The following is a 70942-nucleotide window of genomic DNA, read 5'->3' as shown; positions in this document are numbered from 1 at the left end:
GAAATGTGGATATAATGACTAAGTGGGTAAAAGCAAATAATAAAACAGCTAGAACAGTCTGGTAAGTTCAGAACATTACATCTATCACTTATGTCATATTATGATATCCAAATTATAAGACGATATCTAGTCTCGTATCACGATAACAATATCCTATTGATATATCGCCCAAACCTAACTTTATGTATTATACGTAGACTAGTCTATGGAGTTGTTGACCTTTATTTTGACAGTATCCTTTCATGAAATCTGTAACAGTTATGTGCTCTAATTTCAGATCAGTTGATGAATTGGACAGTCAGGATTACAGGTAAGATCGTTCCCAGTATTTCCCCCTCATGTCTTTGTATTTGTGTAGTACACTATATCTACTTTTGTCTACTAGAAGGGATGTAGCTACTGTAGGAATACTGAGCCCTGTGACTTTTTCTGCCTGTACATCATGTCCGGTGAGTGTTAACAGGCAAAGATTCTCTATAACTAAAGATAGCGCAATGGTATGAGACGGTACACGCTTCCTGTCTCCTAAATGGGTGGGGCCTTGTTTGAATGTGTAGTGAACATTGTTTGGATGGATGAAAAGTGATATGTTTATAATTTATTAACATTTCTTGTACTAACATTAGATATTAACACCGCTAAAAGACATATTTAGCATTAGGAAAATTAGTTTTGTTACCACATTCACGAACGTTAGTTGACGTTAGCTTATCTGTGTCGCCAGACCTGCGAGACTTTGTCACTGAGACAGAAACAGGTCTAAAAAAACAAACGATTAGTTAATTTTCTCCTGATCTGTCCATCTGAAAATTGCCATTTAAGTGTCAGAATGTTCAGGAGATATGTGGCTTGTGAAGAATGGGTCCAATATTTACTTGGGTATCTATGGGGCGAAAGAATCGGTTTTGATCTGTGTTCACGTTTTCTTCTCTCATTGGAATCAATACACTCAGGACCTACCGCTAGTCTCCTAAAGAGGCGTGGTGAAGCCCATGTGACACAGATACAGGAAATGACTCTGAGTTGGGGCATCTCGGTTCTAAACCGTCTCTAAACCGGTCCCCTAAACACACTGTAAAAAAACGCGGTCTCTGTAGACAGCCTAGGGTCCACACACGCCAACAAAAACAAAGTGGTCCAACCTGGACCATGCAACCATACACAAAGCGTGTTCCAGTGTTCAGCCAATAACGGACAAGAAGGATTTGGGGGGTGGGGTTAGTGCGCTGAAGCACAGAAGGGAGGGAATGGGATGAGGAGGAGGGAGTCTTCGTTTTGTTTGCAAAATACTTTGAACGTCAACAAGGAGTAACGTCACCCAACATCGCTTAGAGCACCTTTAATTGACGCTGTGCAACATGGTCACTCAGTGTGTTGCACTTAAGAGCCACCCCTGAGCTCAGGGCCCTGGACTCTGTTCGCCCCTTTAGGATAGACCCGGTCCTGTTTATATCATACAAACATCTGTGCCAGCACCTGATCTCCTTATCATGCATCTGGCACATTCAACCTAAACCAGAATGTGCACATAACACGATGCACCAGTGCAGATGTACTGACAGACAAATGTGTTTCACACCAATGATAAAAGTCATTATTGCTACACACATTATCTTGATATTTGAAGAAGTGTTACCATTGCATATGACTAATCAGTCATATTTTACTTTCGTTTCCTCAGTTATCCGTTACCAAATCAGCCAGTGTTGGGATTTTTTCAGGATCCTTATCTCTCTGACTGCACATCAGGTAGGAAATAAACTGTGAAAATGTTAAGAAACAGTTACTATCTCTGCACCAGTGTGTATTTTGTTGATTGGTGCTATAAATGTGAATTGCAACAACAACAAAAAAGCATTAAAAAGCATGACAACCTTGTTTAGACAGCATAAACCCTGAGCTCTGTCTTGTCTTGCAGATCTCCCAGATATTGTTGTGGATGGGGTTCTTCTGGGTTTTTATCCCCGGGACGTCCGGGTCAGCTTCACCGCTCCCATTCTCACCGAGCCCGACCCCACCACTTCTATAGAGGCCTAAAATTATAATAAGATGTAAGATTCAATGTTTTAAAATAGAATATACAATAAAGTCAAATACACAATGCCAGCAAGAAAGATAGATGAAAAAAGCCGTCGGCATACACTTGCATGCATGATACAGAAGAAAAACAGCCTGAAATAGGTCACCGTCTCAGGTAGTGCATCTGAATCTCATTGTATATAAATGCTTGATCACTGGATGCTTTTGTCCAAAATCAGCAGCCCCAGTGGGATTGAAATCCAAAACCCAGGCTTTGTTGTTCCGATACTTCACCTGTTGAATTGTTCAACCTTTTCATAGCCCTTTTGAGAATCTCGTATTGAGGCCAAACACCAAAATTCATATTGAAACTTAGTCACTCCATATGTCTGTTTTTAGTCAGTTTAAGTAACACACAAACAGTTTTTAGGGGTCCCATATTGTACAAAGTGAGATTATTATAAAGCAGGTCGAGGTGCTGTGTTAATACTGTGACAATCCTTAATTTACAGAGAAATGCACACAGCTCGTATTCAGAATCTGTGTGAGGACTTCTGTACGGTTGTGATGTCACAACTATACTATATATAGGTAGAAAGCATCGCTACAGTGCCGTTACAGTCATTCCCCGGCTGCAATGAAGGTGCAGAGACTCCGAGAGCGCAACTGCGGTAGACCCCGGAACGCTGACCAATCAGAGCAGACTTGGTTTTTTCAAGAGGGGGGGGGGCATAAAGACACAGGCGCTACAACGGAGCGTTGCAGACAGAGGGTGAATACAGGTATATTCAGACAGACAATATAAGGTAAATAATGTGTTTTTTGAACATTTAAGCATGTAAACATGTTCTAGTAGAAACCAAAAATACAAGAATAAACCTGAAAATAAGCATGATATGTGTCCTTAAATGAAGATGTGGCAATGAATGTGGCAAAAATGAAGGCACAGTGTGGAAGTGTAGAAAATTACTTGAAATCCAGGCAGCTAATAGGGTTAGGTTTGTACTTTTCGATATTCGTGTTTACATTTCTGTCAAAGATTAGAAAGATTTATGTATAGTTTCTTATAGTCATATACATTTGTAGTAATTCAAGTTTATTGAGGCTGATATAAATATGGTTTTTGGTGTTTGGTCAAACATAATCAGCCTTTGATGGCTCGAGCCAAATACTAAGGCTTTATTTTGAAGCACTTTGTTCAGTGTAAACACATGTTTTTGGAGCTATATGTACTTTTGTATCATCTTGTTTATATTGAAATTATAATAAAGAATCAGACACGACTCATAATGTGTAAATTCTGTATTTAAACAAGATGATCAACATTCCTCTGAATACCACAAGACACATGTTTGGATACAGTGGTGTTTTGACTTTGTATCTGTCAAAAGACATGTTTCTTTTCTTAACAGGCAGCCATGTTGTTAATACATTCCTATTTGTAGTCAACAAAGTACCCTCAGTGCATCAGGGGATATGGTCACTGGTCCAGCAAGCATTAGAAAGCATTTTTTTGTATTTTATATTTATTATTTATTTACAAAATGTCTATTGGGTTAAATGCATTAAGCCACTGACAACTTTGATTCAAATTATATCTCTTTAACATTAAATATTCATGACTAAATGAGCAACAATCAAAGTTTAACTTTAACATAAAAATGTCCTTATTGATTATTTCTTAAGCGTTTAACATAATCTACTTCATCAGGACTGTGTGACTGTTTTTTGTGGTTGCTTTTGTGCCTTGTTTTAAATTTTTGACAGGACAGCTAGGTGAGAAAGGGGAGGAAGACATGCAGGAAATTGTCACTCGAACCCTGGACCTCTGCGTCGAGGCATAAACCTCTCAGTATATGTGCGCCTGCTCTACCACTGATCCAACCCGGCCACGGTTTGATCAAATTTGATTAATTGAGGGCGCCCAGATAGCTCAGTTGATAGCGCAGGCGCCCATATATAGAGGCTTACTCCTCGACGCAGCAGGCCCGGGTTCAACTCCGACCTGCGGCCCTTTGCTGCATGTCATACCCCCCCCCTCTCTCTCTCTCTCTCTCTCTCTCTCCCCTTTCATGTCTTCTGCTGTCCTATCAGAATAAAGGCTGAAAATGCCCTAAAAAGAATTTTAAAAAAAAGAATTTGATTGATTGACAGTGACTCAACCAACTGTCAGATTATAATTATTATTATTTTTATTTTTTTTACTGCAATTTGTATTTAATTTGCTCAAACAAATCAATATGTTAGCATGTAAGAAAAGACTAACATGAGAACAGTATGGTACAATGCAGATGAGAAAAGAATAAATCTGGAATCTCGCTTCAGCCAAATGCATCAGATCCCTCGGCAGAAAACTGGGTTGAAGGACAAAGATAAATGTTTCCATCAGCAATCTGCGTGGAGCAGACGTCACTACAGATTTCTAAGCGTGTAAAGAAAGCTGAGATGCAGAACACACATAGACTCATCTGGACTTCAGGTTTAAAAAAAAAATCATGTCAGAGCGAAGCTCATCTTTGAACCCTTCCAGGCCTCATTTCTCAACGCTTGATTGTACTCCTGAGCCGTTAGAAAAGCAACCTCACAGCTGTATGGAAATAAATCACATGTATGTATTTATCAGACATGTAGCGTCCAATGAAAAGATGCTATGGAGTTGAATTATGGGAATTGTAGGACTAAAAGTCTGGATAGTTCAGCCATTGTTGATTTGATTGTTACCATTCTTTATCAAAATAGGCCTATTGCAAGTCTCCCAACTTTATGGAAAGCAATCAATATGAAATGGGTGAACTGTGGTGATAGCATGCACACTGTATTGCCTTGTGAGTTCTCAATTATAATGCATGGAACAGTCAAGATACAACACGCTGTAGATGCTAAAACATAAAGCATCATTTTACAACCGGTTCAAGATATCCTATCACCTTGGATTCTTTTGGAAAGTCAAAAGATTGTTGTCCTGTAGACCCCACGGCGAGAGACATATCCCCTGCAGAGTCTCATCAGGACAGACAGAGGACATTAGCTACAGCTCCAACATATCCCTCTCAGGTTGATTGTACTTTTAGTGAAACAAACACAGCACTGAAGTGTTTTTAGAATAACGTGACATACAGTTTCTTATGTTAATGATTTGACATTGGCAGGAGAAAAGAAGATGAAACAGTAAGCACTAGAAGTAGTAAATGGCACATTCATGTCCTCATATGGACACCATCTCTCACACATTTGGGTTGTCCTGCGCACCTTCCAAAAGGTTACGTTTATAAATGCAGTAAAATAATAACACTTAATAATAAAGGATAAAAAGACACAGTATCCTTGGAATACTTTATAGAAAATGAATGAAGGAGAGTATTGTGACTAAAATAAATGGTGATTTTCCATGACATCATGTCTTACAGTGTTGCTGTAGTATTGTGTCCTGTCAGCCTTCAGGGTCACAGAATATCTGCGATAAAGTTGACGAGAAGTGGCGAGGTGTCCCACAGTAACATTGTTCAATGCGGACAGACAGACATGGTGACATGTTTGGTGGTGTTAGGACTGGCACAGGTGGGCCTTCAAATAGATGCTACACTTATTGCTTGTTATAAAACTTGTCATTCCGTGGCAGGCTTGTGACCCTCAGCATGTAGAGAAAACAACCATGCATGCAGAGTACCTAAATATGACAAACATGACAGAGACCCAGAGAGTCTTCAAACCAAAACGTACCAACTGTCAGATTTTGATTTAAAAGTTGCAGAATCATCATCTCTTTTTTTTTTTTACCAAGGAAGCCTCGGCCTGTTGAATAAGTGAAAAAACAGACTGACTGACTGAGACCATTTTTTTTTAACTTAATTCTTAATATTAAGTGATGATTTCATTGCATTGCACATTTTAGATATACTGTAGCATTACTTCAGACAGTATGCAGATATACAGTAGGTGTCAGTTTTCTCTCCTACTCCCATGCCTCACCTCAGCCTCCAGCGAAACAGGTTTACAAGTAGCAACAAGCAGCTCAGGCAGAACATTCACTTTTTGCTTTTTGTTGCTCTCAAAGTACATACACAGAAATAAACATGCTGCAAAACACAAGGACGACGAAGCTGAACAAGGTAAACATAAACATTTCACTACCAAAGATATGTTTGTATATAACAAAAGTATATATAAACACATACATATACATACACACACACACACACACACACACACACACACACACACACACACACACACACACACACACACACACACAAACAACAACAAACAAACAGTTTTATAAGGATTGCTTGCTGGACACTTTATGAGGATTGCAAACAGTAATAATAGTGCAATGCAAATGTGCAAATGGTGCTGGAATAAATTAAGAATGTTTCATATAACAGGTTGCTTATATATCTGAGGTAGGTGGATATGGCAGTATATATACATGTTTAATTGATGTGTTTAAAACTATAAAATCTATAAATCAATGAAAGGTGGATGATTGGTGTTACAGGGTTATTTCACAGATCACAGATTGATCCTGACACTATGGACTGGTGTTAAGTATTTATCACAGTGACAGCCTGTGGGAAGAAACTGTATTGTGTCTGGTTGTTTTTGGCGAACAGTTTTCTGTACGGGAGAAGCTGACAGTCTATAGTAACTCTGAGTCTGCAAGAGTTTGAGAGTCCTGGATGGAGGGCAGTTTGGCACCCATGAATGTATGACTTAGACTTAGACTTCTCTTTATTGATCCTTTTGGGATGACTCCCACAAAGAAATTAGATTTCCAGCAGCAGATTTTAGCAGCATACAAAACACTCTTTAAACAAAGAAAAAAAATCTATACAGTGTAAGAATAACAATGACAATAAACTTTTAGCTAAGTAAATTACCTCAAAATTGTACTGAAGTAGCATACAGGTCTTTAGTAAATGTACGTTCAACTACTACCAGTACAGGTTTGTACTTAACTTGAGGACCTCAACACATGTTATGTACTGTCCTTCCCAGCTGTATTCTTCACACTGTGTACCATGAATGTACCCTGTAGTAGCGCATGCGCATAGCGGTCGACGGAAGCCGCTGCTGCTGTGTCTGTGTGCGAGCGCGCGCGTGTGTGTGTGTGTGTGTGTGTGTGTGTGTGTGTATGTGCTGGCGGTTCGAAGCTGCTGTCTGTCCCAATCATTCCTCCTTCAATGACTCGTACTGACTCTTCCTTCTTCAGTTACCTCTCCTTCATTCAGCACATTAAATGCTGTTTATGTGATTAACCAGGAAACTGAATCCTCCTGACCAACTAAACTTGAAGCCTGCACATAATTATCGGTACGTGGCGCTAACATCTATTAAGCTACTTCAATTTAAAAAAAAAGAAGCTCTTAGTTATCAAGCTGAGGTGTTAACGTGAAAAGTATTTGACTCTACTCTAAATTAGACTGCTTGCTAAACCGAGCTACAAGCTAATTGCTATTGCCAGATTAGCAATGATAAACTGAAGCCAAGGATACACCCTGTGTGCTGGTGCTAGCATGTTAGCTAACAGATTATATGTACACGTTAACAGTAACTTAACCCCTGTATGATGTACCATAAAGTTACATGGCATTGCTGCAGCTTAAAGGGCAATGCCACTCAGTGGGTTCACTATGGTTGTCCCAGTACTCCTGGGTACTATCAGGTACCATGAAGACTAAAGTTGGGAACCTGCAATGTCATGCAGCTGTAAATGTGGAGCTCATCCACTGAGTTAAAGAGTGTAGTAAGATTATCTGCAAAATGGGTTGATATATTACTATGTATAATTAACTCTAAATGCAGTATTACTATCTTACTATTGTCTTACTGTCGTCAAATTTCATTGATGTATATGTATGTATATATATATATATACACACATTCATACTTCAGTGGTGGCCGGTGACCTTACAAAATTTCAATTTATATATTTTTGTATATATATATTTGATATCCCTCTTAAAATAGAGGAGCAACCTCCTCTGCCTCTATGAACCAGCCTCTTCTGATATACTTTATTATAGGCCTATATATTTATATTTGTTGACAGTAGTATGATGTTAATGTTGTAACTTGGTCCAGCTTTGTTGTTTTTAGCTGTGTTTCTATGTCTGGGCAAGTAAGAGCAATGAACAGTTTTTGCATTGGAGAGATACAATGTCTTAAATTGTAGAAAATGTAATATATTGAGGTTTTGTTGGACAAAAAAAATCACATTTGATGATGTGACCTTTTGCTCTAGGATAATGTGATGGGCATTTGTATAAACCAAACAACTATCAAGAAAATATAGATGAATAGGAGGACATACATTAGAATCTGAGTGACTCACCTCCGGTCCTAACCATTTTCCTTTAATTCAAACTAGGGCTGCAACTAACACAATTATTTTCATTGATTAATCTGCCGACTGTGTTCTTGAATATTCAATTAATCTTTTGGTCTATAAAACATCTTAAAACTCCCATTACATTATCTCAAGGCACAAGGTCACGTCATTAAATGCCTTTTTTTGTCCGACTGACAGTCTGAAACCCCAAAATATTTAATTTACTACAATAAAAGACCAACAAAAGTGGCAAATTCTCACATTTGATTACCCAGAACCATCAAATGTTGAAATTTTTTCCTTAAAAACGTACTCTAGTATTATCAAAATAGCTGCTGATTAATTTTCTTTCGATCAACTAATCCATTCCATCAACTTATCGTTTCTGCTCAAATTCAAACGGCTGTAATTGTAAAATGTAAATATTGTTTATCAGTTTTCAGCTAAATCATATGATAATAGGATGTTATTGATCCATACGTTTCTGTTGTCCAAGTTAATTATTCCACGCCAGTTTTAATCAAAGACCAATTAAATGAGTCGATGTGGTTTAGTTTTACACATATGAGTTTGATTATTTAGTTTATGACTTTTTTTTAGACTTGCTTATGTCTTTAACCACTGAACATCGTTAACACAGCTCTTAAATGCCATCACCGATTACAACAACAAATCAGTCGATTACTTTTGAATGCTGATGGTGGAGACAAGTGACAGGTTTCCTTTTGTTGCAGGAGTGTGTAGGAGCATCATGTGGAGGAAGGCTTCAGCAGCGGCCCTGCTGGCGTTAGCTGTTGGCTATTTCTACTATGGAAGCCCGGACCTGCCAGAGCAGATTCTGCAGTACATCAGCCTGCCAAACTTTCAGTCGTCCTCTCAGAGTCAGAACAGCGTGGAGCAGGTGATCTCCGCTGCCTGGGAGACTCTGATAACTCTGCCGACCCGACAGTGGAGCAAAGTGGCAGTAGGGTGAGTTAGAGCGTTGAACTGATGCATGTCCTTCTGTCTTCTGAAGTTGACCTACTTGATCTCCTGCACACTGTGGCATGTCGAGAGGCTGTAGTCATCTCTGCTAGTGTGAAGGAATGTGTTGTCACGTCGAGTCAGTCCAATTACTGTCTTTACCTAGCCTATAGCCTTTAGGCTGCTTTAGAATAGCCAACGCACTGGGTCAAGGTGGAATGTGATCATTGGCTGGACCTGAAGGACTGCCTACTGGAGGGCTGGACAGATTGTTTCTACCAAGGAGAGAAGTGAAGGGGAAAAAATGGAAGTGCCTTTTAAAGTCTCGGTGGAATGGCAATTAAGGCATCTCTATCTTCCATTATTTCATTTAATTATTTTAAAGTGAAACATAATTATGTGGCTGGGGCACATTACAAGAGGGATTTGTATCAAACCTTTAACATTTTATTTGACTGCTCAAAAGTGAATGTGGCTTAGTAAATGCAAATTGACTGTTGGTCTCCACCCTCAAGTGTTATTAGAGGTGGAGGATGTGGAGGGAGACATGCAAACACACCTCCAAATCGCCCCAAATTACATTGAATTGGATAAATACGTCCCGTTTAAAATGTTTTACAGCAAGAGGGGTTTTAGTTAGTAGTTGTTTAGTAACTAATCAATTAATGCAAGGACACAGGATAAAAACGTAAGAAAAATATTTTTTTATTTCACTGTGTCTTTAAAACAAGCTGACTGTTTACATTTTCAAGGCTGACATGTCTGTATCTGCACAAACCCCAGGTACACACATAGTTAGCATGAAGTTACTTAGTGACATACTTACTTAACAGCTGTTCATTTCTCCAATTTTGGCAATTTAGTCTGACCTGGCTACCAGCAGAACAGTGAATACTGTATATCCTCCTCAGGGTTATTTTGGGTCAAAGCCAGATGAAAATTAAGTTGTTAACTATCAAATAAACCGTACTCCGTCTTTCTCTCCACGTTTGTTAAGGGTGAACGCCTGTGTCGATGTGGTCGTCTCAGGAGTGGGACTGCTGCAGGCTCTGGCTGTGGATCCTGGCAGTGGCCTGGATCATGAAGTCTTGCACTCCAAAGAGGACTTGAAGGAAGCCTTCATCCATTTCATGGAGCGTGGAGCCGCTGCCGAGCGCTTCTTCAGCGACAACGAGGCCTTTCAGAGGATTGCACGTGCGGCAGCAGAGTACCCCGGTGCGAAGGCAAGGCGACCTTACTCCCCAAACTTCTTGTTGTTGGATTAAGTCATTTATTTTTATTTATTTTTTAAATGATCTTCCTTCTGGTAAACTTTACTTTTGTCTTCTTCCAGCTATATGTGGGAGGGAATGCTGCCCTCATTGGTCAGAAGCTTGCCACCTACCCTGATCTGATGGTAGCATGTTTATACTTCTGTTGTAAACTCTTATACTTTCCCTAAATGAATGAGCTTTTAAAGAACCCCAATTAAATAAACCTAGACGATTCATGCTGGTTAGTGAAATCTATGCCAGGTAGTTAAATAATGTTTTGGGTGCTTCACTTTGCAGAAATCCATAGAAAAGTGGACTTAAGAAATAATAAACGTGGGAAAACATATTCTTTAGTGGGCATTCACACAGCCTACGTCGGCCGTCTTTCCATTCATTTTGAATGGGGGTAGTGAGTTTAGGCTGCGCGGGGTTTGCCGCAGGGGGGGGACACGTAAAAAAATGCAGCGGGCCCGGGGTGAAAAAGTTGTCAACCGACTCAACTTTTGGAGCAAAGCAACCCTACGTCACGCTGCGGTGGCCAATCATGTAACCGGCACTCAAGACTTGTCAGTGTGTTTTTAAGGCGGTGTGAGAGTCCCATGCAGTAAACAGGAAACATCACTGCCTCTATCGCTGTCACAAGAAAGTTTTAAAACACGAAACACAAGCACTGAACTGCCCGGGATTTTGTGTAGTAGCTGGATGTTTGCCAAACAACAAAGCACAGTTGATCTGTCTCGCTCGTCTCTTTTCTTTCTCCACAAAATGAGCCTGCCTTCGAGTGCCGCCGAAAACATTGAGATCTATAAACGATCTGACGGAAAACGGTAGTTGTGAAATATAAAGTCTACTTGTGCTACCTTGGAGGGGGGTTAAGGAACACAACAGGAAGTCACACAAATGGGCCGTTTCATGGACAGTCCCCCCCCACTGCACAACCCTGGAGGAAATCGCCAGATCTCTGTTACCCCGTCTGAACGCAGCCTCACGTTGACACATCTGAAGAGGATGCATTTTTATAGTATGAAAATGTGTTTTGGCAGCCTTCTTAACACAGTATTATAGTTAATAGTAGTATGATAGTGTAATATAATTATTAAATTAAATATTCAGAATCCCTGTCCTTCAAATGACTGTTAATATTTTTGTATACCACAGGTCTTGTTATGTGGGCCAGTGGGTCCTAAACTTCATGAGATGCTCGATGAGCAGATAGTCGTTCCCCCGGAGTCTCTCCAGGAGACGGATGAATATCACCTCATCCTGGAGTATAAAGCAGGTAAAGAGAAGAACAAGCTACGGCTTCTACAGGATCGGTTGCACTTACATGACAGCAATCCTTCAGTCTGTTCGGATGTTTCAGTTGTATTTGGTTGTCTTCTCTGTTTCTAGGTGAACAGTGGGGTTCAACCCAGGCACCTCAAGCCAACCGCTTCATCTTCTCTCACGACGTGTCCAACGGTGAGATGAGCTCACTGGAGACGTTCGTGGCGAGTCTGGACGAGTTTGAGCCCGATCTGGTGGTCCTGTCGGGGCTCCACATGATGGAGGGTCAGGGCAGAGAGCTGTGGGAGGAGCGACTGAAGGAGGTCAGTGTCTGAAAGCTGTCCTTTACACTTTCTCCACCTGTTTGTTTGAATTGACAAAGCTGGTGTTTTTGCATGTTTGGGCCCATTTACTGCAAACCATTTGTGCTGTATGTCCCAATGTATTCAACTGTAATCATTATCACAACATTGTCTGCTCCTATGTAAGTTTATTGATAGTGAAAAGTAAAGCTCATGGATTATCCATCTTTTGTGCTAGTTTATGCGAGTGGAAATTGATGAAAGAAATTATAACATTTATTAATTTAAAAAACAAACTATTATTTGCTTTGGGAAAATAGTTTGCAGTAAGTAATGCACTATATGCACTTCACAGTAAAACATGCCAAAACTCTGGTGTGGTCCTTTCAAATGTGCCTACTTTTATTTTAGCTGATTCTTCGATCCAGAAAATAAAAAATAAAAACTTAAGACAATAAATATAATGTTGCATGACATGGATTATTCAAGGCATAAAGTTAGAGATGATATGATTTATTCATCACAAATTATGTATTATTATTCACAGTATGTTGCTCATTAGTCCATAAACATTTTGGTGTAGCTTACCTAACATATTGTACTTGCTTTCCCTCGCAGGCTGTGTTAGCCATATCTGACATTAGTAAAGATATTCCCATCCACTTGGAGCTGGCAAGCATGACCGACAAAGACTACATGAACAGCATCATGCAGGAGGTACATGTGTGCAAAACAGTCGTGTCTAAGAGAGTCTTTCATGTAGTAAACTTCCAAGACAAAAGATGAGTGTGCTTAAAATCCACAAATCCCTAAAGAGTTCAATATAGTGTTTAGGGTTGGGTACCGAATTCGATAGGCACCGACCGAATTGCCGAAAAGTATTATGTACCCAAAAATGCCTTGTCATTCAATACTGAATTTCAGTACCTAAGGAGTAATGCTGCGTTCCAGACACAATTTTTAGCCCGTAAGTTACGACTTCAAGTCACGACTCACGACTTGGTAGCGTTCCAGGCAAAGTCACGACAAACCCTTCTAGCTAGCGTTAGCTAGCGGCTACCTAATGTTGACGTTAGCTAGCGCTAGCTGATACTAGCAATTTCTAGTCGGCGACATATTTTGGGCTTCATCTAATGAACATAACCTGTATATACACTTGTATTTGTATTGTTTTGATTACAATGTGCGGAATTACTTTGCCTATTTATGTCGATTTATTTCTATTTCTCACCGGCGTCTGTACAGCATCAGTGCGTGACGTCAAAAACTGTAACTGGGAGTACAACGATCTTGTACGAGTTCACGGGTAGTAAGTTACGGGGTTTGACTGCCGTTCCAGGGCACTTTCAAGGGTAGAAGGTTGTGACAACACGGATTGCCTGGAACGCAGCATAAATCTCATCAGCGTCAGTGAGCCAATAAGCATGCCGCGTTCTTCTACCAAGATGTAATAAATAATTTTGATTGGCTGTTTAACGTAAGGAAAACTCTACGTTACGCACATAGACACTTACATAGTAGGAGCTGAAAAATAAATAAATAAATAGATTTGTGCCTTAATGTTGTATTTTCTTTTTGTTTTATAAAATTGGTATCGAAAAAAAAAAAGTATCGTTTAGGAACCGGCATCAAAGACATAGTATTGGTATCTAATATTTTTGAATGATACCCAGCCCTATATTTAATTCAAGTGGGTTTTTTTCCTCTGTTTCCCGTTAGCAGGTTATGCCCGTCGTCAGCTCCATTGGGCTGAACGAGCAGGAGCTGCTCTTCCTCTCTCAGGCTGGCGAGGGGCCTCATGCAGACTTGGCTGCCTGGAAAGGCATTCCAGACGTGGGCCAGGTCAGCGACATCCTCCTCTGGATCCTGGAGCAGCACGGCCGCAGCGAGCCATCGTCCGAAGCGGACCTGACTCGCATTCACTTCCACACGCTGGCCTACCACATCCTGGCTACGGTGGATGGATACTGGGGGAACCAGGCGGCGGCAGTGATGGCTGGAGCGCGAGTGGCCAGCAGTCAGGCCTGTGGCCTCCAGTCTGTTGACGTAAGCAAAGTGGAGCTCAAAGCCCCACTACAGTTCCACAGCTCACACGCCGAGCCACGAGAGAAGCTGTCCCTGAACCCAGCAGAGCCTGTCGCTGTGTGGCGCCGAGGAAACGTCACCTTCCACATGACAGCCGTGCTGGTTTGCAAACAGCCGCTCCGAACAGTAGGGCTCGGGGATGCCATCTCAGCAGAGGGACTAGTTTACTCAGAGTTAAAGACCCAGCAGCCCTTCTGAGGTTTGCTTGAATCAGACACTCCATTTGTCTGGAAGTCTGTGGTCGTTGGGTTTGAGTCATGTTACTAAACTTCAGGCCTCCGTGTCCTGATCCAGGTTCTGTGTCTTCCACCCCGAAGCTCCACTGATTGATGGCGTTAATTTTGAATCCTGCCTGATGACTCCTCCAGTCTGCTCCGGTCTCCTCTGTTCTCCCTTCTTTTATCCTCTAGCAGACACAGAAACTGAGGCAGAACTTGACAGAAGTGGATCTGACCGGGCTGTGAGGTGGCCTGACACACCGGCCCGCGGCTCAAAGCTGTCTTCACATACTCCAAAGAGTTTTTGTTGGCTCACCTAATTTACTTTGACCTGCATATCTTAAGTATGCTGTGCCTTGAGAAAATAAAAGGATTAAAAAGTTATATTATTTCCAACATACGTTATATCAGAGCCAAACAAACTTAAAACCAAGCATTACATCGGTTATCCTTCTGAGATAGACACACACACACACACACACACACACACACACACACACACACACACGCATACAAAATTGTGAAGACTAGAAACTGATGAGCGTCTTACTATATTGTAGAATCTAAGTGGTATTCTTGATGTTCTGTGTTTCTTCAACTTTTGTCGCATTCACGTCAAATAGTCAGACTACATCACTTGAAAGCGCATTCTCCCATGGGTGTGTGACTTCTTTACGTGTAATAACTGGCAACTAGACATACTTGTTATTTGTTCCGAGAGGATAAAAGTACTAGAGGGTGTGACAAAGTTTGTGTTTTGTTTGGCTTAAACACTGTCACTATAAAGATGTTTAAGTAAACTTTGCATAACAACAGTTATTATAGGGTTATTATAATCTCTGTTGCTTATAAATTCCTGATGCAGTGACCGTGTAATTGATTGGTTTTGGTTTGGTTTTGAAGGGGATCCTTCTTTATGCAGTAAAGCTCAGTTTACAATCAGATGCTGGCTAATTAACCTCAAGATCATGTTGGCGATAATACAAGTTATTGGTAAAATAAATTTCCATTTCCAAATGAGGTATAGGCCATATGTTATCAGGGTTACTGTACTTGTTTGCTTGTTTATATTTTGTTTTGGATGAGGTTCTTCTTTTCAGTGGTTGCTTTCCCTCACTTATAAAATGTGACTATGTAACACGATTGGCTGGAGAATCTTAAAAGCTGGCCAGTGTGAGTTTCCTGATTCAAATTCTAGCATATAGGTACATTATGCTTTTTCATGGGGTTGTTAGTCATGTTTTTTTCTGAGCTTACTTAGGAAGGCCTGCCTCATGTTAGATGTACATTACGTAACTGTCAGAACAATGTATTTGTATACCTCACATGGCCACAGAAGACATGCAATAATGAAGTCTTAATACAAACATACAACACTAAATTGTATGGCATTTTGTTTAGCAGAATTAATTCTTTGCACTAGTACGAAGTGGCAGGTGTGCCTGTAGGGGTGAATGTAACCTTAACTCCCAACCCCCCTTTGTTTTTAGCAAGTACAATCTATTCAACTTAACTCATTTGGTAGTTTGTGTCTTTTGTTTTTATTAACATTTGTTACTGTCAACAAGTTTCATTTACTTGAAAGTAAAGTATGTATGGGGAGTAGTACTTGGCTTGATTGTGGTACTGCAGGTTATTGTGCATATCTGTCAATGTTGAAAGAACGAACATTTTAAACATTCTCTGGTCCCAGTTTCTTATATTTTCTCTCTTTTATTTCACTGTGAAGTGAATATATTTGGGTCAAACAAGACATTTGAAGATGTCATCTTGTGCTCTGAGAAATATTGATGTTGATTCAATTTTTGTGTTATTTTATCAAATTAAAAAATAAATAAAAAGAACTGTAACCCGACTTAAAATAGTAAGAGTTAATTGGATAGAAACTATTCTGAGCAATCAACATTTGTTTGATGTTGAATAGATTTAAAAGATGTTCAAAGTGGATCAGAGGTACAATATGTGATGTAATATACAGTATTTGTGCTGTAACAAATAATTCGCTACCATTAGGGCTGTTAAAAGGTTGAATATTTTTGTGAGAGCTAAAGATGATCAAATAAGTGTGTTTCTGTGAGAATTGGGCAACCATACAGTACACTTCCAATGGGTCTTTGTGATTAGTGCCAGAAAGCTGAAACAGCTGAGCCTGTCCTGTCATGCAGAAAATGAGTGACACAATTACAGTAAAGTAAAACCTGAAGGAGGCAGTAATGCAACATTGTGGATGCCAACTGCCATAAAACCCTCAAAGATGAAGAAGAAGATTCTGGCAATCTGACAAAGCGGTGTTACGCGTCTGCACCTAATTGGCTAAAAATCTCCGGTACGTGAACCAATCGGAGCCCCGTGCGTCTTTGCGCTGTGTTGAAGGCCCGGCCCCTGAGTCGTGGAGGCATCGCAGCCGAGAAGCCTGGAGCGGCCGTGGCGGTAGTCTCCACCCCGGATACCACACTCCTTCCCCCGGCTCATATAAAGATAGCAAGACTCACAGGCCGTCCTCGGGCTGCTTTTTTCTGGTTGATGGTTAGACTCTGCGAGAGAAGGATGAAGTTCCTTGTAGCCGTTACAATCATTGTGGGATCTCTGATTTTTCTCGCTTTCCCAAATGGCTCATCTGCTGACGAGAAGAAGAAAGGCCCCAAAGTAACTGCAAAGGTAGGTGGTATGTTAGCTCGCTAGCTAGCTAACAGATTACCAAAAATCAAAGCTGTCCCCATTTACTTAAATACTTAATGTATACAATCGTTTTAATTAGTGCATGTAGCCGGGGTAATTTAAGCAGACAGCAAACTGAATGAAATGGGTTAACGTTAAATGCTTTTAACGGGAACGTTGCTTTTGGCTAATCTGAGTGGAACTGATTTAGCTATCGTAGCTAGTACTTAGCTGGCCTTAACGTCAACTGTCGGTATTCCAGATGACGTTTTATTAATTGCCCTACACCCATTTAAGCTTCAGTTATGGTTTCAGGCTTAAACTATTGATGATGACTCCTTTAGCTAACCCTCTCGGCTGCATCTCAATGAGATGTTATCATGTCTGGCCTTATGTCTGGGTGCAGCAGGTTTGTCCACGTCTACAGTTAATGGGAAGCTTTGAGCTGACACCACAGACTCTTTGTTTCAAATGTTCCTCACTGCACAACTCAAAATGACTCCTTCAATTGCAAACAAAAGACTGACATCCCAAACTAAACCTCTCTTTATAAATACATTTCTATTAAAACCTATCTTGCATCCCTAATCAGTGTTTTTGTACTGCCAGTGGTGAGTTATAGTGAGTCAGTTAGAAGAAACTTGTGTAGATTTGGAAAAAAAAGTTGTAACCTAAACTTTAAACAAATTTTGACTGTGTGCCTGTAATTTTAGAATATTGGAAAAGAGCAGTGAAGAGAAAATATAAATACAATTTTGTTACATTAGAACTGGGCTTAATCGGGCATAAACTTTTGGCTGTTTTTTTAATATCAGGAAAGCCATCACATGGGAATGGCTCGGCTAAAAACTCCCCAACAAAGGAAGCCTTAATTGCAGTGGTCGGTGAATTATATTGTATGGTGTTTTACATATTGCTCATATCATAGTCTTAATGTAAAACACTGGAAATAATGCACCATATATTTGCCTACATGATATAACCCATTTAAAGATCTGATGCCTTCAAAAGTATGTAAAATAACTTTTTAACTTCTGTTATAGGTGTTCTTTGACATGAAAATTGGAGAAGAAGAAGTTGGAAGGATTGTCATCGGGGTGTTTGGGAAAACTGTTCCAAAAACAGTCGACAACTTTGTCGAGTTGGCGACAGGAGAGGTGAGAACGTCCCAGCGTGTGCTCAAAGTGCGACAGCCTGCAGTGATTTGTAATAGTAATCACATCATAATAGCAAATTTAAAATAGTTGAAGCAGACATAAACAAATTGATACACATTCAAAGAATAATTCCTTTTTATTTTTACACAGTGACGGAGCATAGAACAGGTATCAGTTTTCAGTTCGTATTGTATACTTTTAAAGGTCCAGTGTGTAACGTGTTTAGTTGTTCATTATCAAAATCTGTGTTGCCCGTTCACAAACTTGTCCTTTTTCATGAATATTTACCACCACCATCAATTCCAAGTATTCCTATTGGCTTGAAATTTTACATTTGCATGAACAGGGGTAGACGCTCCATATTCTTGCGCCACCTTGAAATACGTTAGCCGGTAAGGGACATACAGGACATACTGCGCCTTCTTTCCACCTTGCTCAGTTTTCGCTGTCGCATGATAAACTCACAGGTGCTGCTAATGGGTATTGTAGCTTCCCGGCCCCGGCAAGTTTGAAGAAGGAAACATGGAGGACCACACGTATTCAAAATCCAAATTTCAGGAACAGGAGTCTTCTTCGCCCAGAAAAAGAAAAAGGATATTGAAAAGAGCAAGAGACCGGCGTCATCAGAAAAAAGCATGAAGGCTACCGTAGCTGTAATACGTACTTTGAACTGCGTGGCGTGAGAGAGTTGATGGCGATATATGATCTCAACGCTAGATGGGAGAAATTCCTACACATTGGACATTTTAACTTGTGGTCAACATCCTTTGTTTACTTTCCCCAAACCATAAACAGCCAGGTCCTGGAGACACACTTTAAATAAGTCGTTTGACTCTCATGTACGTGATCTGAAATGTCCAATACAATCATCATATCCCTTTCAGATTTTTATAGGGTTGTTTCGTTTGTTCTCATGAAACAGAGAGGATTCGGTTACAAAGGCAGCAAATTCCACAGAGTCATCAAGGACTTCATGATCCAGGGTGGAGACTTCACCAGAGGAGACGGCACTGGAGGTAAGACATCTGCACGATGGCATTTAACTCTGCAAGAACAAACTTGCTCATGACCTTCTGCATCTGTGCTCTCCTGAACATTTAATGGCTTGAGGGTTGTTTCGCAATTGGGCTTTTTTTGGGGTTTTACAAAAAGCAGTTCTCAACTGTGCAAACCATCAAGAAAATGACAAATTTCCGGGCGCCCAGATAGCTCAGTTGGTAGAGCGTGCGCCCATATATAGAGGTTTACTCTTCGACGCAGCGGGCCTGGGTTCGACTCCGACCTGCGGCCCTTTGCTGCATGTCATTCCCCCCCTCTCTCCCCTTTCATGTCTTCTGCTTTCCTATCAAAATAAAGGCTGAAAATGCCCCAAAAAAATCTAAACAAATGAATAAATGACGAATTTCCAGTGTTCACTTTTTCTTGTTTCATATAATTTAAGTAACAGATTTGCTACAATCTCCTGAGTGTCTTATTCTATTATTTATTTTATTTTTAAGTTTTTTTTTTTAATGGGCATTTCTGCCTTTTAATGATAGGACAGCTCAGACATGAAAGGGGAGAGTGAGGGGGAAGCGCAGGAAAACATCACAGGTCGGACTCGAACCCTGGACCTTCTGCATCGAGGAATAAATGTATATGTGCACCTGCTCTACCAACCGCTAACCGGCCACGTTTTATTATTTAATAATAATAATGTCATCAGATAAAGTGAAGATAAACATTTGGCATTTTTCAAGCCATCCAAGTGAGATGCAAATGATGCTATCAAGGGAGCGAATGTTTGTGGGGGAAAAAAAAAAATACAATACCAAACATCAACTAATTGTCTTGCAATGGTGTATGTTTTCTTCAAATAAAAGGCAAAAGCATCTATGGAGACCGTTTCCCCGACGAGAACTTCAAGCTTAAGCACTACGGCCCTGGCTGGCTCAGCATGGCCAACGCCGGCAAAGATACCAACGGCTCTCAGTTCTTCATCACCACCATTCAGACCCCATGGCTGGACGGCAAACACGTCGTCTTTGGAAAAATTCTGGAGGGGATGGTGAGTGTGAGGCCCGACAGTGATCCCATCAGGGTCACTGTCTCAGTCACAACTAGGGACAGTAAAACCGCTGCATGTGATTGACTGATCAATCAGTCTAAAGTGTGCTTTTCGCCTGCTATCCAAATGCTACAGAATTATGTCTGGTTTGCCACCAACTGAGATTAAGGCTGGGCAATATATCGATGTTGGATTGATATTGTGATATGAGACTAGATAATGTCTTAGATTTTGGAAATCGTAATATTGTAAATGGCTTAACTATAGTCCTTTTCCTGGTTTTAAAGGCTGCATTACAGTAAAGTGGTGTCATTTTGTGTTACCAGACTGTTCTAGCTCTTCTATTATTTTTACCTTTACCCACTTAGTCATATCTACATTACTGAAGGTTATTTCTTAAATCTCATTGTGAAGATATTTTGTTAAAGCACCAATTGTCAACCCTACAATATCGCCACGATATCGACATCGAGGTATTAGGACAAGAATATAGCTATCTGATTTTCTCCATATCGCCCAGCCCTAGCTGAGATGGACCTACAGTCGCTGTTGAGATGCCAAAAACAGCAGGTTTAGTTTCAGACTAAGATACTAGACACTCGTTTTCTGTTCTGTGCCCTCGTCAGCTGCACCATGAACAGATCTAACAAGGAAGTTAAGAGTAACATGCAGGACGGTCAGCTTAAATCAACGTTTTTCCACTTTTCTAATGCTTCTGCGTATGACGTCGGTAAAAGATTGTGCAAAATGACTCAGAATTGCATCAAAATGATTAAGTACCAATTTGGTCCTAAACCTTTCATGACTTTACGGTTGTTTCAGTTGAGGTTTTGAGAAAAGCAGTTAAGCAGCACAAAACTGTCCAGAAAATCTCTTAATTTTCAGGATCTACGCCTTCTCTTAAAGAGTTTGATTAACATTTTGCCACTTTTCTAAATACATATACACATATTGACATTGTGGCTTTGACAACAAATGGTACAAAATGATGTCACCATCTAAATGTTAACACTGAAGTTGAGTAGTGTGTATGACTGAGTACATTTAGTAAAGTAATACAACTTAAACTAAGTTTTTCCATTATATACTACTTTTTTTTTTTTCCTCCAATACATTTATCTGATGGCTACAGTTACTAGTTACTTTTCAAATTAAGATTTTACAATTGGATGCTTAGTTAATTAGTTTATAAAGTAACTCATTGTTACAGATTAAACTACCCCGCAGTATAAAATAGTTAAAAAAATAAATAGTTTCACTTTAATCATCCAAAAACACTAAAATGATGCATGTACATTAATGCAGCAGTACTAATAATCCAACATTATGTATAATGATACAACATTAAAAAGGGACCATTCTCCGTAAGGAGTACTTTTGATGTATTAAAATCCTTTTCCTGATGACACTTTTTTTTATTTTACCTATGTAATATTTAAAATGCCGAATTTTTTTTGTGGAGTATATTTTTACATTCTTAAGTAAATCATCTGAATACTTCTTTCACCAGTAATGTTGGATAAAGCCTTTTTGTTATAAAACGTTTTAAATGAGATTTTGACTGTGCTGAACCATTCTAATAACATTTCTTTTTTTTCTACCTTCCAGGATGTGGTGCAGAAGATCGAAGGCACAAAGACCGATGGCCGTGATAAGCCTCTTAAAGATGTTGTCATCCACGATTGTGGCGTAATCGCGGTGGAGAAGCCATTTGCAGTGCCCAAGGAGTAGAAGAGTGCTGCTGAGAAAGGACTGGGGGGGGGGGGGTGGATCGTGCAGGCCACATTGATTTGTCACTAACAGCCATGTGGTTCAAGAGAAGGGGCTTTTGGGTCATTTGGTGGGGGGGGGGGGTCTGCCGTCTTAAAAGCACCAGAAGAGCATTAACACCAAGCAATCATGACGACACTCTGGGTCCATTTACCAACGAGCATTCCAAGGTGCACTTAACTGTTGGTTGTTTTTGTAAAAAAAAAATGAAATCTGAAATAAAGGGTTTCAATTTTTGTTAAAATGCGGAGTGAATTTCATTACACCTGGGTATCGCTAGCACCAACATTTAAGTTTGGGCTTTACTTGTTACAATGAGAGTTTCAATTGTTTAATATAAACATATTTAGACAACAAATGTGGATGAGTGTTAGAAACTGGTTATATGGAACCTTCAAATCACTTCTTGTTTACATAGATTACATACACTGTATGCTCATTCTTCTTTAGGGGCCCTATTTACTCAGATATGTTGCTATCCCATTTGATTAAAAAATAATCTTTGCATAGATTTCTAAAAAAAGGAGGAAACCTTGTAGAAATAATTATTGGCTACCCTGACCAGTGGTGGAAAGGAACTAAGTGCAGTTACCAAGTACTGTACTTTAGTACAGTTTTGATGTTCTTGTACTTTACGGAGTATTTCTATTTTAGTTTTCTCCCACATTTTGATCTTTTAATATTGCTATAGATGAAACTACCCAGCAGTAATTAACCTTCACCAACTGCCACATTAAAGTGATACAAACATTAATGCATCAATGGTACTTTAAATATGTGTTGATGATAATGCTTTGCTTTTTCAAAAACCTAAAACCTAATTCTTCTGTTGAAAGCTTTTCCATTTGGGTATGGCAATAAGCGAAAATCAAACTAAGAGGACAGGTTAAAGTGAAAGGTTTTTGTTAGGCAGAATGGTCCCTTTCAGATATGACATTTATATCATTGGCATAATATTGCAGATGTTTTAACAGGTGAGCAGCATTTTAATGTTACAGCTGGTGGAGGTGGAGCACATCTACTTGATATACTGTTGGATAGTTTAATTTAGTCTATGGCAAAGTACAATATTTTACTAACTGATCAAATATTTTGTTTGTAAAATCTGAATCTGTAAAGTAACAGCTGTCAGATAAATTTAGTGAAGTAAATATTTGCCTCTGAAATGTGGTGGAATAGATGTATAACGTAGCATATAATTGAAATAGTCAAAGTAGAAGTACCTCAAAACTGTCTGTACAGTACTTGAGTAAATGTACTCTGTTACTTTCCACCACTGTTGCTACTAAAACATATATATAGGTGTATATATATATATCCTTATTTTGCAGAAGACACGAACACACCTCTGGACTAAACATGGCAGGCTTTTAAATCAAACTCAACTTCACTAAGGGCCACACTGGAAATGAGAATCACATCAAGGGCCACCCATGTTTAGTTTATTGACATGCTTTTATTTAATCGAAAAAAGTCAAATATCTTTGACTATATTGTTGCATGTCTCATATAGTCTTCTCGCTTACAGTTTAGTCGACATAAAGCCCTAAAAAAGTTCCTTAGTCATCGTAGAATTTAGCAAATCAAGCAAAACAGTGATTACATTTTTAAAAGCAGGCTACCTCACAGCAACCTGTTTCACAGACTGATTATGAAAACTTTCTCTGCTTCTGGGGGATTTCTGAGGTTCAAAGTTGCCAAATTGGCCTAAATCTGCTTTGAGTGTTGCGTATTTATAGTTTGAAAACAGTTTCCCGTCATTTTGGTTTGGTGCACAACTAGTCGGGCCAAAATTAGTTGTGATCCTTAATTGATATGCAGGCCGGATTAAATTTAGCAAGGGGCCAGATTTGGCCCGCGGGCCTTGAGTTTGACACGTGCTTTAAAGTGTCGGTCTGAACTGTAGAGGGCTCCCTCACACCAGAGATCTCAGCTGCACAGCAGAACAGAGGCAGTCCATGTTTGCGGTTTTACATGTGATTTAAGTGCAATGAAATGAGAAATTGTGCATTTCTGTGGTACAATCATGATTGGTTTTCCACTTTGTTTGTCCCACTTCTACCACACATCTCTGAGGGAAAGAAAGTCGTTTACAGAAGAATCATCAGTATTTGCTTTTGTTTCATCTTCTACAACGAATGGTAGCTTTTACTGCTAATGTTGTCAATTACAGAAAAAAATAGAGTTTAGACACACCTTCCTGTGATTGTCTGATCTTCCTGATGCTCATGTGGCAAAACCACTCCCATTTGGAGCTTCAAAATTTTTTAAACAAAAAGCTTCAGTATGTTCTGCTTGACTGGATGTTTTCTGAGTCATAACAAGCAGTAGATTATGGATTATAGTGACAACTGGCCTGACAGACTGACACAGTGAAGTGCATAAATACAGAGCTTATTTTTGTGAATGAGCAGTGCAGTGATGGAGTTCTGGGCTCGGACTCGAGTCCGACTTGAGTTGCTATTCTCTGGAATCCTGACTCCACTTGGACTCCAGCATTCATGAAATAGCACTCAGACGTTGGATGAAGTTTCTGACTACTTTTAAGTGTAATAGATTAAACATATTTGATATAAGATACTGATAAGTTATTGATATATATTTAGTTTATAACTGTTTCATGCAGGGGCCAGTGATCGAGTCACTATTCTCTGGACTTGTGACTCGACCTCGGACTCGACTTGGACATATCTTTGGTTACTCGGACTCGAACAATGGGGACTCGAGACTTGACTTGAACTCAACAGTAGGTCACTTGACTACAACACTGAAGCAGTGCATTAAATGTCTTTATGCCAGAGTTTAGTAGCCATTTGGGAATAAATTATAACACTTTTAGCTATCTCTGTATAATGATCAGGGACATAACCCTACATTTGGGTCTTTTACACCACAAAAACTAGACTATTTATAATAATAGGTTACCCTGTTACCCTCTTTGGCTGCCCCAGATACATTTGTCATATACAGTATAATGTAATTTATTCCCATGTAGCCATTTTTAGAAGCAGTGTCTGGAAACATGCAGAGGCCATGGGAACAGTGCTGGGTAAGGGAACAGTATTCCTAAACATAACTGACCTCATCTGCTTTTGTCAACTTGTTGGCAGATAGAAGATAATCTGAGAAATGTTCCCAGTTTCAAATCTCAAACTGGATAGGTTTTTCACTCATCTGTTTGTTTAGGGACCTGTTTGTTTCTTTAGTCTTTGCTTGAAATGTAAATAGAGGCGGTTGTGTTTGCTTTTAATCCTGCAGGTTTATGGATGGATGAGTGAGAGAATTGATCAGTATGTGATCAAATGGTGCTACAGGAACATCATAGGACAATTAGGACTGAAATGAAATGAGAGATACTTTATAATATTGAGGTGTATGGAAGATATACAGTGGGGCAAAAAAGTATTTAGTCAGCCACCAACTGTGCAAGTTCTCCCACTTAAAAAGATGAGAGAGGCCTGTAATTTTCATCATAGGTACACTTCAACTATGAGAGACAAAATGAGAAAAAAAAATCCAGAAAATCACATTGTAGGATTTTTAATGAATTTATTTGCAAATTATGGTGGAAAATAAGTATTTGGTCAATAACAAAAGTTCATCTCAATACTTTGTTATATTCCCTTTGTTGGCAATGACAGAGGTCAAACGTTTTCAGTAAGTCTTCACAAGGTTTTCACACACTGTTGCTGGTATTTTGGCCCATTCCTCCATGCAGATCTCTAGAGCAGTGATGTTTTGGGGCTGTCGCTGGGCAATACGGACTTTCAACTCCCTCCAAAGATTTTCTATGGGGTTGAGATCTGGAGACTGGCTAGGCCACTCCAGGACCTTGAAATGCTTCTTACGAAGCCACTCCTTCGTTGCCCGGGCGGTGTGTTTGGGATCATTGTCATGCTGAAAGACCCAGCCACGTTTCATCTTCAATGCCCTTGCTGATGGAAGGAGGTCTTCACTCAAAATCTCACGATACATGGCCCCATTCATTCTTTCCTTTACACGGATCAGTCGTCCTGGTCCCTTTGCAGAAAAACAGCCACAAAGCATGATGTTTCCACCCCCATGCTTCACAGTAGGTATGGTGTTCTTTGGATGCAACTCAGCATTCTTTCCCCTCCAAACACGACGAGTTGAGTTTTTACCAAAAAGTTCTATTTTGGTTTCATCTGACCATATGACATTCTCCCAATCCTCTTCTGGATCATCCAAATGCTCTCTAGCAAACTCCAGACGGGCCTGGACATGTACTGGCTTAAGCAGGGGGGACACGTCTGGCACTGCAGGATTTGAGTCCCTGGCGGCGTAGTGTGTTACTGATGGTAGCCTTTGTTACTTTGGTCCCAGCTCTCTGCAGGTCATTCACTAGGTCCCCCCGTGTGGTTCTGGGATTTTTGCTCACCGTTCTTGTGATCATTTTGACCCCCACGGGGTGAGATCTTGCGTGGAGCCCCGGAACGAGGGAGATTATTAGTGGTCTTGTATGTCTTCCATTTTCTTAGAATTGCTCCCACAGTTGATTTCTTCACACCAAGCTGCTTACCTATTGCAGATTCAGTCTTCCCAGCCTGGTGCAGGTCTACAATTTTGTTTCTGGTGTCCTTTGACAGCTCTTTGGTCTTGGCCATAGTGGAGTTTGGAGTGTGACTGTTTGAGGTTGTGGACAGGTGTCTTTTATACTGATAACAAGTTCAAACAGGTGCCATTAATACAGGTAACGAGTGGAGGACAGAGGAGCCTCTTAAAGAAGAAGTTACAGGTCTGTGAGAGCCAGAAATCTTGCTTGTTTGTAGGTGACCAAATACTTATTTTCCCGAGGAATTTGCAAATAAATTTATTAAAAATCCTACAATGTGATTTTCTGGATTTTTTTTCTCATTTTGTCTCTCATAGTCGAAGTGTACCTATGATGAAAATTACAGGCCTCTCTCATCTTTTTAAGTGGGAAAACTTGCACAATTGGTGGCTGACTAAATACTTTTTTGCCCCACTGTATTTGTTTGCAGCTTTGTAGGTACATGTGTATTGTATGTATGTCTAAATCTATATGAGCACAAGACGTTACATATTGATAGATATGTATGCTCATATGTAGGTGCGTATATACATGCTGCTGGCTGTAGCTTCATATTTAGCATACAGACATGAGAGTGGTATCGATATTCTCATCTAACTCTCAGCTAGAAAGTGACAAAGCATGTTTACCAAAATGTCAAACAATTCCTTCCTATTGCTCAGTTCAGGTAAAATTAATCAGTTGTTATGCTCCAGATTAAAATCAGCCTCAGCTATCAGAAACAAAAACATAAATGTACACAAACATCTGACATTAAGTAAGATTTTTGACATGCTGTGATCTATGCTATGGTCACTTCCTATTCAATATCTAATATTATAAAAAAATATATATTTTGTGATATATACTATGTATGTAGGTTGTACATTTTATGCTACACTTGTATACTATATACATTGGTACCTTGGTAACTTGCTGCTTCTAACAGAGTCATTTCCCAATTTGGGATTAATAAAGTCCATCTATCTATCTAATACTAGCTGACATACCCTGACTGAAAAGACTTCCCATCCCTGCAAAAGTCCATGTTTATTTTCAGACGTGCTTTCGTCGGAAGTTGCATAATTAAAGAGGAGTGTGTTAACACTATGATCAGAGTGAAAATCATCACTTTTGCTTTGATGAGCTGTGATGTAATTTGTAAAAATTGATCTTCTACTGTACCTCATGTGTTTTACAACTTTAAATTACTCAGTATTAGTCTTTGTAATGCATGTTTTTTATAATAAGTGATTGAGGCAACAACAACCCAGCCAAGAAAAAATATTTTTTGATGAGATACAGAAAGCGTGTCTGTGACCAGAAGTTCTTGTTTTGCCCAGATTCACTCAGGCGTTGAGTGACTCACCAGAAGGAAAATATGGAAGGAATTCCCTGGAGTAGGCACAACCGCAGCTTGCTTAAACCCTCTGTTGTTCGGTTTGGCCTTGTTTGTGGCGATTGGGGATTGTCCGGTGAAACAGTGTTATTCTTCACTTACTGGCTTTGCTGGAAAAGCCGGACATATCTGGCATAGCTTCCTGCAAGAGGCTTTGTCAACGAGATTAAAAGAACACTGGAGAGAATCACAACACGGAGCTCGGAGGTATTCTGTCACACTGGAGGACTGAACACATCCTGCCCTCCTGTCAGGGACCAGCGGAGCATATTGTTATGTTTGTCTCTTCACTCAGAATGTAGCTGATACAGAACAGGTGCATCTGCTGCAATTTAATATCTGGAATCCCCCCAAGAGAGAATATAATCAGAGAAGATGGATTCTTGCAAGGTCAAGAATAGGCCTTCAGAAAGTAGTCAGACCCCTTATGTTTTTTCTGTTAACTTAAAGCTGCGCAAACAATGTTGTTATATTAACGATGGGTCAAATGAATACAAACCCACAAATAATTATTGCCCAACTCTGCAGTTGCAGCCTTTAAATGTCTTTCAGTTCATTGTTGTGACACTCAACTGATAATATATATATACTTTATTAGTCCCATTCAGTACCTATATATGCACTAATGGAGAGATGTCAGAGTGAGGGAGCTGCCCATAGAAAGGCACCCTGAGCACTGTGGCAGTACCCAGGAGGTGAACTGGCACCTCTCCAGCTAGCAGTCCCTCACCATACTTTGGTCCATATGGGGACTTGAATCAGCGACCCTCTGGTTCCCAGCCCAACTCCCTACTGACTGAGCTACTTCCACCCCATGATGTAGCATTGCACTCTTTTAACATTATCAAACTCACGATGGACAGTTAAAGGATCACAATCACTCAGATATCTTCTTTCTTATTCCACACATTCTGCTTACTTAATCTGGCTCCTACATTACCCACAATGCAACTCAACTGCTTACAGTTCGGTCAGAGATTTGTTTTTGCTGTGCTAGAAGCAGCTAGCAGCTAGCCTCACGTAGACATGGAAAGGGCTAACAAGGTCTGGTAAACTCACTTCTTTCTAATTTCACACCACCAAGATTTATTTCATTTTCAAACTTGTAGTCTTCAGCCCAAGTAATGCTGCTTCAATTGACATCACTTGAGGCAATGTATCAGATGTCTCCCTCTGCAGCCAAAAAAAACACTTAACAGTTCCCCTTTAAGGATCCACAACTTTACTGAACATGATTCAACCTCATTGATCAACCTCGTTCCAGCTGCTGAAAGTTCTGAAAACCAACTGTACACTACCTGCCCAGCACCAAACAGCAGACGGACATAGTTAGTAGTAAAACATAGTGGAGCATTTAGCCTTTTTTTCCTCAGGAGTCGGTGGAGACCAAAGCAGAGCTAAAATAAGAATGAAAATCAGACTTACAGTATATTTGTTGCTTCGCTACAAACAAAACTCCATATTAATGGTAATGTTGCTCCATATCTGCTGGATATGTAAATAACCAAATAGTTGCTTGCTAACAACTTAAAAAGGTGTGTATGACTTTTGGCTAGTTGTGGAGTTCTGCAATTAATGCTGCTTTAAAATACATTAAATGTCCCTTTTAAATCTTTAAATTGTGCAAACTGCGATGTTCAGGTCTCTACAAATTTTTGGCGATGGAGTTCAAGTCTGAACATTGGCTGGGGTGCTCCAGGACACTGAGAGGCTTCAGTGTTGTCTTTCTTTGTGTTTTGCATAATTGCTGTGCTGCTATTTGTATCTTTGTTACGTGAGCTCTGGTTCCTTTCAGCCTCTCTCACTCTCTTTATAGCAAAGACCTGCATGGTGGAGTGCTGCAGAGATTGGTGTCATGGCAGCTTGCAGCCTCTGCAGAAGAAGTCTGAAGTCGTCGCTGTACTTGCCCGTCTACTGTGTTTGGCAGGATTTCAGTGGTACATATTACTGAAGGTGCTTGCTTTGTGCCTGGGGGCCTTCTCAGTGCTTTTGCAATTTATTATCAATGCCCGAATACAAATCTCTAAGCAGAGAGTTGCGTAGACTTCATGGTTTGGCAATACTTTAATCAATTCATTGTTGGTTTTGGTCTTTTCATGGGGTTTTGTAGATCATAAGAAAACATATAGCATATTAACAGCCATATACTTTAAATTCCAAAACTTATAATGCTGACATACTTAGTCGTACGACTTCCTAGTATTACTTTGAAATACCAGGAATATGAAACAATCATGTAGCGATACCAGCAAACAGGTCAAACAACTCTGTTTAGAAGGAAAGTGACCGATGCATACTCACAATACAGTACAACAACTAACAGCTTAAAAGAAACCTCTGAAAGGCCTGAATAAAGCCGGGATCAAGTTCAACATAACAACAGTCGAAGCACGTCCACAAAGATAAGGAAACACAAACATGCAGTGTACAAATCAGAGGGGAAACAGTTCGACAAGAGAAGTATAAATATACAATATGAGCAACAGCGTGGGAAAGGTCGCTGTGGGAACTGGGCCTTGTGTTTTTGTCAATGAGTTTTAGAAAGCCGGGCTCTGACTCCAGTACAACAGACTTTTGGGTTCCCACCCAGACCTATAGCCGAGTGAGTGGTGTCACATCCATTTCTTCATTGTTCTCCAGTTTCCTCTCTCAGATTCTTTCCCCCTCCTTTGCTGCTTGCAGAGTTTGTCATGTTGTTCTCTGGAAGGAGCTTTCTTTCTGGACGTGGCCGAGGCAGCAGTGACATGCCAGGTTCCCACGATCTTCTGCCCTTCCTCCAGAGTTACTGCTTGCTCACCGCTCTGAACAGGAAGACGGTGCAACAAGGCCACTGAGAGTGCGTGCTAATTTAGGCCGGCTCTGCTGGGTTTCTATTGTCTTAAACGAGAATAACGTGAAAGAGCATGTGTCTTCTCTGAAGCTCATCACCAGTAAATCTAAGCTGTGTGCGTGCACATGCTTTAACCTTGTGAGACATTAATGTATTTATAAGGACCGAAAAATAGGAAATATCTTCATAATCGGTGAAAAAAAACTCACATTTTCTCCAGCAAAGGAGGTTAGGTCAGGGTTATGGGTTAGAAAGCGGCACAGTGCTTCCTCTCTAATACAGTAAGACAGTGGTTCCCAACCTGGGGGTCAAGACCCCTTAAGTGGTTGCCAGAGAATTCTGAGGGGTCGCAAAATGATGGAAGAACAAGATAGGAAAGAACAAGAATAAATCTATCTGCTAAAGTGATTTTGTTCTTTCTAGTTTTTCTTTAATCTTTGCTTTTTTAGCCACGCCAGCGGTTTGTGGCTCATGGGTTGGGAATGTTGGTCATTCGGTCACTCACCACTTTGGTCCAGACAGAAATATAACAGCTGTTTTTGTTCAGACATTCATAGTACCCAGAGGATTAAGCCTACTGACTTTGGCCATCTCCTGATCATCAGGTCAAAATTTACATTTGTGCAATAATTTGGTTTATGACTGAATACCTGCAAAACTAATGACATTCCCACCAGCCTTAGCCTTTGAATTGGTACTAATAAGTACATATTAGCATGCCTTCACAATAAACTAAGAAGATGAAAATGGTAACATATCACCTGCTAAACATCAACATGAGCTGAGCTCAAAACACAAAGCTGTGCCTAAGTTCAGACTAACAGAGGCACTAGTGTAGCTGTAGACTTGTTTCCTTGTAAATATTAGATAGTTTCGGGCGGCTGGGTAGCTCACCTGGTAGAATGTGCGCCCATATATGGAGGTTTACTCCTCGACACAGTGGCCGCAGTTTCCAATCTGACCTGCGGCCCTTTGCTGCATGTCATTCCCCCTCTCTCCCCCACTTTCATGTCTTCAGCTGTCATATAAAAAAATAAAGGCCTAAACCCCCCCCAAAAAAAAAGGTTAATATTTGATAGTTTAAACTCTTCAGGCCTCTAAACATCATTCAAATGAAGCCTGAAAAGGGAAAATATTCACTTCAAAGTCTTTGTTAAAAAAATGTTCTTTAATCCCAAAAATAACATTACTTATTATATATTTTGACTATTTTTCTCTATTCATATTATGGAAATACTGTAGTACATAAATAGCCCTTGTGTGTGCTCGCTTACAGCTTATTGTACCATATATTGTTGAGCCACCAAAAGTATAAAGTCTTTAAAACCTTTAACCTTACTGCATTTTTCACTTTTAATAAATTGTTTTAAGGCTGTAAAATCCATCTTTACCTCATCTTCTTTACATCATCTTTCATCTCATCCTTAGGATTAAAATAAAAATGTAGTTAATAAGTAAAAACCACAGGGGGTAATAGCTTTCCGCTTGCTCTGTGCAGACCAGGTGGCCTTAATGCTCTGTACACTCAGTCCAGGGTACTTGGCTAATTAAAGTCCCCGGCTTGGATGCATATTTTTGGGCACAAGATAAAAGCTGTGGCGTGGGGACACTGTTAAGTGCTCTGCTCGAGACAATAAAAGTGCTGCTGCATTCCTGCTCGTCTCATGTAGCTGGGTGATAGCCGTTGCACTGGGTTATGTTGACTAGCTAATTGAGGGGGGTTGTGTAAGAGTATAAAAAATAAATAATATAAAATAAAAAAATTCTATTCTTCCATTCTTACTGTATTTCCTCGAGCTATGGACCTGGTGCCAGACTTTCAATCATTTTGATGTATGTGTGTGTTGAGAGAAATAAAGAAAATCAAGTCTCTATGTATGCATGAAGGAGTAAAAGTAAGTGCATTTTAATTCATGGGTGCACATACTGAAGGAAGATACTATAACTTGTGATATTAACATTAAAAGTCTTCACTTTTAGTGTTAATAAATAACGCAACATTCTAGGCTTCTTTTAGAAAAGAGCGGCTCTGTTTGTCACGAACACATCCCCTTGAGCATGTTTTCCCTGTCTGTCTGGTTTGTTTTTGTGTTCTGTGTTAAGTTCCTTAGTGCCGGGCAACAAGTACAAGGCGGGAAATCCAGGAGCACCTGAACCTGCTCTCACCTGTTCTTCATCAGCAATCTACACACCTGGTCCTGATCATCATCACTACACCATTTAAGCTGTGACCTGACATCCTGTCCCTGCCAGATTGTTAACCAAACTTGTATGTTGTGCTTGTGTGTCAGCCTAAATTGTTTACTAGTCCAGTCTCTGTTGCTTATGTGTGTTTGCTTAACTGGTTCCTCTTCCTCTGTCTGCAGTACCTTCATCCTGGAATTTGCTTCACCCTTGCCTGGCAACCAGAACCATCAACTACATCGTTCCGTCAAGACTCTTGTCCACCAGTACTCCCCTCCCAACCCATTTGTCACCACCATCAGCATTCCTTCACCCGGACTCACCTGTCTACACGTCTGGCATCACCTTTATATTTTTGTCTTCAATAAATACTCAACCTTTTTCACCACCTACCTTGTCCTGGTCTGCTTTTGGGTTCAGAACCTGAGAGTTTCTGACACTGTTGGCATCAGCATGTCCAGTCTGATAGGGAGCCCACTGAGAGATTAGATTAGTCAAAGCACTGCTACTGTTCTATGGGACGACTGATTTAACAGGTGGGGAGTTCATACAAATAAGTGAACATGCCTTCTGTTGTGGATGATGCCAGCACTTGGTTTTCCTGTTATCCCCATTAGCTGTTACAGCGATGGCTTCTCTTACTTGGGTCCATTATTTACAATACTTATGCAACATCTAACTTCCAACTTGACAATGGTGGAAAGTAACGTTACTCAAGTAGTGTAATTAAGTACAATTTTGAAGTACTTTATTTGTTATAAGCATTTCCATTTTCTGCTACTCTAAATGTCACAAATCGGGAAATATTGTTCTTTTTACGCCACTAAATGTATCTAATGCTTTTAGTTAGTAGTTCCTTTGAGATTCAGAGAATAATACAAAATATAATCAGCAAAAAATGATGATGCAATATTATGGATAATAAGAATTTTGTTGATCCCCTGTTGAAATTCACAATTAAGGCATGACCTTACCCCTTAATATTTAACTTTTTTCAAAAAATATATTTATTCATGTAACTTATATTTTCTGTTAATTTAATTTCTCCACATGATGGCCTCATGACATAAATAATAGCCTCTGCTTGATTTAAATGTTTTGTTTTATTATTTATTTATTATTTAATGTCACCTAAGATACCACGTGTGATGGACAGACACACGGTAGAGTCTCAGATCATTTGTTGGAAGTAACTTAGAGTCACTTAAAGCTTACCCTGTCCAGACTGCCTGTAACTGATTATTGCTGCAGACGTTCATTAATTGATGTGGTGAGACTGAGATTACGTGTCTGAAGATCAGATCAGTTGCAGGACAGGCAGCTCTACCTGAGAGACACACTCCTGGAGAGCCGCATTACACAGTGAGACAATCAGCTTATAAGAGGTGCTGAGTATGACCGCTGAGAGAGTACAGCATGGCTCAAACTCAGCACGTGTTGAGAGTTTTATCACATGAAGGCAACTTCCTGAGGAAAACAAGGTGACACTTGTGGGAGCGACGGGACTGGACCGATATTTCCTCCAACACTCTGCAACTGTTTGACACCTTCCCTCTGACCAAATAGCTAAAAAGGCATTAGCCTCTGCAATATTCTATAAAACAGTACAGCTTTCATTTAACAAAACATTTCCTTGTTTGCTAGTTATCTAAAAAACAACTGTTAGTTAGCCTGTAGCTAACGTTACTCCTTAAAGTGACTATGTGTGGGGCGGCCTCTGGCTCACCCAGTGGGAGCGTTCGCCCCGTGTTGGCTGGGTCCTGCAGCGGGTCCGACGTGCGGCCTTTTGCTGCGTGTCGTCCCCCGTCTCTCTCCCCCTTTCGTGTCTACCCACTGTCACTGTGATAAATGGAAAAGCCCCAAAAAAAGAATCTTTAAAGTGACTATATGTAACTTTTTAATGTTTCTAAATCTCTGTCATTTTTCATACAATGGTCTTAAATGACCAGTAACAGCAAACCAGTGACCAGTGAAAAGAACGCTATTCTTATATAGTTTTTTAGTAAGGCGTCGGCCCCGGTTTGATTTTTCCCGCAAAGTCACAGTATGATTTGCGGCAGGTAGACGGCGCTACAGTAACCCATTGTGATGGGTCACAGATTTCTTTTGCCTCTCATCTGCCACAATCAACCTCTGCTTCATATACCCGGTCCTTCCTCCACTCTGCGTCAGATCGTAGACGATACTGTCACAGTTAGTCTCGCTCCAGACAAAACCTTTGCCTGCTAGTATAGCCTACTTTTATGTTTGTCAATTCTGATCCTGTTTCTTGTGCTTCCAGCTGCCATTGGAACCTGACTCTTGCTACCGCTCCACTCCTGCCAGACACTGAACCGGAACCACCACCAATGGACCCCGCCACAAGCCTGTTAGTCTGCCTCTCTCTGACGGACCCGCTCCTTCTCTGTATTCCCCTGACATGCTTCCCCCTTGGAAACCTGGACTTGCCACTTGAGTACTTTTTAATAAACCCTGTTTTATTCACACTCCTGGCTCTGCGTCTGTCTGCATTAAGAGCGGTGAGCATTAAGAACAAGATGAAGAATGCTGATCGGCACACTGAATTGATGTAATTACAGGCCCGTGAAAACAATTCAACGACGCCCATCACATATTATACACCATTAATAAAAGAAGCAATCTGTCTGATTGAGTTAGGCAAAAAAACTTAAAAGCACGTCTCCCAATTTGGTTAAAGTATCAGGACATGGTGTATAGTGAGGATTTGCATTATTATTTCAGGATGTGGGGTAGCAGTTGGAGCAGAAAGCCACATTCAGTATACTGTACAAGCACCCTGTAGATCATGTATACAAGTACATGTATACAACCTCAAATCATCTGAAGAACAAAAGCAGACAACTTGTTCTTCCTGTGGACGCCTACACGCTTGGCTCCATTGTTGACGAGGATCTCGCCCACAACAATCATCGTCATGACTTCCACTGACGATTTGGCAAAGAGCGATGGGCTGCTCTTATCCACAACAACAATTTTAGTCAAGACCACAGTTGTCGATATATTTAGACATTAAAACAGAAAGCGGGAAAATATAGGACTTCTGGACATGAAGTTTAGTGTGTTCTTGTGTTTGTTGTGATTACCTGCACAAGTATATTAACCTTTCACCACACAGAATATGGGACACTGTCAGAGAGGAACAATGGAAACTTTAGATCAAGAGTTTGTTCAGGAATTGTCATAGCACACAGACAACCCTAACCCTAACCCAACCTACCTAACCCTACACACAATTTATACAAGAAAATATGATATTTTTTACTTTTCAGGACGGGTAAGATGTTTTCCAAAATCTTAGATACTGTAGTGACAGAGGAAAGGTGAAGCCCTGTAGCAAAGGGCCAGACTCCAACTCCAGGCGGTAAAGACTTAACAGTAGCCTATGCACTTTTCCCTGTGAGCTACCTGGGCCCTAGCAGCAAAACTTCCAAAAACTATAAAGGCACAAAAGCTACATCTTTTGAAAATCTAAATAACAGCAGCCACTCCGCTACTGTTATTTAGGCAGATGTTATTGGCATAACAATTTGTGCTTGTATGTTGTGTTATTTTTGTGAAAATGTAGATTAATTTCTGTACATTAATATTGAACAGAATTTATAAGGGTTCAGGTCGGATATGTTGATTGTATTCTATATGACTCTTCTTACTCTTTATTACTAAACGGGTCATATATTAGAACAGCTAACGTTAGCTTTTTCAGTTGGTTCAGTTACCTTCCGCAGGTGTAACCCCGTGCCGATCGAAGCACGCAAATGCTGTTGAAGGTCTTGCCTAGAGCTGCAGTGAGTTCCATAATAATGCCTACATGACAGTTACACCTGGCAACCTGTATTGTTTAAAGAAACTTCAACCTCAACAGTAAGCACTTACGTTAAAACTAGGCTATAAGTTTGAACTTACAAACAGCTGGTGCAACCGGCTCCCAGGTTTTTAACCCCCCTGAAAGCACAGTTTCAAATCCCAAGTATTTCTCTATAACATTAAATATGCATTACTAAATCAGCAACAATCAAATTAAGGAAGAAAAAAAACCTGCAAAGAGCTCTTTGAACATGAAGTAAATTGACTGGAGATACATGTTCCTTTCCCTGGCAGACTGTGTTGAGGAAGTTAGTGGTTCTTGGAGGACGAACGTCATTCTAGCCTGGAAGTTCATTCAAACAGACTCCATATAACTTTGGACATACGGACAAATGACTGCAATCGAGCAAAAAACTGACTTGAGCACTATAGCCTGCAGTGTGAATGTAGTTTGTGTTTCTTTCTCCGCACTTATACCATATATTTACCTAAAAAACCTGTACTTAAAAGAAAAAGAATGGGTAATACTTTACTTGAAGGTATCTACATAAGATTGACATGACACTGTCATGAACACATGACACAGTCATGACACATGAACCCTAACCCTAACTCTAACCCTAACCCTAACCATAACTTGTCATGACAAAAACCGAATGACACTTACTAAAAGAAGCGTTATGTCATAAACGTTTATGACTTGTTTCTAATGTTTATGACACGTTCATGACAGTGTCATGTCAGTCTTATGTAGATACCTTAAAGTAAAGTGTAACCAAAGAATGAGACAGTAGCATGCTTACACAGACATGGTATTAGGCTAATGGAATGTCACACCTCCTTCAGCCCTGATAGCACCTCTGATTAGGCCCATTTCTAATACCAACATCTGGAGGATGCTCTTCAAGCAACAGTTTTTCAGTCTTGTTCCTCACAAGCTTCTTCTGAATATCTCATCTTTAAAGCAGAGATAAAGTGTCTCGTGCCATTCACACAATCTGCCTTTTTTGTCTTCGGTGCGAGCAGCTCGGCAGACAAAACGAAATACCAGGTCAGCAGTGTCAGTCCCATACAGCATCGAAGCGACAGGATGAAACAGGAGAGATGTTTGTCTTTTTCAGCCAGCATCTCATGTGCGACTCTGTGACGCTGTGCTGGAGGTCACGAAGGGCAGCTGAGGGACAGTTTGTCCTGGAAACTAAAGATGCTCAGTTTCCACCTGAGCTAAAGCTACAGCTCAGATTGCTTGTTGTCTGCTGCCGCTGCTGCAAACAGTAAAACAAAGGGAACTGGTTCTGTGCTTTGGAAAGAAAACTTTTTTTTGAAAAGCATCAGCTGACTGTGATGTTGTCTCAACTTTCAAATATTTTGCAATTGTCCCGAGAGACTGACCTACTCTTACAGCTTTCTCTCTCTCTAAATCAGCAGTTGCCTTTGTAGAGCAGTTGAGGTTATATGTCTTGCTCAAGGGCAGTTATTGGTTTGAGAATTTAAACCAACCACGTCTCCTAACTGAAAGACATCCCCTTATGTCTAATTTGTTAGGTTCTCATCCTTGTGTGATTGTTTGGGACGCTGCCTCTTCTCATGACGTTAACTGAGTAAGGTGATGAATCCTGAGGTGGTGAATCCTGGAAATAAACATTATCCTTAATTATCGGGAGCAAATTTCAGATAAAGAGACGGAAACTAATTACAAAGGATCTCTTCAATCTGAATTAGTTGAGATGTGGATTCTGTAAAGTTAATAACCTTCATCTCCATATTGGTGGACTTGAACTAAATCTGATTCTACTATTAAACTTGCTGTAAAGTCACACTTGACACTCCCTCGGCGGGTTTCACTCACTGTTACATCATGATGAGGATGCTGTTTCATGGTGGCTGGCGGGTGGCAATGACCCCCGTGTCCCCTGCTTACCCAAGCAAGACGGACCGCCTACATGCTGTGATGTGCCAGGATCAGGTAGCTGGGCTGCTATCTTGTTACTAATCTGGTAATCTGGTTGGCACAAGGGTTCTTTTCCATTCCTCCTTACATAACTCTTTCTATGTTCACATTCAGGCTGAGAGTCTAGGCCAAAATGACCACTGGGAAGGACAGACAGTTTTAGAGGAAGAGCAGGACTCTGTGGTCACTTCAAAGAAGAGACTTAAGCTTGTTTTAGCTCTCTCCTTAGTTCATGTTGATCCCTACAGGTTTTTGTTCGGAGAGGTCAAGGTAAATCATAGTAATAATAACAATACATTTACATTTAAAGCGCCTTTCATGACACCCAAGGTCACTTCACAAACAAAAAAAAGGTCGTTAAAATTATAGTCATCTCGTAAAAATTTAAATTTAAATTAAAATTAAAAATTAAAAATTAAAAATTAAAAATTAAAATTAAATTAAAATTAAAATTAAATTAAAAATTAAAAATTAAAAATTAAAAAATTAAAAATTAAAAATTAAAAATTAAAAATTAAAATTAAAATTAAAATTAAATTTAAAATTTAAAATTTAAAATTTAAAATTTAAAAATTTAAAAATTTAAAAATTTAAAATGAAAGTCAGTCAGTCAGTCCATAAGCCATCTTGAAGAGATATGTTTTAAGACTGTTTTTAAAGTCAGTAATTTAGTCACAGTGTCTGATGTGGTCTGGCAGTGAATTCAAAAGCTTGGGGGCGGTGTAGCTGAAAGCCCTCTCTCCCAGGGTGCTGAGGTTCACACTAGGGACATGTAGTAGGCCTGCTGTACTGCTGGTATTAGGTCCTAATACATCCAAATCTGCTGAAACTGTAATTATAAACTATTACCTTCATCAAGGAAATGGGAAAATATTTGTTGCCACAATCATATGTTTAATATTAGGTCTGCTGGTGTTTTCTTTTTCTTTTTCTGTCATTGTCACACACGTTTGTCTTCCTCAGTCTAATTTGGCCTAACCCCTTTCTCAGATCTTCACCAGACATTTCAAGTAATCACATCACAAAAACACCAACAGTAACTGTTTGAGTTTAGAATGTGATTAACTATAAGTGAGGACAGTGTTATCATGGCAAATGTGCTCTAAATCAGCTGAGACTGAGAGAATTACTCAGTATTTTTGATTTATTTACCTTTGGCATCTATTAGAGATTTTACCAGCTTTTTTCTGGTTACTGTTACTGTTACTGTTAAAAACATGCCGCTTTTTTTAGGTCAGGTAGAATTTATTGCCGTTGATCCTGTTTGTTTGTTTGCTGCTTTCATGGCTGTCCTAACGTTAAGCTGTAGCACGCTGGGTTTACGTGTTTACAGGTATATCTGGCAACCCGGCCTGGCTGTCAAACTGGGCAGTTGATGACAACACGCAGGTCAAAACACAAACAGAAATTCCGTCACGAAACGGAAATTTCAAAAGGAGAAAATACTGGCACTAGCATTGTTATCAGAAAAGATAGTATTTCAACTTAGCGTGTTTCCTTTATATCTGATGACCATTGGGGTCATTTTGGGATTTATTACAGTTAATATATAACATATTGGACCTTTAATATTGGTTTATGATTATTGATGCATGCAAACATAATCATCATCATCATGTATTTAATTGATGATTGTTGATTGTATTTCGTATTATTTATCTGGTCTGAACCTGCAAAGTAACTAAAGTTATCAAACACATGTGGACTAGTAATGTAAAAAGTGCAATAGTCTCCTCTAAAATCTAGTGGAGTAGGCTACATGTTAAAGTTGCAGAAAATGGAAATACTCAAGTAAAGTACAAGTACCTCAAACTGGTATTACAGTGTTGGAAAGTAGTACTTTCCAACACTGTAATATTACAGTAATCTAATTGAAACTACAATTTAGTTGAAAATTGTTGCAGTACACTTAACATAAAACATGATCATTACATAAATTCTGCGGTGATTGTTTTATTATATGTTTTAACTGTTTTGTCAGTTTGTTTACTTTCTCATGAGGCTTATGAAACCAGCCTGATATGGATTACCCATGATGCCTTGCTCTAGCTATAAATTCCTCCTTCATGTGCTGTGACCCGCAGTCTTGTGCTGCTGCAGAGCAATGCGTAGGACTAACTGCAATCTCTCCCACAAACAATCACACTAGATACACCTACCGCAACAAGGATTTGCCTTAATTTACGGATGGTGAAATTTTCTATCGAGTTTTTATCGAATAGTAATTGTTTTAGTTGTCAAAAAGGACCTAAAGACCCGTGTTTCCTCGAAGCTATCATGCTGAACACAGAGGAAAGGTAGGAGGATGCTAATATTGTTTGGTTGTTAAACCTGTATAGAATTGTGCTTGTTAAAATAGTTTGAATTTACTTTAGTTTTAGCTAACGTTAGCTCGCAAAATAGCAAGAAAACAACAGCGAAAAAAGGACAGCTCGCTCTGACAGGACGCTTTAAACAGACATGACATTTAAACATGCGCTGCTCGTTTTGTTTGCAGACTGACATCAAGATGAACAACTGTTTTTATACAGTGTTTTTTCTAACTGTGTGTATATGTAATAGGGCTATTTGCTATTACATGTAACGGTACAGAGTTGGACGCTGCGGATGATTTTAGGAATATCCAGAGAGATGCACTAAATACAATTTGATAATATTTATCTCCGAGTGTACACAACAGCAAAAAAGCATCCATGAACATGACTGTGCAAAGTTGAAGGGAAATTAATTACTTATTTTAGTGGTAGATGTGGAGGCCCTGGAGGGCTGCGAGGCCATGAAAGGTCTCGAGCCAGGTTATACGTTTTTGTTTGTTTTGAAGTATGAGACTTCTATTATCTTTTCTAAAGTGAAACTGTAAGCTGTTTCACTGTTCAAATACTGTAAGACATGGGGCTGCAACCAAAAATTAGTTTCACTATTGATTAATTTATTGATTATTTTAATCGAATACTTGATTAATCGTTTTATCCGTGAAATGGCGCAAATATATTACATTTTATTATTTACAAATATATCAAATCTAGAAGTTGCACGTACTTGCATACAAGTAACTAGAAAAGGCAAATGTTACACAGCTTTGCTTGATAAATAACAAAATAGTCAATGATGAATTGATTACTCTTACTTCAACACTAAAGAGACTTCTAAGCCTACTGGAGAAATTACATTCCCACTAATTATAGTGCGGACATGATTAGTCGATCAATGGATTGGTTGATAGTCAAAAAATCAATCGACAACAAAGTCATTGATCAATCAAAAATGTCAAACATTTGCTGGTTCCAACTTTTTAATTGCAAGGATTAACTGTTTTTATCATTGGAAATGAAATATCTTTTGAGTTTTGGACTGTAAGTTGAAGTAAGGAAACACCTTTTTCAGGCTAATACCATTATTACATGTCATTTAGCTGACGCTTTTATCCAAGCGACTTACAATAGCTACATCTGGAGCAACTAGGGGTTAAGAGTCTTGCTCAGGGACACATTGGTTGATGTATTGCAGTGGGAATCGAACCCAGGTCTCCCACACCAAAGGCATGTGTCATATCCACTGTGCCATCACCACTATACCATTGTCAATTTAAAAAAAGGTTACTTTTTCTGATATTTCTTGAATACATACCTTATATTTATGATAAGGATCCCTGGTTATCAAATAATTGCAACCAAGATGCGTACAAAGCGGGACATTTTACAGTTGTAAAATGGGGTAGGCTTTTCTACCACTGTACATAGTGTATTGAAGGTAGTGGCATACCTTCACTTTTCCAAAAAGAAAGCGATACTGCTGTTGTTGTACTGGTGTCACCATAGTAGTCATATAGGGATTTGGTGTCAAGGTGGTAGTAATATGTATTTTACTAATGCAGTCCTGATTTATGTGAGAAGTGATAATAAGGTAGACCTAAGATTTGTAATTTTATGAGCAATTGCATGAATAAATTGTAGCCTAGTGTATGTGTGTTTTCTCTTTTACAAAAACAAAGTTATAATGTTTTTGTCCTCCTGTGGGTTTTATCATCTGACACAGAGAGGAAGAAGTTAATTGATGCTGTGAGCAGTGACTATATTAGCTCTGTTACTGTTACGGCCATGTAAGCTGAAGGCATCAACTGGCCTACATCAGCCTGGTTGTATAACTCCCTCCCCTCTACTGGTTCATCAAGCATCAATGGATTCTGTTTTTGTGTGTGCGTGTGTGAGAGGCGTACAGGGGTGCGTTCACTCAGAAACAGCTGGATTATCAGACCTGACCTACCTGAGTAAGTGCCCCTTTAAGCACCCGGCAGACTGATCCTTTTAGTGGTTGCTGTGGTTTCTGGAAGATTCTGGATCAGAGTGCTGTTGAATTTTCTGTAACGAAACTCAAACATTCATTGTGCCAACCGGTTTTAATCAAATGTATCTGAAATACAGAATGGCAGACAGGCGTTTAATGCATGAATGCCACCACAGATAGTTTTGTGCCAGACACACCCAACCAATTGTTCCTCTGGAGACTTGACACCGTCTTTGTTGTTGGATGAATAGGTTGATGTTTCCTGTCAAAGCTAATGTTTTCGCAACAGGCGAGGTGATAGGCATGCAGGCTCAAATGCTGCGTTAATAAGATGGTCAATTATGGCGCTGCTTTGCTCAGTCCTCATTTGGTGTCATACGGTTATTTATTGTTGCCACAGGTTTACCAAACTGTGCCTCTACTGACACCTATGCAGGTTGTTTATTTGCTTTAAGACTTTGTTTATTTAAATAGTCTGCTTTATGCTAGTCTGGTTTTTTTTTTAGGCAACTTTGGTTGTGTTTGTTGCCCTCTGTGTGTCTGACCGTGCACAGCCAAAGTTTGGGTCCAGGGGTCAGTGCAACGTGTTTTGACAGGGATACATCCATCCACACTCTGAGCATGTGTGCCTTTCCTGTTTCTGTCTCGACATCTTTTCCAACACGCTGCACTGCCAAACTTCCAGGGGTCGGAAGAGGTCTGAGGACTCTCCTGTTTACTTTCCTGCATACAGCATTGTGTTGTTTGTCTCCAACCTAAACCATTTTTGGGCCTGACAAGCTTGTTTATGTTGAAAATCTGGGGTGCGTCTTTTTTTCCATTACGAAGCTGGTAATTATGGTGTTAGAAGTTGGGTTTGTGTGTTTCAGCGTTCTTGCAGGACCTGCCAGAGCACTTCCTGTTTTGGTTGGGTTGTGTGTTTCTTGGCTGTCGGTTAAAACTCTGCCTCAGCAGCCAGCCAGCCAACTCAGGCTGTTCATCCCCTCAAACAATTCACCTGAATCAGTTCTCAAAACAACTCAGAGCTCAGGAAGAGCACACTGGCAGTGAAAGCATTCATCCTTAAAAAATAAAATGTTCCTCTTGCATACACACGCATGCCTCCACCACTCCTAGCAGAATCGGACGATGACGCACTTCATCTTGCATCTTTGAGTCTCACTGCAACGCACAGGTGATTAAATCCTCACCAGCATATTAATACAGTCCAGAGTTGTGAGTGGTGCAGAGTCCATTTCAAGTCTTTAAAAGCGTAACCTATATTCTGTTTTTAGGGTGACCTATTGGGGACTTAAGGCTGCAGCTCTACAGCTGGAGAGGCATCATGGGACATGGGGGGGCGGGGAGGGCTAGTGTGGCTGAAATGTCAGAAGACGAAAGTGTTGCCTTTCAAAACAAGGTGGCATTTCCACCAAGGACAGGCTCTTCTGTCTGTTTCTGGGAAGGGATGATGAAAAAAGAGAAGCAGGTCTTGACATCTTGGCAAGAGGGCTAATCTCTTCCTCCATCTGCGTCCTACCTGTCGTCCCTGATACAGTCTGTATCACTTTCCTTTCTGTGGTGTAAGTGAGAATCTCTTGGCCGTCTAAACTGTTTTTAGAGGAGATTCTTATAGATTTTTCTATGATTAACCATTTTTATTTAAACGCACACAACATACAATTTGCGACATGAACATATAGATATTTGCTTCATGTTCATTTTACTCCACTACATTTATCTAACAACTGTAGTTATTGGTTACTTTGCAGTTTTTACACACAAAATATATTTTTATCTCAAATCTGATGCTTTGTTATAGATTAAACCAGTGGTTTCCAATCATTTTCACATCTTGGTTCTTAACCTGGCATAGCTAAGAACCAAGAAGTGCAGTTTCTGCTGCATAGTGAACAGGCCAGGCATAATGAGCTTTGTTTTCCATTGCTCTGTCTCTTGGGTTGTAGCTATGCAGATCAAGCTGTCCGGGTTACCTGTCTAGTGTTCAGGGAACAAACAGAGATGCATGTATCTGATGTTTTACTGAAGCACATAACTTGTTGGATGTCAATATTCACTCAGAAATATGTCGGTCTAGCTGATGCAGTTTCAGACAAAAGATTGTCTATCGTTTCAGGTTTCATTAAAGGTGCTAGAATCCCTCGGGGCAAAACTGAGGCAAGCTGGGGAAGATAAATTTGACAACATGAGAATCTTCAGCCCTCATGTCCAGGCCCATCTGGCAGTGATGTCCGGCTGCCATTATGTCTGGTTTGAGATGCATGACTGTAACTCAAAACGCCAGAGATGTGTGTTCCCAAAAGCCTCACAAGCTATTTGCAGAGGTGTTTACAGATCATGTGCTTGTTCATGGTACATGCCTTCTTCCACACGCACAACCCGTCAGGAACTCTTCAAATCCAGTTCTAAATTATAGGCTTTAATTTTAAACTATGTGTCAATGAACTAAAACTTGCTGGAGTTAGCCCACGTCATTTGTTTGAATTGTGGTCACAGGGTTGGAGAAATATGCAGAAATCTATATATAACCAACAGGACCTGACTAACTAGTCCACGGGAGTCTCATGTTTAATGCCACAAAGTATCGTGTGATACTTCTTCTGATTAGAAACGTGTCTGGCAGATCTTCTGTCTGAGGCAAACATTACAGTATTTCTCATCAGAATAAAGTCAAATTGGAGGACCCCAAGTTATCATAGACTGTAAAATGAGTGGACGTAACATCCGTGACGTCACCCATTGGTTTATGGACTGCCGTTTTGAATCCTTGAGTTTGGCGATATGGGCGTCACCATCTTGGTATTTTGCAACCGGATGTGACAGTTTTTGACGAGAGGGTGGAGCTGGGGAGAATTGACGCGGCCGTGTAGGTGAGGTTTATGGTTGCAGTGGCTTATCGGTAAAGGCAGAAAAGTTGCCGATTCACCAGCTGGTAAACGCGGAACCCTGGGGACTGGTGCCGTTCATCTGCGTACGGCAGTTCAGAAAATCTTCAAACTTTTCCTTAAGTTACCAGCTAGCGGTAGCTAGCTAGCTTGGTTGGCAGACGCTGAACAAGACATTTTTAGGCGACCAAGTGTTCCAATTAACTTTTGAAGTGAAAACAAACCGGTTTTCAATTTGAAAATGATAATTTGAAAATGTTTATTGAGGTAATAAATCAAGTGAGAAGTAGGGTCATTTTCCCATAGACTTCTATAGAAATGGCTTGAAACAGATTTATTTTTGCAACCATTGGAGTTGCCCCCTGCTGGAAATTGGATAAAGTGCAGGTTTAAGGCACTATCGCATTGGCTTCACTTTTCAGGCCCGGAAGCTTCATCCATTATTTTACAGTCTTTGTTTAGACTAGATGTTTCAACCAACAGTTGGAAACCTGCAAACAGCATTCCGGTATCCTATACTGCAGAGGTGGTGCATGTTGCCGCAGGTGCTTTTCTATTCACTTATTACAGGGACATGCTTAATGAAGTTTAAATGGGGTTGTGTGAGTGAGGTAACAAGCTGAGAGGTTTACATCAGTAATAGAGCAGGATTAGTCATGCTGCTAACACTTAAGGATTAGAGATGCCCTCTGGGCTTTTCTTGTAAACATACAAAAGAGGTCTAACAACAAACGAATGCGGTGTCGAATGCATTTCCTTCCTCATGAAACATTTGCCAAAAATACTTTTTCAAACTTTTGTGTTGTGCTTGTGCATAGTTTACATTCACGTTACTTCCCTTGTCTCTTTTGGTCCCTTCTTTTGTTGGTGCTCTGTTTGTTGGTGTGTTAAACTGCCAACTCATTTTACTTTTAAGCAAACTATTGAATGTAGATAGCAGTTAAGTGGCCTACATTTGCCTCCCGGTTCTAAAGCTGGCATAAATTGTGAAGCCAAAGATTAGAATGTGTAGGCTATTTATAACGGAATAGTTTTATAGCAAACAGCAATACTAAGAAGTGCAGAGTTTGAGGATGACGAGGATGATTATTGGAAACGACCAGCTGCTGTAGAAAGGCATTCTCTATGGGCCCCTCCCCACCACCACAGCTATTCATTCTAGCATCTTTTTTGGCCCTTCTCACATGAAGGCCCGGGTACTCGGTCCCCTTTCCACCCCCAGTCCGACACACCTGGAAGCGTGCGTGCGTGCGTGCGTGCGTGCGTGCGTGTGGATATTTAAATTTTTTTTAGAGGAGGTACAGAAAGGACAAAAGCTGCAATTCTAACGGTTTAAATCTTTCTCCATTTCAGTTCCTGGTTATCGGGGTCTCGGCTGCCCAGCTCCATCCCTCAGTCTCCGGGGCCTCTGTGGTGCTCCTGATGCCCCTCACCCACAACTGAAGATCCCGGGTGGGCGAGGGACTGTCAGGGATCACTCTCTCGGCGTGCTACTACACAAGGTGACAGTCCTAGACTTCACACAGCTACACAGAGAGCTGTAAAGCTACCTGCTGACATCTGCATATGTGACAGAAACCTATAACCACACAACATCTGAACCCATAATACAAAGTGCTGCTTACAAAACGGTGGGAACGTGCAGCCAAATGCTGCTAAAATATGCAATTGGCTGGTAGATTTGCTTTACCCACCAGCCAAAAAACAATGGTGATGTAACAGTCACTAGCCATTTGGCTTGTGGACAAAAAAAGTTAATTTTGAACCCTGTGCGTGCATCTGACGGAGTTGCAGTGATGTCTTGGTTGGTGAGTTAACAAGCAAATATGGGGCCCATCATTTTCACATTTAACTGTTTTATAAAGAGCAAAAACACTGCCTTAATTTGTTATTAAAAGAGTTAATTGTTAGAAGTCTTTGTCCCTGACTGGTATTTTAGACATTTTATTTGAGATAAAACAAATTTTTATTTATTTTTAAGGATAATGATGGGGAAAAAAAGTTGTCAAGTTTTATTTGCTTTCAGCAAATACATATAAGGTAATACTTATGTTAAGTGCTTCATCCCTAAGGGACCACTCTAACTCAGTACACTAAACACAGGAACCCCTTGCTAATGAATCGTATCCTCATTTAGCAATCTTTCTTTCTTTTTTTTTAAGCTTAAAAAGTCTTCTCTACTGCTCATCATCTGCACCTGCAGTGGATTTAATGCATGAGTTTTCTTGTTGGGCTCAAAGTGTATAGTAATGAGTTTATTCATGTAGAGATAACATCAGAGGGTAGAATAATACAGATTTTTAACAGAACAATTTATTGTGTAAACCTCTACACACACACACACACACACACACAGAGTCCCTGGGGATTAGAGATTTAGGATCAGACAGATCAGTCACAAATGTCATATTAATGTCCTCATCTGTCCTCAGCAAGCAAAAAAAACCCTTTCAAATTTGGTCACAAACAACTCTTGCATACATTCACATAGTTTTTTTTTTTTTTTTTTTTAAGACTTGTGCAATACATTATAACTTGTTTTCTTCAGTATTTACAAACATTTGCATGACAGTTGCATTTATGATACCTCTTCCAGAGTGACTAAGACAACATCACAAGCAGTTATAGAACTCATGCTAACCTGTCATTACAAAATCATGTCTGACAAGTGATCTGAAGACTAGAATAGCTCAATGAGTTAATAAAGACAGAAGGGTTTTGACCAAACATGAGTTACAGCACAAGACTTGTCTAATGCATAAACGGTTCAGTGCTGCTTCTTTAAGATACCGCGACCACAAACGCTTTGACTCATTTCACTTCAGAGCTGCTCTCAGAAGCAGGAAGGCTATGTTCACACAACATTTCATTTTGTGTTCTCTGGTTTTTATAGTTTAAAGAGCCCAGTGGTGTAGTGGGTAACAATGGGGTACTATCGCTGATTTAAGATGTAAACTCTCAACAATTCTTCACCTGCTATCACTGCCAAGTTGGATAACAACAATTGAGACTGTATTAACTACATTATGTTTTCTGATGTTATAGAAGGGTAAAACATGTCTGTATTTTAAGTTGTGATACATTTTTCCAGTATGTATGTGACTATATGTCTACTATAGATTGGGTCTTTAAAGGTCCTATGTTTGTAGACCTTTCAGCCAAACCTCTCTCCAGTTTGAAAAAGAATATTCTCATACATGCTGAAAAATAAAATTGAATCAGTAAACTAAATGTTTTTTTTGTTTTGTTTTTTTTCTGTCCTCCCTGTCATAATCCAGGATGAGAAGTTAACGGTGACACAGGCAACTCCAGCGAGTGGAAACCCCTCTTTTCTACGCTTCCACTACCAGCTGAATGAGCGCCGCTCAGCCTTCTGGGATACGGTTCTATCAGGAGACAGCCTCTTCCTGGAGATTCCTGCCGGGCAGCTAGTGGAGGGGAGCAAAGAGGGGTAAGGATGTATTAAGACCCCCCTTTGGGCACTATTCCTTAATGATCTTGTGGAGTGCAGGATATGTTTTACAGAAATCAACCAATCAACTTTTGTTAAGATCAATTGTTTCACTACCGTATCAGAAATGAATGGTTAAACGAAAAATAACCCTAGTGGAAGTCTGCACACCATATGGGTCTAAACTGTACAGGAGAGGCTGTAGTCATGTTTTAAGGTTATCAATGTGTCTCAAATTAAAATGGAGGCTAATATGTTTCTGTTTACATTGCCTGACTCTGTGTTTGGCTTTAATCAATGCCAGATCAGAGTAACCTTGCCTGCAGCGGCCGGCTTTGCAGTCGCAGTCTCTGCAATATTATGTAAAGTTGCAGCACTTATGTAAAGAGAGGGGGGGGAACTTGTGTGCGGCATCGCCACTCCCCTCATTCACCGACTCTCTCTGTCTGTCTGTCTGTCTCTCTCTCCCTCTCTGTCTCTGTGTTCCTGTCGTCCTCAGGCTAACTGCTCTGCTGGAGTTTGCAGAAGAGAAGCTCAAAGTTAACTATGTGTTCCTGTGGTTCCATAAAAACAGAGAGGATCGATGTAAGAGCTCTTATTATTTTCTAACGGGTTTTTGTTTGTTATAAATGTATTGTGACAAGAAGACGCTGCTCCCAGCTGTTAGCTAAAGAAATAGTTCCAGAAAGGTATTCCCCCTCAAAGCACAAAGCATCAGATTCAACTTCAACTGTAACTTAACTTGTCTCCAAAGGGGACTGTGTCTTGCATCACATAAATACATAAAACATATTACAAAAATATGCCCCCCCCTGCCCCCACCAAACAAGACACTTTGTGTTTAAAAGCTGTGTGTGTGTGTGTGTGTGTGTGTGTGTGTGTGAGATTTATTAATCTGTCATATCTATTACTTGAGGTTTATCATTCAGTTGAACACTCTTCTTGTTTCCTCACCAGTGTCCATCATCAAGACGTTCCACTACATGGGCTTTGAGATTGTGAAGCCAGGCCACCCCATGGTACCGGCCCGGCCTGATCTGGCCTTTATGGTTTACTCTTTGGACAACAGCAGCTCAGACGAGGAGTGACTGCCACACCGTCTCCTGACACCTCCCTCTCCCATCCTTGCTTCCCCCCCCCCAACCCCACCATAGAAATGCGCCTTCTGCCCGTTTTCCTCCTCAAGCAATCGAACCGGCCTTGGCTCTTGCTCTGACATAAACCAGGAAGGTGTCACCTATTTTTTATTTTTTTCATACACTTGTGATTTAAAGGGGGTTGTTTGGGAGTGGTAGGATGTCCACGTGAGGCAGACACCCCCGCCTTCTCCCTTTCCCCGAGGATATTTGCAGATTGGATAAACAGAGAGTGGCATACTTTGAACTAAGCCATCACATGCATCTTGGGATTTTGGGCTTTTTTTCTTTTTTTTTCTGCGTAGTTGTTTCTCTCTTGGCCACATTATTTGTTTGGGCTGCCAACAAGACAAACAACAGTTTGACATTCAGGGGATGGTGGTGTTTTACATTAAAATTCAGCAAATCTCTCCTCTAACAGCATCAACCTTTTTTATAAAAAAAGAGACTTTGGATTGTCTTTGTGTGCGTTATATCATGCAAGATGTGTTTGGTTGAGAAAAGAGGAAATTATGGGTTTGGTCTGGTCAATAAAATGCATTTTTACATTATAATATGGATGGGTGAAAGCCTGATCTGTTACATTTAACATTAAAGCACATGTAAGCATTTCTTTACACTTCTTCCCGATATAAGGCATCATTCCAGCGCACGTCAATCACTCTGGGGTTGTTAGCTCTAGAGTGTTTTTTGTTAGCTCTCATTTGCCTAAAAATCACTTTAGCCACAGATGTGGAAATACCCTGTCTGACCCTTTGACACTGTCTCTCCAGACGTGTCAAAGCTAAGAAGCAGCCTGCATGTTGAATGTCACAAAATGGTAGCTTTTCCTCAGCCAGCTGGCGGCTGAGGAAAACGCCTTCTCTCCTCCTCCTCTGCGCAATAATCAACCTGTCAGGCTGACTGAGTTATTGACGAGTTCTAGAGGGGGGACGGCCTCACTGTTGTTTCACTTTGCTCGTTACAAAGAAACTGGATTAGAGTTTTGTTTTTGTTTTCAAAGATCATAAGCTGAATAATTGTTAGTGTGAGATGGTCAGGTTTAAAAAGAACGTACTCCACTTACTGTTACATTGCATTAAAATGTATACATAATGTATGAATCTAGATAAGCTTTAGCCCCAGTTTGTGCCCCATGTATTCTCATTACACACCCTCCTATTTTGTCTTTTAACCCTTGTGTTGCCGTCGACCATGAAAAAAACACTTTTGTGTTTGTTTTTGACGTTTTCAGCTGGTGTTTTTTCATAGCTTTTGTTACTTTTCCCAACGTTTTGTCTTCTTTTTTTCTCTACATTTTTGGTGCTTATTTTGACGTCCCATATTTTCCGAAATAAAAAAACAAACGGGTCAAATTTCACCCGAGGACAACATTAGGGTAAATGTATACCCTGTTGCAAAAGCCCAACATTAATTGTGTTATCTGAAGGTGATTCCAGGATCTTCAAATGCTCTTATAACTATTTGGATTAAAAAGTTTCCTATTCAGGTAGCTGGATATGACATTATGTCCTTGCTTGCTCTGTACAAGAAACGCGTTATTTTGTATGAAAATACAAAACAATGCCATTTAAGATTAATGTAGGCACAAACTGGGCCTAGTGAAGCTTAATTCAGTACTGTAGAGTCATCAGCAGTACTACCCCCGCACCAGTTGAAAGGCTTTTTGTGCCTAAAGAGGAGAGTGCAATGTAATATTTTTTACTCGAGTCTTATTGAGATGTGTCCATTTTTTTTTCCATATTTCATCCCATGCAGATTCAAACCTGTGAGGAAAAGAGCTCATTGTAGAGGTACAACAGGAGCACTTTGGGTGATTACCATATATGCAATTAAAGTAAAAAAAAAACGGGAGGAATCTTGTGCTGTTTTTTTTTTTTTGGTGGTTTGAAGTAATCTTAATAAAAAAAAAACGCCAAAGAATCCATTCTGTCTGTAACATGCTGTCGATTTGAAATCATCTTGCTTTCAATATTCAGCTAATTTAAACCTAGTATGGTATGTAATGCAATATTAACCTACATTCCCCATGCCAGCCATACTACCTGTAACACCTAAAAGAAACGTGATCGTAGTCTGTTCCATATTGGTGATGGGATGCGGTGGGGGACTTTTTCTTCTGCATGTGTTCAGATCATACAAGTCTTCATTGCATCTGATTGAGCCCTGGCAATGAGCTGTTAGGAAATGTCAATATATGGATTTTCTCAGAGGTATATTTTTATGTATGTATATTTCTCAAATGTTTACTGTGATAGTTTAGGGATTTATTTGTTTTTGTTCTCAGTGACATAGTTAGAAACCATTCAATGACAATCCACACTTGTATACTTTGGAATTTTTGTCTTGGGGGGCAAAAACAATAAAGGTTATCTTAATGGGTGTTTTCTGTTGTGTACAGTTGTCACGTTTTCTTGCTGTGGGGCTTTGTTAAAAATAGTTCTGTGTTTTTCAAGACAGTAACTGCAAGTGTTTAACGATAGCAAACCTGCAGAGGGAACAACAGAGGAAGCAAGCCAAGGTTTTAAAACTGAGAAGCCACACTGGAGGCCTTAAAATAACTGCAATTACACAGGCACAACACCATGGCAGCCACATTAAAAACTGATATGAGATAAAACACTGAAGTAGAGCAGCAACGATGAGGCCAGTTTGAGGAAGTGAAAGTTTTTGGGGTTTTTTTCTTCATGAATAGTTGCTGTGGGAAGCTCAGTTTTAGCCGATCGCTGACTCAGGCGCTAATCTCCAACCAGCTCAGCTCACCGCACATTACAGCTCCCTGCTGGTTTCTCGCCAAAGACTGCAACAACCTCTCAAGTCAGTTGATCTGGAGATCTATTTTCAGTGTCTGGGCCAGGATGTGCTCAGCTGTGCTATATCAGTGTCTCTAATACAGCAGCAACCTGCTTTTAAACCTTTTGTTTAAATACATCCAGTCAAGTGTTAAGGGATTTAAACTGCAGTATTAGAGTATTGGACAAAACACATTAAAAGAATGAAAAACATTTCACGGAGCACAACATTACAGAAAACACTTCAACAAGCACAATGCACAACATCATATAAACCACATTTGAATGTGTCCTGTTGAGTTTTCTTGTAAACAGACATGTATGTTTACATTTACTGTTTCTGACCAAAGAGCAACTTCTGTAACAAACATGTTGAATGCATTCATTCTCAAATAAAAAATTTGCAAAGCGGATTGTCAATATTTTAAAACCTACATTGTTTACGTCAATATTTGCTTGCTGGCAGCCTTTTTCACAGCTTTTGCTGACAGAATCCAAACAAAACAGGGACCCACTCATAAAAACAGTGCTCCATAGCTACTAGTAGTCAAAAACGTGTTTTGTTTCGTTGCGTTTCATTGTGTTTTTCTAAAATATTGTCGTTCTTTCTAAATCGATAGTGGCAGTTATCAATTTGGGACCGTGTCATTACCAACAAAAGAAGACAAAACCTCAAAAACTTAACCTCGACACTTAAAGACCATCTAGGACATTTCCTTAAGTTATTGTTGATATTTGACCACTAGGGATGCTACAAACAGTTGTCACCTATAAAATGTGTCTCTGCGCCCCTCTGTAAAATGAATTCTGTCAGAAGGACCCCCGCTGCCACAACAGCGCAATGAAAATCTGTCAGGCAATCAAGATGTGTCACTCATTCCCCGAAGAGGGTAGATAGTCCCCTGCTGACCTTAATCTTATGTTGATTTTATATAAACTCACCTCAGATTGAGGCTGATAAGCGGTTACCACATCAGCTCCACTCTCACAGCATGGCAGTTCTCAGAAACTGCCTATGTATGTCCTCACGTCTCAGTTTCCAGCATCCGGTTAGCAGAGTTAAAAGCAGCCAGTCGATAGCTAATCCGCTCTAAAGAGACTCCCTCTGTTGCAGACTTCACTGAAGATCAAATCAAATGTAACATGCTTTAATGAAAACCTACTTTTCTGTGATTATTATCCAATAGTGTCCAGATGTAACCACTGCCGACAAAATAATCTCACCACATCTATTTAGTGGCTACTTGTTCTGGTGGTTTGGATCGTATCACAAGATCTTCATGAGCAGATGGAGATGTTAATTTTTTTGTACTGGTATTCTTGAACTCAGAAACAGCAGACAACAAAATGATCTCACCATATTTAACAGCTGTTCAGGAGCTTTTCAATGATATTACATCCACAGCGCATTCTTGAAAGTATTCAGACCCCTTCACATTTTTCATGTCATTTAAATTCATTTGTTTCCCTAATTAACAGGATTTTAGATTTTTTTTTTTTTGAAAATCTACTGAAAAATAACTTCAATTCAGACCCTTTGGTGTGACACTTGAAATGTAGCTCAGGTGCATCCAGTTACTCTTGATCATCTTTGAGACGTTTCTACACGTTGATCCGAGTCCACTTGTGGTACATTTAATTGATTGGACAGGATTTGGAAAAGGCACACACCTGTCTGTACAAGGTCTCACGGCTGATAATTTGATTCAGAGCAAAACGTACCTGCCTGCCCACATGCACAGATCAGAGACAGGATTGTATCAAGGCGCAGATCTGGGGAAGGCTACAAAACAAATTCTGCTGCATTTCAGTTTCCCAGGAGCACAGTGGCCTCCATACATCTTAAATGGAATAAATTTGGAACAACTAGGACTCTTTCTGGAGCTGGCAACCTGACCAAACTGAGCGATCGGGGCAGAAGGGCCTTAAGAGAGTTGACCAAGAACTCGATTTTCAGCTCCAGAGAACCGGTGTGGAGATGGAAGAAACTTACAAACCAATACTCCAATGACCATAGCTTTATGGCGAAATGGCTAGATGGAAGCCTCTCCTCAGTGAAAGACACATGGAAGCACCTAAAGGAATCTCAGGCTGTGAGAAACAAGACTTTCTAGTCTGATTAAACCAAGATTGAAGGGTTTGGCCTAAACGTGTCACGTCTGGAGGAAACCAAGCACTGTTCATCCCTTGAGCAATACCATCCCAACAGTTAAGCATGGTGGTGGCAGCATCATGCTGTGGGGGTTGTCTTTCAGCGGCTGGCACTGGGGGACTGGTCAGGGTTGAGTGGAAAGCTGAATGGAGCACATTTACAAAGACATCCTAAATGAAAACCTGGTCCAGAGTGCTTAGGCCCTCAGACTGGGCTGAAGGTTTACTTTCCAGCAGGATAAGGACCCTTAGCACGCAGCCAAAACATGCAAGAGTGGCTTACAGACATCACTGTGAATGTCTTTAAGTGACCCAGCCAGAGCCTGGACTTGAACCCAATCAAACATCTCCAGAGAACTGAAAATGGCTGTCCACCAATGGTCCCCATCCTGCCCTACGAAGAGAGGATCTGCAGAGAATAACGCCAGAAATTTCCCAAATCCATCTTGTTGCGTCAAAGCCAAGAAGAGGCGAGGCAGTTGTCGCCGCCAAAGGTGCTTCAACTAAATAACCTTTTTTAATGAGTTTGCAAAAAATTCTTCAAATCAAAATGTAAAGTTAAGGGGACTGAATACATCCTGAATGCACTTTTTCAGCACCTTAAGTTGATATTAACTTTGTGAACAGCGGCTTATTTACACATTCAGCAGTTGTCCACATCCCAGAGGCGCGGGGAGATATTTTCGGCAGAGGGTGCTAAAACTCATGAAGCTGAGCTGACTGTGCGTACAAACTATATCCCAACATAGGGCCTACTGCAAACGACACTGTATGTCCCCAAACATGACATACAAAAGGTCGTGGAACAGAAACAACCAGAGATATTTGTAAGCTATCATTTTATCGTCATCACAGTTTTAAAGCTTAGCCACCCGCGCCTATGCCACATCCCCTTGAAACTAATGATGTTGCTATATAATCAAAATGTGCACCGACACGACTCATTACCCAGACCCAACACCTGAGAAGTTAAAAGAAACTTCCTGTTTTTACAACAAGGCTGGAAAACACCCAGCACACCCACTGAAACAAATGAACATATTTATTATTGTGTAATCGTGGTCTCCTATTTCATAACAGTTTAAGTATGCGTTACACAATTTATGCAGAATACATTAAGACCATCTGCTCAGTCCTAGAACAGAAACACATTTAGCTCTATTCCCATGTTGATCTCAACTGTAAATCCATATAAATCATGCAAGGGATAAGTCACTTTTAAACCTTTTTGAAGTGGGTTGACACCATTTTGTTCTTGCCCAGTTGTAGTTCAATCACTTCCCATTTGGAAAGTAATACTACTTGTTTTGACCATAAATAGAGTAGAGTATTTTGAATGTGTTTCAGCCACAACGTTACAAATTGAGCATGTACATGAGTTCATATTTCACCATCTGGATTTATTTTAAGAAACACAAATGCAAACATACCTGAAAACTCCCATTCATTCTCTCACACACACACACACACACACCTCAAAGTGTAGGGCAGAGAGATTATTTGTCCTTCTCTTTCTGCTCTCTCTCTTTCTTGTCTTTCTCGGCTTTGGCCTCCTCTGCTTCGTGCTTCTTGATCAGCTCGTCCACTTCCTTCACCTTCAGCACTTTGATGCAGGTCTTGCCGTTCTCGCGGGTCAGAGTGGCGATCTCCACTGAAACAACAAAGACACAGACGGTAAGGAGCCAGCTGCTGAAAAACGGAGCTTTTATTAGCTGCATCTCATGTCACTTATTTAATAGCTCCTCAACTCCTCGGCTGAACCGGAAGTGGTTCTGTCCTTCCTCGGTGAAGGCCGTCTCAAAGCTCTTATTTCTGCCCCGAGGAGGGATCATTGAGGAGCTATAGGCGAGGATACACGAGAGCAGCCTTCCCAGAAGCAGGTCAGCTGATGGAGTTGCTAACTCCGCCCATACAGCCGACGTATTCGTGCGACGCTTCAGAGGAAAGGACGTCTCATCCCTCTAAAAACACATTTGCTCGTTTCCCCTCTCTTTCGATGGATTTCCTCGCGTCTCTCCCGTGCCTCCTCGGTGGGAGGGACTAAGACGCGAGGAAAGGCGGCAAGTGGAGGAGTCGAGGAGGCAATTTAAGCGACATGAGAAGTACCTAGAGTATGGTTAAATATCGCAGAGGAAGATAATGTACACCTGTGGTTTGCATCTGAATTTCTACACTGAAAATACATGAACGGCAAAATGAAAGAAGAAATTAAAAAGCAATAACAGGCAGCTAAGATAAAAATCAGGATATGCTTTCCGATTAGAAGAGACATTTTGGAACAAGGTTACCTGCACAATGATCACCTGACATGCCATAAAACAGGTTGACCAGATAGTCAGCTATTTCACGGTCACATGTAGACTCGCCCATTGTTATGTATAGTCAAGGTAAACAAATAAAACCACATGGAAAACCCCTTTCTTTTCAGGTCCTGCTGTTATTTGATGACTGCGCCCATGTCTCTCAAACTTTGTCCATTAAGAACACACTTTTTGTAGAGCGATACAGATAATGTCTAAAAGCCTCCAATATTGCCCCCATTTGTTTCCAGTAGTCACATTAATGTCTTGCAGCTGATTGGTTATCTTTTATTAATACTGAAACAGGACATGAGCAGTTTTTTTTTTTTTTTTAAAGTCCCTCAGTGTCTCATATTATCGGCACACAGGTTTAATTGACAGACACACAAAGGTACATGATGAAGATCTGCATTCACTTATAACCTGGCAATGCAGTGTTGTTTGTGTTCATTTGTGCTTTAGAACATAACTGCCGTGAAAATAGCTCTTATATCCTCCGAGTCACTGCTTTATTCAACTCCCTCGCTTCATTTATTCCCTAGCTCGCTCGACCACTGCTGTGCTCTCTCTCTGGCCGTTGAGCTGGAGAGGAGGGGCCAACTTTGAACTCTGCGTTTACAGTTAGGGATGCTCAATACATATTATGCCTTTTAATAGTCAATATCTGGACATCTAACTACTCAAATCTGCACCTTTCTCTGCAGACAGCTTGCTGACGTCCATGGTTTTATTGAGAACTTTAACGGCGAGAGCAAGGGCTGCAGAAAGTGTCATCTCTCCCTCCTTGAAGTCCTGCTTCAGCATGGAGACGGCCGCCTGGGAGTTAGCGAAGAAAAACAAGAGAGACAAAAGTCTTTTGTCAATTGTGAAGATTGCATTTAAACCTCAGTTCATTCTCTTCTCTCAGACCATTATCGGCAGCCAGATCTCATATCTGCTCCTGAACGGAGCACAACGCTAACACTGTCAGGAACAGGTGTGGGTTTCCTCACTGGAGACACCCAAACTAAACACTCGGGGTACCGAAAGGCCTCTCGGACAGAAGTGTTCACACAATGCTCTGAGGAGGCTAGGTTACCCACAATGCTTTAGGTGCAGCCCTGTGGAGAGCCCACATGAATCAGAACTTACACAATTACAGTAGCTGCCCCCAAGAGTCATCATTAAGTAGGCCACAGCACGTCTGTTTTTTTTGTTTTGTTTTTTTTTTGTTTTTTTTTGAGAGTCCAGCCCTTTTAATGGCCATAAATATGTGCAGCTGCGCCCTCCAGAGTCACTGTGTGGAATAGCAGCTAAATTCATCTCAATTTTGTGTGAACACATCTGCACAGTAGGGCTAGGTATCTGTATAATGGTACTGATACCGTTACTTCGATACCGGTTCCTGAACGATACATTTTTCGATACCAATTTCATAAGATCCATTTTAACAAAAAAGAAATTACAACATTACGGCAGAAATCATTTCATTTATTTATCAGCTCCTACTATGTGACCCGTCTCTGTGTGTAACATAGTTTTTCCAGCATACCTTAACAACGTGTAACAGACAGCAGCATTGTTGGATCTTGGTCGAAGCATGCTGCATGCTTACTGGCTCACTGACGCTGACCAGATTTATTCCTTAGGTATTGAATGACAAATGCATTTTTCGATACTCGATATACTATAGAAGCAATTTGGTAGGTGCCTAAAAAGTATCGAATTGGGTACCCAGCCCTACTGCACAGTGTTCAAATCCAAATATTCAGATTCCACACATATTGGTTTCCTTTATAATTCCACCCGTTTTAAATGATGCAACACTCCTGTGAGACTTACAGCACTGTTGTTTCCGATGCAGGTGGCCTTCCAGCCTCCGTAGTTTCCACTGGGGTCACTCTGGTAGAGCTGGAAGCCGTAGTGTTTGTCCCAGCCCATGTAGAGCAGCGAGACTCCAAAGGGACGCTTTCCTGTGAGAACACACACATACAGTGGCTTCATAACACTCAGAATGTTTACATGCACACCAATATTCCACTATTATTCAGAATATGACAATATTCACAATTTGATACAAGTCATGTAAACAGCCCATCCCGGTTGGATATTCCGAATAAGGATTTTTTTCCGAATATAGCATCTTCCGATTAAGACGTGGGATATTCCGGAATTATTCAGGTTTTAGAGGCACTGTTTGGACACGTATACAGTACATTCGGAATATGCGTCTCAATCTGGGTTTTTAACCGCAGTTTAAGCACAGTTTACGGCCTCTTGCCTGTTTGCGGCTTATGGTCAGCTCTGTGCGTTGCTATGGTTGCTGTAAACAAACCAACCAGCCAACATTTTGCAGGGCTGCAGACCCGATTAAGAAGTTGAAACACAGCAACTTTTAAACATTATCAAAGACTTGGATATCAGCAGGTTTTTGGATATGTGCACACATCGCTACGCCGACCTTTGCTGGTTGAAGGAATGAAAGAGGGACGCTGTGTTCGCACGCGCCAACAAGTCCGCTGCTGCTGGTAAACTCTGAAAAATATCCCGTTTTGCACGGCTACATGTAAACGGGAATATTAGTGGAATACTTACTTTCATTAGCCATGTAAACAGCTTAGTCGGAATATCGTCGTTTTCGGAATAAGGGCAAAAAAACGGAATATTATGTGCATGTAAACGTAGTCACTGATTCAGGTGAAGTGTCTGTGGTGTTCCAAACTTTGATTTTTAGAAACGAAATACTTTTGAACCGTAGTTAATTTATTTTAATACGACCATACTTAAATTCCATTAGTCCAAGTCCCAGTGGTTTATTTCCGATGTAGCGAAGAGTACAAAGAATACTCCACAATTATTTATGTATAATCAAATTGATTTTAATTATTTAGTTTTTAGACTCCCATATTACAGCACTAACATGTCTGTTAATTCAGAACTCTTACTTGAGTAAAGGTTGTTGATAAGACGCAAAGAGAAAAGTAGAGAAGAACAATCTTCTCAAATCAAACTAATGATTTATAATCTTATTCACAATATGCAGCAAAACTGTTTATCACGGCCAGCAGCTCAAGACTCCTACAGCTCTCCAAATAAATGTACATTTTACATTAATCATTTCAAATGCTTGCTCTGAGTCGGACCAAAAGTACAGAAAGTAGCATCCAGGATAAGTTAACGTAGCTAACTGGATAGGGTTCTACTTCCGGGGCAACTTTCCAGCTAAGCACATGTATGTGCACACACCTGTTTGTTTACATGTGTGAGGCTGTGGGTTGCTGATGGCCAATGATTTACGAGTTGAAGACCAACGGGAAAAAATAAAAGTTGGCCAAATACTCAAACTGAAAAAAAATTCAAAAAGGCATAATTTGGCCTAGATCTTTAAAATTATATTTTAACCTCTAATCACGATGTAGACTCTGCATGTAGAGGAAACAACCGTCTCCAGCTATGCCAGAACTGTGTGGGGCCGTGTTGTACCTCCAAACTGGGTGTAGGCCTGTTTGATGTCACACAAAGCTGTGACCAACTGCTCGCAGGGGATTGGCTCCTGGTACTGCAGCAGGTACCTGCAACAACAGATTAGCACATCGTTTTTGTATTTGGTCCCACGAGAGGCATTTGGCTGCAGCAGAAATTGGGGAGATCGAATTCCTGACTGCCGAGCTTCGGTGTCGGAGCTTACCTCTGGGCTATAAGCCTCAGCTCATTGGTCAGTACGTTGGCATCTGATGTGATTCCTGCAACGCTGCACGCCATGTCTCTGCAAGGAAATGGGAAGATGTAGGATCACTGCAAAAATAGTGATTTAGTCCCTGTGTAAATTTGATAATCTAATCTATGTTTATGCCAATCACTGACTAATGCAAGCTGTTAAGAAATAGGCCCCTGCCTAGAATGTAGGTTGATGAAAATCAGTGTTGCGACTGTAAGCAGTCCAACAAAGTGCTGCCGCGAGAGACTAAACACAGAGATGCATAAACACACTGCGCTCAAGATTTTATTGCAATGATTTATTCCTCCACACATAAAATACAATTAGCACTGCAGTTACCAAATTTAAAGTTATTTTGCGAGTCGAAATAAGTCCGTTAGTGCGGCGGTCAACAGAAAGTGTTCGCTCCCAGGCTCACCCCCTCTCTGTCAAAGCCCAAAAAACCCAGGTGAACAGGTGAAGCAAACAAATAGGTTATCACTTCCCCTCAAACCGCGATGAAAACGCCCACCACATACAATATAAGTGCACAATATAATAATCAATAAATAATATAAATGAGACCATGAACAACATACAATATGTGGCTCCTACAGTCAGGAATGACTGTATACCCTTTAAAGTTGTAGATCTGTAAACTAACTAAACATTTGCACACTGCCAACCAATACCATTAAAAATGACAATAAGGCTGAAGCAGAAGTAACTCACTCGTTCAGCTTGTAGATTTTCTCAGAGAAAAACACTTCATCCAGCAGCTTGTGAATGTTCCTCCTCTCAGCAGCCAGCAGCACTCCGTCATTGGCTAAAATTCCCAGACAGGTGCCGGCGTGGCCAATGGCTTCCATGGCATACTCCACCTGATACAGACGCCCTGCAAATGACACACGGCGCCGTCAGGATGAGGACGCAAGCACAGAGCACTAAAAGGCAAGGCATTAAAAACGAAGATGCATGCTCCTGGTTTTTACAAGAGTTACAAAAGTTATGTTATATGGTTGAAAAAAAAAAAAATCTTAAAAAAAAGAGGTTGAACTCAAATAAAAAAAACTAATTAAAGAAACTCTTACCCTCCGGTGAGAAGATAGTAGTTCTTGAATCATATCGACGGGACTAAAAAGGAAACAAAAAACACATGAAAGCTAATTGGAACCTACTTACTTACCACAGAGCTACAAGTGATGAAGACAATTTTGTTGGGGCTACTCCAAAGACAATAAGTAAGATTTCTCTTAGAAATATATCTTACACCTTAGACTAAAAAGGAAAATGTGTACTTGGGGCATACAGTTCTGTTTCGGCTTATTCTTGTGGCTGTAAATGAAGCAACTGCATGCTGACCAGAATGTTATTAAATCTGCTTGTTGATGAAATGGCTCCTTGGAAACACAAGTGTTAAATGTGTTTCAGTAGCTAGTAGACTGGCAGATCAGAATTGGTATCTGAAAAGTGGCTTGTAGGATAGATAACCCTGCAATCTGCAGCCAAAACACACCATAATTAAAATGGTTTGTTTTGTAAACTGCATTTCAGGGTGCAGTTAAATTCCTCAATGAACTATACAGAGGAGTAACAAATGAATGAGTAGAGAAATACAACGAATGAATGCAAATCTTTCTGTAAAGGGTCTTCCAATAAAGTTACTGTGGTTCTTAAAGTGGGTTCGGGGGACCCCCAGGGGTCCTTGAGGGGGTTCCAAGGGGTCCCCAGCACAAAGGGGAATCTCCATAAGTAACACAATGACAGAATGTACGACTATTTTGGTCACGGGTATCGCACTTATGAGGATTTTTGCTTTTAACATTAGATTCTAACGTTAAAAGCAAAAATCCTATAAGATGGGGGCCCATGTGACAACATCTTATCAAATGTGGAGTCTGTGATCTTATTTGTGTCAGTTTAGGGGGTCCTTGACATGACAACGTTTGGAAACCACTGGCCTAACACCTTACTGAGACACTGCTAGTTTTTCCTTAAGTCTGTGTGTCAATGTCTTTCAAGGAACTACACATTTTCTGTTTTATCAATGTGTACAATCCCCAGCTATCTAATGGACAAATAATAACTGAAATGTTTTTTGTTTTTTTTTATCCTTCATTCACAAAGCCAAGACCCCATCAAAAGACCACGGGGAGCTTGTGAAGGCAGACCACTGAGTTATTAAACTACACTTCTTGTCAAGGAGATGACTGGCTGCAGACATGCTCTGTTTTGATCTCACAACGAAGTAGCTCGAGAAAAGGAATCTAAGCAACACATCATTTATACAAATCAGCATAAAACACGGGAGTTAACTCACCATTTTTGCAGACTGCAGTCAAACTCTTCCACTGTGGGAAAACAAATGCAAAGCTCATCGGACTGTCCTAATGAATACGTTACCGTTGAAACATTAAGAAGATATTCGCCTGGTCATCTGTGGCAGGTTGTGAAAGTGAAAGGGGTAAAACTAAGAATCGCTGACGTCTATCGTGTCCAACAGCTAACTAGCTAGCTAGCTAGTACTCATTGCTGACTGAACTTGGTGTTCAACTCTTGTATTATCTCAGGTTGTTCAGGTTCACGATGTTAGCTCAGCGTTTAAGTAAAAGGCTCATCTTTGGCTGTCGTTAAACCGTTGACATAAACGGAGATGAATCAACAGAATTGTATCCACCGCTGATTGATGCTTTGACAATGAGCACGCGACTCAGTCTTTTTGTAAAGCTTACACACACGGAGCAAGAATAAATACGTTACCTTTAAACATTACAGCGGTATGCTCTGTATTCATAAAACATGCTTACCTACCTCTTAAAGAGCTTTCTGTAGGGCGCGTTTTGATGACATCACAGAATGCCAAGGCGTTGTGTGCGACGGCATATAGGCGCGCCTAATTTTGCTGCATGGCAGAAAAATGAGAGAGGTGCTACATTTGAAGGAGTGTAGCAGTTAGCTACAGTTTTCTATTACCTTCTCTCCATCCAAACTACTTTTGAAACTTTCTACATATCACCAACCACTAATGCTGACATTGAAACTATGTTTTGTACACAACCTAAGCCCTCATACAATGGTGCAATTCATTATTTTGTCCAAAAGATTTGGAATAAAATCTGGTAATTACCCCATAAGGTCTGTATGCCCAATACGGCTGAATACATGCTAACTGAAATTATTGATATTGACATTTATAACCTGTGACTTAAGTTTTAGTTTTGATTGGTTTCTACTTTCCTAGCTATTAAGAGAGCAGGCTGTGCATTTGTGTAACTAATCGTTTTCACCACCAGGTGGGCCCCCTCCATTTACTTTCACTTCGAACCGGGATTTACTGCACTCTATCTGGAAATGACTTTATAAAACTGACCAGTTAATCATCTTCAGTGTAAACCTTCTTAAAGTTGCTGAGCAGAGTTGACTTATGTCTAAGCAGTGAATCAGCTCTTTGAAGTTTCTTTGTAACTGACCTTTGACCTCTCTGGTTTGGCTGTGACAGTGCTTGTGTGGTCGCTTTTCAACTGGACAGTGTGTTCAGTGCTTGGATTTTCACCTGCTGGATCTTCAGACATTCCTCTTATTTATTCCTATCAAAATGTTTTCACTGCTGTCACTTATCCTGAAATAAACGTTAAACTGAGTGCTCTATGAACTGAGCATAGGTTCAAAAAAGGCTTGGGTAAAGAGTAGGATTTCTGGTTATGATAATTAATGAGTTGCTACTGAAACTGAACACGTCATGATTTTAATGAATTAATGACACATCTCTGCTGTCAGCCAAGTCAGTCTGCTGACTTTTTCCAAATCCTGCTCAGACCTGAATACATATTTTCTCAAAATAGAAACGTCAACATCTGCAATTTCCTGACATTCAAAACTCCACCTGAAGATAATGTGATGATCCAGGACAGCTACTAAATCGACTTTGACATCTCAAGCTTGTTTTGTCAAAACTTGATTAATTCTACAAATTGGATACTTTATATTTTCGAAAAAATCACAATGGTTGAATGGGTCAAAAAGACATAGAGTTCTGTAGCATTGTAGAACAAACCTCTTTGTTTCTTGTTTGAGTTTTTCCTCTCAGTTATACAGCCGAGCGTTGCCACAGCCTGGCAGCTTACCTTGAGATTATCAAAAATAATCACATCCTCACATTGTTCTCTGAGGATTGGCGCAGGGATGTAGAGTGTTGCAGCTGCAACACCTCAATAAACAACCCATAACACCGCACTGTTTATTCAGAGATGAGGAGTATACTGTGTTTTGATTTGTTTAGTACACCCCCGCTGCCGAGCTGGCTCAAAGATCCTCCTGGATCTGCATGAAGACTGAGTTAAAAGCTACTTCACCATATGTATCTTTTAAAGGCCTCTGACACAGCACTCACATTGTTCTCACTGTAGACTGTAATTTTTAACATTTGAGCTGAACCCAAAACATCTATCCTATGACTTATCAGGAGTAATCTCCCACATTGTTTTGACATCCAGGCTTACAGCTGAGTGATGGTGGATGTGAACTATCCATCTCTTCTGGCCTCTAATTGTCTGTTATCACTAACGGGGCTTATGTTGTAATTATAATTTATAACATTTATAACATTATTTAGCTGCCAGTGCTTGAGGCCAGCTTCAAAAGGGATTTTTATAGCCCCTATAAAACTCATCGCAGTGGCAAAAGGTGGCCAGCCACCAATCACTATGAGGAGGCTGGCATGGATCCACAGATAAACCAAACATTTACACACAAACGCATGCACGCACACACACACACACACACACACACACACACACACACACACACACACACACACACACACACAATCTCTCCCTGCAACATTTCAGTTTTACATGTATTTAGCAGCCAAATGTAATATGAGTGCTAAGAAAACACTATGAGGAGGCTGGCATGGATCCACAGATAAACCAAACATTTACTTTCACACACACACACACACACACACACACACACACACACACACACACACACACACACACACACACACACTCACCCCCTGCAAAATCTCACTTTTTACGTGTATTATGTTGCCAAACTTATATGTATGTGTGTGCTGAGAAATGACAATAAAAGATACTTGCCTAATCATTGCTTGAATGGAGTTATTAGACAAAATGTAGTAAGTAAGTTATCAGACAAGTCAAAAATGTAACATAAATGGGGCAACCTCTAAATCTCCTGGTGAATTGTGCTCCCCCATGTAGGCTGAGTCCTTGGCAGCGGCCTGGGTTTGAGTCCGACCAGCGGCCCTTTGCTGCGTGTCATCCCCCCCCCTCTCTTTCCCCTGCTTTAATGTTTCCTTTACCACCAATTGGTTGATAAAACAAATTAAAACAAACTTTATTTCACTCTTCTATTTATCTCTATAGTTTACTAGCTCATTTTATTATTTTTTTCAATCTCTTTTCAGTTTTCTATATTCTAGGTCTTGGCACAAAGCGGTCAAGAGGACTACAGCTAGTGTAACACGAACCGCCTTTTTAGCTCTCTAGCTGAAGCTAACTTTCACCATAAAACTACACCAGCCAGTGCACATAATGTTATTCATCCATATTGCATACTATAGTAGCATCACTGTTAACTCTTGTAACAGTAGCTAAAGCATTTTAGGCGCCCACCTAATGCTAACAGGGTACTTAGTTCACAGATACCATGTTTCTATCTTCATAACATTATCTTCATCTTAAAGTGAATGTCTTTTATACTGTTTATATAAACCAAACGTCCACTTGGTGTTTTGAATCTGGGAAAGGATCAGTTGGTCCATGGGTGTTATTTCCCACATGACCAAGAAAATATCAAGCAAAGACTGTGCCTAGTGAATCTACCTTTTTTCAGTTCTATTTTTGTTTGTGGTTTCATGAGTCAAAACGTCTTCCCAGCTTTATCATGAGACATACATTAACTAGGAAACTGTGACAGTGAGCAATAACTAGCTAGGAATTTTTAAGTTTACGAGGATTCATTGCTGGGAACTGAGACAGGTATCAAACTGAAAGTGTCAGGTGTCAGGTGGGGCATGAGTTTCTCAACCCTAAAGAATATTGCTATTGCTGGATGTAAGTGAGTAATGTCATTTAGGTTGTGTTCATTGGGGACAAAGGCAGCTCAAGAGCAGTTTTAGGGACAAATATATTAAGGTTTGAAATGTATGTAACAATGTATGGACACCCAATTTTGTACATGGATTTCATAATTAAAAAAATGTCCAAATGTCACAGTCTAAAATACCAAGAGGCCCCTTTGTTGTCTCTGTTTTTTTTCCATCCCATCTCAGTTTTCCAGTTGACAGAAGAGGCCTGTCGGCCTCCTGGCTATGCTCTCCACTGCTTCAACCTTTCCAGTCTATTGTCTCCAGCAGCCCACCCTCTGCCCTCAGCTACTGTCTCTGTTATTTTATGAGAAGCTCCTGTCATTTTGTATGCTGACGCTGGCCTGAATGTGCACGCTGAGGGCCCCTTGACGTGGAGTTGAATTCCAACTTTCAGGGCCAAAGGGAGGATTTCCTTTTCAAAATGTCTGGCTGGTAAATATGTCACCAGGCTGGAAACCGATCCCATGAAAAACAGGTGGGATGTTTTCAAACCCACCACCGGAGTGTGTGTGATCTGTTTCCCTCACACACACTTGATGGTAAAGAGTGTCAATCCCCTGCTAGCAGAGGTATTGTCTGTCAAGAGTAAGCAGCCCTGGAGCAGTTTAACTGAGGTCTGCTGCTGAATCTTCTATTATTAGATCCAAAAAGATTATCTATGTGTGTTATTTATACGCACCTCAAAAAGAGTTGAATTTCACTGAACACCCCACAGTGATAACGAAAATGAAACAACACTGACCTTTCAACTGACAAATTCACTTTGACAATGAGGTGTGTTGTGAAAGGGGAGTATTGACTCACAGGGAGCTTGTTGTCAACACGTCTCAAAGGGAAAAGAACCTGTTGCTTATCCTTATTAAGTCACATAATTACTCCATAAAAGTCCTGTTGGGACTATGACTATTGGCACCAAAACTCCATCAAAACTACAAAGTGTCATCATGGGGCGCCAGGGTGGCTCACCTGGTTGAGCGTGCGCCCCATGTACAGAGGGTCAGTTCTTGCCACAGCAGCCGAGGGTTCGATTCCAACCTGCAGCCCTTTGCTGCATGTCATTCCCCTGCTCTCTCCCCTTTCAACTCTTGATCTGTCCTGTCAAATAAAGGCCTAGAATGCCCCAAAAAATAATCTTTAAAAAAAAGTGTCATCCTCTGGGGAGCATGAATGACGCAATGAAAACATGTTATTCATTCAGTCATCATTTCATTTCAATTTCATTGGAATTTCCCCAGTGTGGGATCATTGAAGTCTATCTTATTTTAGCAATACGTCCAATAGTAAGTTTTTATATGTTCCTTTTTTCATAAAAAGGACTCAAACCAATTATCAATATAGTTAATGACTAGTTTTATAGTTGAAAACTAATCGATTAATCTTTGCAGCTCTAAAGAGATTTACATTCTGGAGCTTCCCTCTATGGTTCCTCCATGCATCTTTGCTCGTGTGTGTGTGTGTGTGTGTGTGTGTGTGTGTGTGTGTGTGTGTGTGTGTGTGTGTGTGTGTGTTGAGGAGAGGGTGGCCACAATTTTGGCCACACCCCACACTAGTGCTGAGTGACACTGCCTGCTATCAAATCCTACATGATCACTCTGTTTAAAAAAAAGAAAAAAATCTTAATTTGATTTGGCAATTCACTTGAAAACAATTACTGTTATTTCACACAGGAGGGTGCTCCCAAATCCCACCCACCGATAACACTGTGATGTAGCCCAGCTCCCACCCTACCGGCCTTACGTGGACGCGCAGTGCGAGTGCACGGTACAACAGGCAATGCGATTGTAGACGAGAAGAAAAAGGAGAGAGAGCAGAGAGGAGCTGCGAGAGAAGCTGTAGGAGGACGACGTGACGAGAGGTCTCCAAACAGAAGCTCTCAGGACAACGACACGCACACATAGAGAAGGGAAACAGAAAGAAACAGGGTCATATCTATCTACGGAAGATTTGGAGATTCGTGCAGCGGGATACGTGCTGCGGACTGTTAAGCACGACAGCGTTTCCCTGCGGTAAAACAGCCTGAGTTGTTGGACAGGAGGCGCGCGGCTTGCCTGCCTTCTCGTCAGAAAAAGAGGCTTTATAGCGGGGAGGTTTACGGAGCAGCGGACTGAAGTCACAGTGGAGAAGGTAAGCCCCCATGTCTCCCCTTTTAAGTCCTATAATATTTACATTTAGCTGTCAGTAAAACGGGACCAACAGAGCTCGGAGTGGGTAATGTCAAAGCTCGCTGTCTGTCTGTCTCTATCAATTTAACATCAGCTGCAGCCTCCTGCGCCCCATTCAAATGTAATCTCAGACCACGTAACATGTATGGTTATGAAAGAAATGGACCGACTTGGTCAAAATACCCTCCCGCTGCCCCTGTACGCACCCAGGGCTCTAGTCTCCCCCCTCCTCCCTCCTCACCCCTCCATCGCACGCCGCTGCCGCCGCCACCGCCTCGGATAAATGTCACGGCGTTTTCTTACATAATGCGTAAATGTGCAGTTACAGATGTTGCCTGGTATATGCTGGACGCCACACCGGGGCTGCAGTTTGTGTCTGTGGAGTCTGTCACAGTGCAGCAGCCGCAGCAATAAATGTGACGCACTGGTATAAATGGATGATTAGACTGTGGAGCTCGAACCATCCGACTAGAGCGGTGCTGGTTGGGTTTGTCGCTGAGGGAGGTTGTGCTGTAAAGGCTGCAGAGCTTTGTTTGTTTGTGTGTGTGTGTGTGTGTGTGTGTGTGTGTGTCATATTACTACACTGCTATGTTGTGTTGAGAGCTGTGACGGACGGTTGTGACATTTTTCGTCATGTGTGTGAAACGACTTTAGGGCTGCCTACATCACACTGCTGCTGCCTGATGGGGCCTGATGGCATGGCTGAGGCTTTTTTTTTATATACAGCTGGGCACCAGGATGTTCAGTGTGTTGCAATGGATGGAGGTTAATATAGTTTGGTGAAAAGGCTACTGTGTGATCTCCTCTTGTGATCACAACAAACAGACAAACTAATACACACTATTGTCCTATAACTAAAATGTGCATCTTTACATTGTCATGGTTAGAGCTGAATTGATTAGTCAAGTATTTAATGACTCAATAGATAGAAAATGTATCTGCAACTTAAGTCATTTTTAGGTTAAAAAAAAAGGCCAAACATTTACTGGTTTCAACTCCTTAAATGTGAATATATGCTGGCTTGCTTAGTCGTGGACTCGTGTATGATATTAAACTAAATATATTTTGGTTTTGGATGGTTTGTCGGACAAAACAAGCATTTTTGAAGATGTCAGCTTGGCCATCTCTACTGTTGTATTGACCAAACAATGGAATTGATTATTCTGGAAGATAATCAACAGAT

General features: G+C 40.5%; 6 protein-coding genes and 1 long non-coding RNA gene across 21 annotated transcripts in view; 6 read left to right on the top strand and 1 right to left on the bottom strand.

Moving 5' to 3' along the window:
* The window catches only part of snx22 (sorting nexin 22), a 12513-nt gene extending 9211 nt beyond the window's left edge, over positions 1-3302 (top strand). The window contains exons 5-7 of the mRNA XM_078256656.1: positions 278-310; positions 1682-1749; positions 1919-3302. Coding sequence (XP_078112782.1) covers positions 278-310; positions 1682-1749; positions 1919-2037 — 220 coding nt within the window. The 3' untranslated portion in view covers positions 2038-3302. The remainder of the gene's footprint in view (positions 1-277; positions 311-1681; positions 1750-1918) is intronic.
* Positions 3303-7113: 3811 nt separating this feature from the next.
* On the top strand, positions 7114-16289 carry adpgk (ADP-dependent glucokinase). 3 transcript variants are annotated; one of them, XM_078256653.1, is made up of 8 exons: positions 7115-7329; positions 9082-9316; positions 10308-10533; positions 10644-10706; positions 11722-11842; positions 11956-12152; positions 12750-12848; positions 13851-16289. In XM_078256653.1, the coding sequence occupies exons 2-8, from the start codon at positions 9099-9101 to the stop codon at positions 14412-14414; spliced, it is 1488 nt and encodes a 495-aa protein (XP_078112779.1). In that variant the 5' UTR covers positions 7115-7329; positions 9082-9098; the 3' UTR covers positions 14415-16289. The 3 variants fall into 3 exon arrangements, with proteins under 3 accessions (XP_078112781.1, XP_078112779.1, XP_078112780.1); XM_078256654.1 differs by having other exon boundaries at positions 7116-7329; positions 13854-16289; XM_078256655.1 differs by lacking the exon at positions 10644-10706 and having other exon boundaries at positions 7114-7329.
* A 535-nt stretch (positions 16290-16824) lies between these two features.
* On the top strand, positions 16825-22310 carry ppib (peptidylprolyl isomerase B (cyclophilin B)). The gene is made up of 5 exons (XM_078256652.1): positions 16825-17092; positions 18136-18249; positions 19172-19265; positions 20112-20296; positions 21905-22310. Exons 1-5 carry the CDS (start codon positions 16958-16960, stop codon positions 22025-22027), a joined length of 651 nt encoding a protein of 216 aa, XP_078112778.1. The 5' UTR covers positions 16825-16957; the 3' UTR covers positions 22028-22310.
* Positions 22311-32363: 10053 nt separating this feature from the next.
* On the top strand, positions 32364-33419 carry LOC144521490 (uncharacterized). The gene is made up of 2 exons (XR_013502333.1): positions 32364-33116; positions 33214-33419. It is a non-coding gene; the product is annotated as an uncharacterized LOC144521490 (long non-coding RNA).
* Positions 33420-40880: 7461 nt separating this feature from the next.
* oaz2a (ornithine decarboxylase antizyme 2a) lies at positions 40881-51117 on the top strand. Its single transcript, XM_078256651.1, is given in 6 exon segments — positions 40881-41104; positions 47330-47396; positions 47398-47478; positions 49255-49427; positions 49927-50012; positions 50385-51117. Coding segments are annotated over 6 exon segments (648 nt in total). The 5' UTR covers positions 40881-40994; the 3' UTR covers positions 50516-51117.
* Positions 51118-56885: 5768 nt separating this feature from the next.
* Positions 56886-64369, bottom strand: psma4 (proteasome 20S subunit alpha 4). Of its 2 annotated transcripts, XM_078256649.1 has the most exons (9): positions 64294-64369; positions 63803-63833; positions 62574-62616; positions 62215-62377; positions 61474-61551; positions 61269-61357; positions 59628-59758; positions 58499-58622; positions 56886-57157 (listed from the first exon to the last, which is right to left on the bottom strand). In XM_078256649.1, exons 2-9 carry the CDS (start codon positions 63803-63805, stop codon positions 57003-57005), a joined length of 786 nt encoding a protein of 261 aa, XP_078112775.1. In that variant the 5' UTR covers positions 63806-63833; positions 64294-64369; the 3' UTR covers positions 56886-57002. The 2 variants fall into 2 exon arrangements, with proteins under 2 accessions (XP_078112775.1, XP_078112776.1); XM_078256650.1 differs by lacking the exon at positions 64294-64369 and having other exon boundaries at positions 63803-64232.
* A 4963-nt stretch (positions 64370-69332) lies between these two features.
* The window catches only part of LOC144521944 (unconventional myosin-IXAa-like), a 147903-nt gene continuing 146293 nt past the window's right edge, over positions 69333-70942 (top strand). For 6 of the 12 annotated variants that reach the window (XM_078256636.1, XM_078256643.1, XM_078256642.1 and 3 more), the window contains exon 1: positions 69334-69721. The gene's annotated coding sequence lies outside the window, so the exon portion shown is untranslated. Of the gene's footprint in view, positions 69722-70942 lie in introns of all 12 variants that reach the window. The other 6 variants (XM_078256648.1, XM_078256641.1, XM_078256639.1 and 3 more) reach the window with 2 other exon arrangements.

The sequence above is a fragment of the Sander vitreus genome, chromosome 8 (genome assembly GCF_031162955.1).
Source record: "Sander vitreus isolate 19-12246 chromosome 8, sanVit1, whole genome shotgun sequence".
Lineage (NCBI taxonomy): Eukaryota > Metazoa > Chordata > Actinopteri > Perciformes > Percidae > Sander > Sander vitreus.
This window is presented reverse-complemented; position numbering and strand designations above follow the sequence as displayed.

Excerpts from the sequence above, each read along its gene's own strand:
- adpgk (XM_078256653.1), top strand. The coding sequence starts at position 9,099 with ATGTGGAGGAAGGCTTCAGCAGCGGCCCTGCTGGCGTTAGCTGTTGGC. Across the intron at positions 11,843-11,955 it reads CATCCTGGAGTATAAAGCAG|GTGAACAGTGGGGTTCAACC; the intron begins GTAAAGAGAAGA and ends CTCTGTTTCTAG. Across the intron at positions 12,849-13,850 it reads TGAACAGCATCATGCAGGAG|CAGGTTATGCCCGTCGTCAG; the intron begins GTACATGTGTGC and ends GTTTCCCGTTAG.
- ppib (XM_078256652.1), top strand. The coding sequence starts at position 16,958 with ATGGTTAGACTCTGCGAGAGAAGGATGAAGTTCCTTGTAGCCGTTACA. Across the intron at positions 17,093-18,135 it reads GCCCCAAAGTAACTGCAAAG|GTGTTCTTTGACATGAAAAT; the intron begins GTAGGTGGTATG and ends CTTCTGTTATAG. Across the intron at positions 20,297-21,904 it reads GAAAAATTCTGGAGGGGATG|GATGTGGTGCAGAAGATCGA; the intron begins GTGAGTGTGAGG and ends TCTACCTTCCAG.
- psma4 (XM_078256649.1), bottom strand. Across the intron at positions 61,552-62,214 it reads AAAATCTACAAGCTGAACGA|AGACATGGCGTGCAGCGTTG; the intron begins GTGAGTTACTTC and ends ATTTCCTTGCAG. Across the intron at positions 58,623-59,627 it reads GCATCGGAAACAACAGTGCT|GCGGCCGTCTCCATGCTGAA; the intron begins GTAAGTCTCACA and ends GCTAACTCCCAG.